Below are 72089 nucleotides of genomic sequence, written 5' to 3' on the forward strand. Positions count from 1 at the left end.
GAAACATTCACCTAGACCTGTAGGAGGGGCGGAGACAGACAGCCGGGCAGAGAGGACTCGGGGCAACGTGGCGGCTGGTGGACCCAGCGAGGTCTCAGATTGTGGAGCGGGTTGGGCAAAGCTGCAGCTGGTCGGTGAGGCAGCCGCTGGTGGACCAGGTGACAGACCCCACAACCCAGAGTTCCAGCGTGGGGAAATAAAGCCTCAAACCACTGATGGAAAACACCTGTGGGAGTTGAGGCAGCAGCAGGAGAAACTCCCAGCCTCACAGGAGAGCTCATTGGAGAGACCCACAGGGGCCTAGAATGTACACAAACCCACCCACCCAGGAATCAGCACCAGAAGGGCCCAATTTGATTGTGGGTAGCGGAGAGAGTGACTGAAAACCAGCAGAGAGTGGAGCAAGCGCCATTGCTCCCTCTCGGCCCCTCCCCCACATACAGTGTCACAGTGCAGTGACCAGCGTGACCCTGCCCCAGTGAACACCTAAGGCTCTGCCCCTTTATGTAACAGGCACACCAAGACAAAAAAAAACATGGCCCAAATGAAAGAACAGATCAAAGCTCCAGAAAAAATACAGCTAAGCAACAAAGAGATAGCCAACCTATCAGATGCACAGTTCAAAACACTGGTAATCAAGAAGCTTACAGAATTGAATTTGGTCATAAATTAGATGAAAAAATTAAGGCTATGCTAAGAGAAACAAAGGAAAATGTACAGGGAACCAATAGTGGTGGGAAGGAACTTGGAACTCAAATGAACGGTGTGGACCAGAAGGAAGAAAGAAACATCCAACCAGAAAAGAATGAAGAAATAAGAATTCAAAAAAATGAGGAGAGGCTTAGGAAACTCCAGGGTAACTTTAAACGTTCCAACATCGGAATTATAGGGGTACCAGAAGGAGAAGAGGAAGAGCAAAAAATTGAAAACTTATTTGAATAATGAAGGAGAACCCTAATCTGGCAAAGGAAATAGAATTCCAGGAAGTCCAGGAAGCTCAGAGAGTCCCAAAGAAGCTGGTCCCAAGGAGGAACACACCAAGGCACATCATAATTACATTACCCAAGATTAAACAGAAGGAGAGAATCTTAAAAGCAAGAGAAAAGAAGACATACCTACAAAGGAGATCCCATAAGACTGTCAGCTGATTTCTCAAAAGAGACCTTACAGGCAAGAAGGAGCTGGAACGAAGTATTCCAAGACATGAAAGGCAAGGACCTACATCCAAGATAACTCTATCCAGCAAAGCTATCATTTAGAATGGAAGGGCAGATAAAGTGCTTCTCAGATAAGGTCAAGTTAAAGGAGTTCATCATCACCAAGTCCTTATTATATGAAATGTTAAAGGGATCTATCTAAGAAAAAGATAAAAAATATGAACAGTAAAAATGACAGCAAACTCAAGTTATTAACAACCACACCTAAAACAAAAAAAGCAAACTAAGCAAACAACTAGAACAAGAACAGAACCACAGAAATGGAGATCACATGGAGGGTTGTCAACAGGGGAGTGGGAGGGGGAAAAGGTACAGAGAATAAGTAGCATAACTGGTAGGTAGAAAATAGACAGGGGGAGGGTAAAAATAGTATAGGAAATGTAGAAGCCAAAGAACTTATATGTATGACCCATGGACATGAACTAAAGGGGGGGAATGTGGGAGGGGGTGTCTGTAGGATGGAGTGAAGGAGGGAAATGGGACAACTGTAATAGCATAATCAATAAAATACATTTAAAAAATCCCACTTCTTTTTCTTCAAAGCATTTGTGATGAGTTTACATAGTGTTGAACATTGTTCCCCTAGCATACCATTTGTTGGTCTACATCATAAGGATATTTAGGAAATGGCAAAGAAATTATTTTACCAGTCAGTATATTACCTGTTTTATTACTGACTACAAAATCAAATTTAAATAAGCCATAAACTCCTATTATAATGCAATAATAACTTAAAAATATAAGCATGCTTAATAAAGGTTGTCTAATATAAAAACTAGTAAACCAAAAAGCATTTGAAATGTAATATATGTATAGTTTAATTCAGAATATCTAAATATTCTAGAGAAAGTTGGAATGCTAATATATGTGAAAAAGTTGTTTATTGCCATATTTTAAAAAATTTTATTGATCATACTATTACAGTTAACTTGACTTTACCCCTTGCCCCCTCCCAGCACCTCCATGCTCTCAGGCAATCCCCACTCCCTTGTTCATGCCCATGGGTCATTCATGTAAGTTCTTTGGATACTCTATTTCCTATACTGTACTTTACATCCCCATGGCTATTCCATAACTACCTATTTCTACTTTTTTAAAAAAATGTTTTATTGATTATGCTATTACAGTTGTCCCATTTTACTCCCCTTTATTACCCTGTCCTGTACCCCACCCCCCTCCATCATTCTCTCACCTTAGCTCACAGGTGGCAGACACAAGGCCTGTGGGCCGAATGCAGCCCTATACCTTGTTCCTACTAGGCAGCAGCGCTGAGCTCCTTGCCCCTAGTCAAGTTGTTACTTATACAGTCCTAAAATTACATTTGGCCCTCTGAAGGCAACCTCGAGGCTGATGTGGCTCCCAGTGAAAATGAGTTTGACACTCCTGCCTTAATTTATGTCCGTGGGTCACATATACAAGTTCTTTGGCTTCTACATTTCCTATTCTTAACCTCCCCTTGTCTATTTTTTACCTACCATTTATGCTACTTATTCTCTGTACATTCACCCCCACCCCTTCCTCCCTCTCCCCCACTGATAACCCTCCATGTGGTCTCCATTTCTGTGATTCTGTTCCTGTTCTAGTTGTTTGCTTACTTTCTGTTTTTGTTTTAGGTGTGGTTGTTAATAACTGAGTTTGTTGTCATTTTACTGTTCATATTTTTTATCTTCTTTTTCTTAGATAAGTCCCTTTAACATTTCAAATAAGAAGGGCTTGGTGATGATGAAGTCCTTTAACTTGACCTTTTCTGGGAAGCACTTTATCTGCCCTTCCATTCTAAATGATAGCTTTGCTGGATAGAGTTATCTTGGATGTAGGTCCTTGCCTTTCATGACTTGGAATACTTCTTTCCAGCCCGTTCTTGTCTGTAAGGTTTCTTTCGAGAAATCAGCTGATAGTCTTATGAGAAATCCTTTGTAGGTAACTGTGTCCTTGTCTCTGGCTGCTTGTAAGATTCTCTCCTTATCTTCAATCTTGGGCAATGTAATGATGATGTGCCTTGGTGTGTTCCTCCTTGGGTCCAACTTCTTTGGGACACTCTGAGCTTCCTGGAAGTCTATTCCCTTCCTTTTCAATTCCAAGTGGAATTGTCGTGTACTAGTCTATTGTTATAACCTTGTTTTAAAGTATATTTTGTCTGGTGTAAGTACTGCTATCCCAGCTTTTTGTTTTATTTGCATTTTCATGAAATGTCTTTTTGCATTCCTTTCAGTCTGTGGGTATCTCTCAACCTGAAGTCTCTCGTAGGCAGCGTATGTAAGGGTCTTGTTTCCTTATCCATTCAGCCAACCTATGTCTTTTGATTGGAGCATTTGGTCTATTTGCCTTTAAAGTGATTGTTGAAGAGACCAGGAGAGACTGCCTCATATGCCTTTTTCCTCCTTGCAAAAGTCCTCTTTGCCGCCATGGGGATGTACCAGGTGAGACCCAATGGGGGGAAGAGTGTTGACTGGTACACTGGTTACTAGCTGTTGCTCATTTGCTAGAAAACTAACAAAGTTGGAGGAGTATTAAACAACCTCTACACTTCTCCATGGCACCACATTCCCTGGTGGATGTGCGATGGCCAGGCCCCTTCCCACAGTGGACCGGTGTACAGAATCTACAGAAGCCTGAAATCAAGAGTCACGATGTTTAAGGGCAAGAGAAAGAATGCTCGGGGGCTGAGCAAGTTAACAATTTTCTCAACAGGGCATTTCTCAGCTCCAGGCCTTTTCACGTCTTAGTCTTTCTCCATGGACCTCTCCCCTATTTGGTTAACTCCTACCCAATCTTTTTTTTAGGACTCTTGAAATCCACCCATGATACCTACCAAATATGCTACCAAACTCTTTACAGTTTTATTTTTAGCATAGTTTTTAATGACCTATTGTATTCCTTGTTGAAAACTTTCTAGAAGCGGAGGTCTGTGTGTTTGGTCAACGGAGTGCTGCTAGAAGCAAAGACACCTCAGTAGCAATGAGTACACCTAACATCCAGATACTGGTTTTAATACCATTTTCCAATAAAAAAGACCAGAGATCCTTGGAGAAGGGGCTAACTTCAGCCTATTAAAAAACCATAAAGTAGTAAAACAGCAACACTTCCCCCCCACCAAAACCAAAAACACACCCCCCACAACAAAATGGGTATGGCAAAGGAACACAGGAACCAAATGAAAGGCCACAGTAACCAAACCAGGAACAATCTGAGACAAAATAAAGTAATACTGAATTATGACTTAAAATGTAAAATACAGTCCATGTTGATATAAATGACTAAATAAAATGGAGAGGAGAAACCTCCGAAGCACAAACATTTTATATAATGCTCACTCTCAAGAGGTGAACTGTAACTCCCCATTCTTTTTTTTTAACTCACCTGAGGTTTTTTCATTGCCTCGCCACCTTTTTTAAAGACACACACATATACAGACAGACATCAATCAGTTGCCTCTTGTATGCACCCCAACCAGGGGAATCAAACCTGCAACCTAGGCATGTGCCCTAACTGGAGATCAACCTGCAACCTTTTGGTCTGTGGGATGACATTCTAACCAACTGAGCCACACCAGCCAAGGCCCCACTCCTTTTTAGTGTGAGGTGCACATAGTGACTTCCTTCTAAAGAACGGTGGAAAGAGGGGGAAAGTAATTACAGTTACAAAACTGGGAAATACTACATTATCCAAGTAATCAAAGTAAGTTGATAGTATGTATCCTTGATACCACCGAGAGTAACACTTTAGTTTGCTTTCTTAAAACACCTAAGTTTAATCATAAGAAAACAACAGATAAATCCCATTTCAAGGGCAGTCTACAAAATACGTGATGCTCTTCAAAACTGTTGGGTTTTGAAGAAAGGCTGAGAAACTGAAAACCAAGAAGAGCTCAAGATGACTAAATGCACTGTGGTTACCCTAGAATAGAAAAAAGACATCAGGCAAAAACTAAGAAAATCTGAATGAAGTATGGGCTTCAGTTAATAGTATACCAATATTTGTTCATTAATTCTAACAAATGTACCATACTAATGTTAAGATGTTAATAATAGGGGAAATCGGGTATGAAATATATGGAAACTGCTCTATCTTTACAGTTTTTCTTAAATTCAAAAACTGTTCTAAAACAGAACGGTAAAGGAGATTAAGTTGATAAAAGTAAAAAAAAAAATGCAAGCCTAATTAGACTTCCATGCTGCTAATGTTCTTCAAACTTTATTGTATGGCACAAATAAAACACAAAATACTCTGCCCAATTTTGGCCCCTTCTCCCAGGTTCTGATTCAATAGGTCTCATATTGGGGAAAAAGAATGAGCATTTCTAACAAATTCTGAGATGCCGATACTGCTGGTCTAGAAGTGATTATTTTGATAACCACTGACCCAGCCTAGAAGATAAAAGCAAAAAATTCGTATCCTTTGCCATCTGTCCCATGTTTGCAGTCATTCATCTTTCCTATGCAAGTATCCATGTTGCAGACACTCTAAATTCATATTAATGGCAAAAACAAAGATAAGTTTAATGCTATTTCATTATACATTTTATCTAACATGTATATATGAATTCCCATCTACAAGTTACATACAAAATACACATCATTATCAAAAATGGCAGTGGGGCCTGCCAGCGTGGATCCTTTGGTTGGCGTGTTGTCCCAGAAACCGAAAGGCTGCGGGTTCGACTCCTGGCACATACCTAGGCTATGAGTTCGATCACTCTCTCTAAAAGAAAAAAAATGTCTGGATTAAAAAAATTAGCAATGGAAACTTTGATGATTCTGAAACTTAGTTGGAGGCTGTTTAATAGAGTCTCTAAGAGATATCAAATAAAAAATGGTGAGTTTTTAATCCAGCTGTTTTTTAAATATATTTTATTATGCTATTACAGTTGTCCCACTTTTCCCCCTTCACTCCCCTCTGCCCTGCACACCCCCTTCCACCCACATCCCCCCCTATAGTTCATGGGTCATACATATAAGTTCTTTGGCTTCTACATTTCCTATACTATTCCTACCCTCTCCCTGTCCATTTTCTGCCTACCATTTATGCTACTTATTCTCTGTATCTTTGCGCCCTCTCTCCCCCTCCCCCTCCCACTCCCCTGTTGACAACCCTCCATGTGATCTCCATTTCTGTGGTTCTGTTCCTGTTCTAGCTGTTTGCTTAGTTTGCTTTTTTTGTTTTAGGTGTGGTTGTTAATAACTGAGTTTGCTGTCATTTTTACTGTTCATATTTTTGCTGTTCTTTGTTTTTAGATAAGTCCCTTTAACATTTCATATAATAAGGGCTTGGTGATGATGAACTCCTTTAACTTGACCTTATCTGAGAAGCACTTTATCTGCCCTTCCATTCTAAATGATAGCTTTGCTGGATACAGTAATCTTGGATGTAGGTCCTTGCCTTTCGTGACTTTGAATACTTCTTTCCAGCTCCTTCTTGCCTGTAAGGTCTCTTTTGAGAAATCAGCTGACAGTCTTATGGGATCTCCTTTGTAGGTATGTCTTCTTTTCTCTTGCTTTTAAGATTCTCTCCTTCTGTTTAATCTTGGGTAATGTAATTATGATGTGCCTTGGTGTGTTCCTCCTTGGGACTAGCTTCTTTGGGACTCTCTGAGCTTCCTGGACTTCCTGGAATTCTATTTCCTTTGCCAGATTAGGGAAGTTCTCCTTCATTATTCAAATAAGTTTTCAATTTTTTGCTCTTTCTCTTCTCCTTCTGGTACCCCTATAATTCAGATGTTGGAACATTTAAAGTTACCCTGGAGTTTCCTAAGCCTCTCCTCATTTTTTTGAATTCGTATTTCTTCATTCTTTTCTGGTTGGATGTTTCTTTCTTCCTTCTGGTCACATCGTTGATTTGAGTTCCAGGTTCCTTCCCACCACTATTGGTTCCCTGTACATTTTCCTTTGTTTCTCTTAGCATAGCCTTAATTTTTTCATCTAATTTATGACCAAATTCAACCAATTCTGTGAGCTTCTTGATTACCAGTGTTTTGAACTGTGCATCTGATAGGTTGGCTATCTCTTTGTTGCTTAGCTGTATTTTTTCTGGAGCTTTGATCTGTTCTTTCATTTGGGCCATGTTTTTTTTGTCTTGGTGTGCCTGTTACATAAAGGGGCAGAGCCTTAGGTGTTCACCGGGGCAGGGTCACGCTGGTCACCGCACTGTGACACTGTATGTGGGGGAGGGGCCGAGAGGGAGCAATGGCGCTTGCTCCGCTCTCTGCTGGTTTTCAGTCACTCTCTCCGCTACCCACAATCACACTGGGCCCCTGTGGTGCTGATTCCCAAGTGGGTTGGTGTGCATGCTTTAGGCCCCTGTGGGTCTCTCCAATGAACTCTCCTGTGAGGTCGGGAGTTTCTCCCACTGCTACCTCAACCCCCATGGGTGTTTTCAGTCAGAGGTTTGTGTCTTTTATTTCCCTGCGCTGGAGCCCTGGGTTGCACAGTCTGCCTAGCTCCCTGCTGTTCTTCCTGGCTTATCTATACTCGAATGTGGGGCCGTGGGGTCTGCTAGCTGCAGCCGGGCCTGCCCCAATCCACAATCCGCCACCTCGCTGTGTCCGCCAGCCGCCACCTTGCCGCGAGTCCTGTCTGCTCCTCCTACCTGTCTGGATGAATATTTCTTGTTTATCTCCTTGGTTGTCGGACTTCCACACAGTTCGATTTTTCTGTTAGTGCTGGTTGTTTTTGGTTTTTAAGTTGTTGTCACCCTTCTTTTGGTTGTGCAAGGAGGCACAGCATGTCTATCGACATCTCCATCTTGGCCGGAAGTTAATCCAGCTGCTATTATAACCAAAACAAACCAGGCAAAAGGACTACCATACATATTTTATTTTATAGATTTATCTTCTAAAAAATATATGAAAATAAAAAATGTGTTCCTGGTGACCAGTGTTTTTCATGTCATGTAGCAATTTTTATGGATCTTATTAATGCAACTGATGGACATAAGCAGCACAGAACAGCAGGGCACAGAACATAAAGCCAGGATGCCCTATTCTGAATTCGCTGTTCCACAACCTATTTGTTTTGACTTAGGTCAAGTTACTTATTAACCTGTGCCATAAATCAGTTTCCTCTCCTGTTATGTAAATAATACAACCTACCTCACAGGGATGAAGTTCATATTCAATGAAGTCCTTAGAATAGTAACTGGCCCATAACAAGTCCTACATGTCTTGGTATTTACAAAAGCCAACCTACATTGCAATTACTGTATTAGAAAATGAGGATAAAATGACCAAAAACATAAAAGTTATATGCAGTCTGTAAAATACATTGACAAATCAATCATAAAGTAAATAAAATATAAAGTATGGAACTGCAAACTGAAATAGGCATTATGAAGGAATAAGTGTTTTAAAAAGCACTAATACACCTAACCTACCATCATTTTTGGAGGAGGAGTGGGAGGAGGTATGCCTATTCCAGGTTTTAACCAGTACTTTTACATAAATTAACAGTCCTTAAAAAGAGAATTTAATAATCCTATCATCTAGACAGTATCATAGTCAACAATTAAGGTCGAGTTAAATTATTTTGATAAGATCTTTAAGCAACATAAAAGTGTTTAAGGCTGTATATTTTATTTCACTTGAGTAGACATTAAAGGTGGCCTAGTAAACTGGAAAACTAAAAAGTCATTAATTAGCATTTAATAAAAAACATGCTGTTCTTGAATAAATTCTTCACAAGAACTACATAAAAAATTAACATCGAACAGTAACTACACAGAGGAAGACCTTTACAAGCCCTGTAAGTTTAGGGACTGCACCACACATATAAAGCCCCAGGTACCTACCCTTACATAACAAGGCAAGCCATGCCACAGTTCCAGAGGAGTTTAAGTTGTAAGATACTTGGCCAGTAAGAAAGCAATCAGGTCAAAAACCAACTTCCCAGCTACCCAACAAACTAATAATTAAATGAAAATAAACACTAAATAGCAAAACCTAAATACAAGATGGACTTAGCTTACATTTTAAAACTGAGGACAAGGAATTATGATATAAGCAAAAATATCAACACAAGTACCTAATACGAGTGCTAGAGCAAAATAATTTGTAATGAAGCAAAAAAAACCTCTTAATGTTCTAAGAGATAACTTGAAAATACCCAGCTGTTAAAAAAAATAAAAAAGGCGACAGAGTACAAACCCAAATGCCCTAAAACTGACACCAGACCTCATTAATGAGCTTTTAAAAATTTTATTGTGTATGCATGAAAAACATTTTCATGTGGAGAATGACTGACTGATTTTGCTTAAAAGCAGCAAGGGGTGGCAAAGCAATAATCTAAAGTCACTTAAAATATTTGCAAGAACTCTTTCATGTTCTCTTTAACCTTAGAGAGCTGAAGAATTATCTAAAGAAAACCAACCAAAAAAATATACATAATAAAAATTGAAATCTATAGCACATAATACAAATTCTAGTAAAATAGATTACTGTAGTCTTTGCTAATATATGGTCAGAACAAGTGACATTCTTTACCTATAAACATTTGTGAATGATAGACTGATTTCAATTTATATTTTTAATGGTTTATAAATTCCTGCCTTAAATTATGACCAAAACTAGGATAGCTCAAGAACTACCCTTTAATAGTATTCCTCTAAAACCAGATGGTCAAAATTAATGTCCTACTTTAGGTACTAGTATTATATCAACACTAACCTCTTAGGTTTTGTTAATGTTCTATGATTATGTAAGATTTTAACTTAAGAGGAAGATTAGGATATAAAGGAGTCTACTTTTTTTGCAACTCTTCTGTAAACTTACCTAAAAAATAAGAGGTTGAAAAGAAAAAAAGGCTCAACTTCTTAGGACCTTCCTTACTTTATACTAGCAAATGTGCTACACAAGAAAACTAATGTTTCCCATGGTTAGTTCAGCTGTCAGATTAGTTACCAAGTATATATAATAAACCTATCTTTGACTATTTTGCTATAGTAATTACTCTGAATGTTGAGAACAAGTACATTTCTAGAGAAACGACTTAATAAAGTTAACCGTTTTTAAATTTTTACAGACTGATAAAAGTAAAATATATTTTACCTAATTATAAATGTGTCTCTTTAGGTATGAGTTAAAAGAATTATTTGGATTTTTATTTGAGCAACAAATTCAGAGGTTCATGGGAATAAGAAACAGAGAAGGGTCACCAATGTAACAAAACTAAATACATCAAGCTGTGTCCAAAAATAGTGAAAAAAGTCAGAGCTTTGTAACTAACTTTTAGGTGTATAATCCACTTACTTTAAATAATAGTTCAATCGTACACAACATATTAAGGTACTGTTTTGGGGGAAAATAGCCTCAAAGAAGGAAACATTAAAAAAGGGTGTATTACTCATTACCTCAAATCAAACAAGTAACAACCTCTCCCGAAGCAATAAAGATTGCATGTGTCTTAATGAAACCAGGCTCCTAAATTACAAAAGATAAATTAAAAAATTTAAATACAATTCCCTATAAACTTACACTCTATTTGGTTCCAATTTTTACTGCAAAAAATTTCTTGCCACAGTATTTTGTGTCATGAAAGCCTGGTTGCCATTTTTTTTACATCTTTATTTGTAACAGAGCTAAGAAACCATTTAATAACTACATCTAACAGTTATTTGCTAAGGGTAGTTTAGTAAGATATACTAATTCTTTAACTAAAATTGTACTTCTGCAAATTTTCCTTTATAAAAATTCCATTAATACCAAGAAAAGAAAAACACTCAAGGGGCTTAGGAAATAATCATTTTAATCTATGTAAGCATAATTCATGCCCAAATTTATTAAATTCTGCCAGTTTTTGCCTTCATAACATTTTTCATTGTCTTTATGAGCTCTGCATTACCTCAAAAAGTGATCTATCATTTAATGGTTTCAATTAGCATAAACAATCTAATTCTGTGATAACTATTTAATACAGTACAATATATAATCAACACTGTATCACCTAGAATTGTCAAACTGTTCATGAAAGCCTAAAAAAACTATAAAACAACTAAGCTATTTAACATGTAATAGATAGTTGTCATAAAGCAAAGCTTAAATATTTAGCTTTCTGGAACTAATGTATTTCCATAAGCCTTTTAACCTATAATTTTACAGATATAGTTTACCAAGGGAAGCCAGGTATAGATTTAGTTTCTCTTTACATTTAATTATAATTTTTAAGAGGGTATAAGCTATAATTCAGATACAATTTAGCCATAACACCATACCAAGACCTTGTAAATAATTGGGGAAGAGATATTTAACATTATTGCTTAGTCTTACAAAATGGTGAATTTTAACCAAATTGATACCTTTACACTTTTATTTATAATGTTTCCTAAACTATTAAATGGTACTGCTTGGCAAGTAATACAGGTATTGACAAAATCTGTTTTCAATTAGTTGCAAATTCTGATTTGTTAATCAATACATATATTCCTGTTTAACTACTTATTACACTACTTCAGAATTAATCCTCTTCTGGAAAGTAACCGTCCCAAGTGGAAAAAACATCGCAGAGCTTTATCTTTTCCTTCAAGATTTTCAAGTATTATAGAAACAAAAATGCATGAAAAAACTAATTAAAAATTTGACATTTCATCTTGTTTTACTAATTATGAAATAATGGAAAGAGATGTGAACAAATGTTACTTTATATTTTGCTGCTTAACGTAATATTTACTAAGAACTACTCTATTTATGAGCTATTTTCTAGCTTCTTCAAGTATGGGACACAACTACAGTTCTATTAGTGAGGAGAAATGAATAATCAATCTTAGGTAACTGAAAAGAAAAATGGGAAGCACAAGATAAAGTGACTTTGGCTTTTAAGAACCTACACTGTTGACCCTGAAATGCCAGATTCAACAACAGCAAAACCAAAGATTAAACCAAAATTACAGCAGCAAGCCATCACTTCACCACATCTTAAGAATTTTGAAAGAGGCAGTAACTGGTTATTCCCTCTCGATTCATTCTGTTTTATCTTCTTTTTGCTTTTCCTGTTTTTTTGTTGCAGGCAGTTCAAGGCTTGCCCATTGCATAGGTTCAGCTTTTCTCATGGTGATCTCAATCTTTGTTGCAGTCATACTTACATAACTTCGCTTTACATCAATCACCTGCAACATCAAAGAGAATTGAAGTAAACCACAGGGGTGGTTTAATTAGTCTTAGGGGAAATTACTGGTCTTGTCTATGTTAATAATCAAAAATCTAAGACTCCACTGCTATTTTTTAAAAAGATTTTATTTACTTTTAGAAAGAGGTGGAGGGAGGGAGGAGAGAAATGTCAACGTATGGGAGATAAATCAATTGGTTGCCTCTCACATGACCCCAACTGGGCACTTGGCCTGCAACCCAGGCATGTGCCCTGACTGGGAATTGAACTGGTGACCTTTCGCTTTATAGGCTGGTGCTCAATCTACTGAACCACCCAGCCAGGGCTCTAATGTGATTTCTATACCTAGATCCCAACTTTTTGGTTAGAATAACCAGGTCATATACCTATCTTGCATCAATTATTAAAGTACTGCCTTTTATTATATGAATGGTATTTTAAATTATAAGATAAAATTCTGCAGGATCTATAATACTTACACCCCACAATTTCACATTTTGATGAAATTCTTTTTCTCCTTCAAATACAATGTGCACATTTAACTGAAAAAGATATACATAGAAAGATGAGTGATCAAATCCAAACTGAAGGTTTAGGACACAAAATAATGATTATAAAAATAAGAATATATTGACAAAAATCATTTAAGCTATTTTAACAAAGTGCTAATACTGTATTTTTTTTAAGAAAACAGTAATAGGAAAAAAAGTAACTTCAAGTTTTACACTGAGAAAACTAAGTACCATATTATTTGATAAATCTTCTAAGCTACCACAGTAACTCCAGAATGCTTCACAAATAACTCTATATGTAGAAATTTCCATTTAAGATAGTTTCTGTGTCTGTGAAAGTAATTTCAAACTATTTTTTTCAAATGGGAAAGATTGTAAGATCTTACCTTAAAATCAGCTCAAGTAAGAACAATATTACATCAACATAAAGAAGAGATTTAAAAAGACAGTTTTTACTCAGGGATACTTAGTGTACTTACCAACGTACTGTTCGCGGCTACCTGACTAAGTTCTGGACGTGAATTTTTAGCATACACTGAGATGGTGACTTCACCACCAGTTTGATGCCAGTCATGTCTACATGGAACAACTTTTTTCCCCTGTAACATAAGACAAACTTTATGAATTTACAAAGTGCCACATAACCTCTTGCAAAGGAGAATTTGACCCATCTAAAGGAGAAAAATTACCACATACAACAGAGACCTTAATTTTTGTAAGGGCAAACTTCAAAAATTTAAACAGTATGTCATGATACAACAAAAACATTTACAATTTTATGATTTGAGAACATGAGCACACACTTATTCCTTCTATTTGACTTTTTTTTTCTTTTAGGGCCACAGTATTAACATATATTTAAAAAGGTAATTTAAGAACTCCTACAAGACTTTATCCAATTTTAAAACACATTCTGAGAATGCTGAAGTGTGAAAGACAATTGCTTAGTGGTATAACCAGACAACATCTTAACCTCATGCATAGGAGTATTTGACCTACATTCTACAAACTGGAATTTGGGGAAAAAATAATTGACTGCTTACACCCATTTGTTATTGTTATTGAATATTTTCTCATAACAACATACAGAAAAAAAAAGAATTTGTGGAAGTAGTCTCTTAATTACTATTATGAAAATAATTAATGTGTACCAGTAGTATATTGCCATATGAGCAACTATTTTTTAAAAAGACAAACTGTGATTTGTTTTATATATGAAGGCAAATTAGTCATATAATGCAGGAAACTGTGAGGCACTGTTAAAGTAATATTTACGTTTTGGTACCATTATACTATCTGAATTTAAATTACTTTTATCATTTACATTTTTTTTTTGCTCTTAGGCTACTGGCTTAGACACAATACTTGACAAATGCATGCATTAAAAAAATAAAAACATTTCACTGAAGGTTATAGTCTGAAAACTTTTCCATATAATAGAAAACCTTGGAGAAAATACTGGGAGACTTCACTTTTTGCTAATCAAACATTCCTAGAAGCTTTGTGGTAGATGAATTATTTTTGAGTGATATACAGATTGGGGCAAAGGTAGGTTTACAGTTGTTAGTATGGAAAATGATACAATAATAAATAACACAAGAGTAAATCCTGTGTTTCATGTACTCACAACTGTAATCTACTTTTGCCCCACACTGTATTTATAATCTCCAACCATATGTTATTAAAAGCAGAAACTATAGAATACTCAAATGCAGAAGAAATGAATCCCTACAGCAGCTTGAAAATTTACAATTTTCTTGTAAGTTCAGACACATATACTAGAAAGGTTCACTGCCTTGGGTTTAATTTGTGTGTCAAGGGAGCACACAAATCTAATTTAATATATTATAAAATAGATTAATATTAGCTACCAAACACTTATTTATTGATAAATTGCTTGCCTTCTTACAACTTAATGGGATTTGGGGAAGTATTTGCAGAACCCCCAATCTTTTAAAAAAGCTGTCCAGGGAAGGAGGAACTGATGCTTTCTTTTTCTGTTGATAAAATTCCCTGTAGCAAACAGAGGCATTCAAAACAATTCCAACAAGTCTGCCATCTTCCTCTCTGGCCACCAAATGAAGTGTTTGTGCATCTGTAAATAGTTGAATGAACTGCTAAAAGGCCAAAGAGAGCATCAGAGATCTAAGTGATCAATAATTCAAATGAGCAGAAAAAGTGATTTCTGTTATACAAAAAGTGGGGAAAAACCATGGAATTACAGAAAAACATGCTCTAATTTTTCCAGGCCTAAGTATTCATAAAAATCCATATACTTGTATCAATATACACAATGACTATTTTGATCAAAGGGTTTGCTCTGGGTGCTTGACTGAGATTAATTTTAGTTTTTAGGCCCATCAAAACTCTACTGTGAGGGAAAGAATTTTTTTTTAAATCTAAGATAGCATAATCTTAAATTTTAAAAAACTCAGATGAAAACACCTGAAAGTATTATTTTGAAAAGGTTACTTACAGCATCCTTTGCAATCCACATGTGTTTTCCTGTTGTACAGCCCTCTTGGGCTAAGAATGTATTAAAATCAGAAGTTTTTCTTCTACAACAGCTCCAGTATTTCATCCTTTAAATTATCACAGAAAAATTTCAGAAATAAAATCTTACAACCAATCAAGTCCAGAAGTATCATACTGACAAGTATGATTTAAAAATATCAATAAATAACCACACTTTTAATATCTTACTAGTGTCTAAGTTACCTAACAGTTAAAATGATCAAGAGACTGATAATTTTAACACCAGGATGACATTTATTATATCAATTTTGGAACTCCTGAATAAAGATGCTTAAAACCACCACAAAATTCCAAATCAGCTTTTCACTGAAAGCTCACATTCTCATGTCCTCATGAAGCTACCAAAAAAAGTGGTAGGACCAAAAATTTTCTATCCTCACATTTTAATAACCCAAAATGTGAGAATATGCAAACAAACTAAAAAATAATTATCTGCACAACTGTGAAGGTCAATCCCAAAGTAGGTGAAGCCCATTATATACTTGAGAAAAATTGAACACTGGTAGACAAAAATTATAGTAGAACGTTGGGTTTGAATCCTGAAGATTACTGGAAACAGAACGGAAGGTTTTAACACAGTACTGTGTTTCTATAAACTACAGGGTAATACAGAAGAGAGGGTCTCAACTGAGGGCTATAGAAAAGTATGGGCTTTCTTGGATGCCACACAATGCTGGTGTCCTTCGTGCCACAATGTTAAAAATTGTAAATGTCCTGCAATGCAGACAGTCCTTCAAGCAAAAAAACCTATTCAGCCCAAATAGAGTATCACACTGAAATATAACAAAATAAGGAGAAACATGAGGTCTGAATCACAATGGCCCCTTAACTGTAATACTGTTTCAGTTTCTCATGTGTAAAAAGAAGGCAAAACCCACATTTCTAGGTTATTGTGAAGACTACACAACAATCTAAAAAATATCTAATTACGCTGCATGGCAAATAATATTTAAAAGCGTATTAACTTTTCTAACCTCTACCAGACAGTTTGAATTAGTCATGTATAAGTTACCCTTCATGGAAAATAGGTACTCCAGAATGATATACACAGACTTCTTCTAGGCTCTGTAGACCCTGGTATGTCTAAAAGAAAAAATAAGAAAAAACATTACCTTCCTAAGTCAATGTCACATTTCACATATATTGGTAGTACTGGTGATCTCTATGAACTATGAAAATGCTCAAGAAATAACATTACCTAGAACAGTCATAAATTCACCCCAGGCCATTCCAATAAGAAATAAAAAATGGTTCCTTTTTGAATATGCTTAAGTTTCAGTTCCCTATGAAAAAGGCAAATAGAAAAGTAGGAAATAGGATGTATTAAGATGCTTTCAGACTTTTGGGTATGAGGTCACATCTAAGCATATTCAGGTATTTAAATTTACAGAATATTAAAACCAAGAGATTAGTAATCTCAACAGATATATAGTTACAGTATGATTTATGTGCATAGTAAACTGTGTGGGAATTATGAATTAATATGGAAAATCTAATAAGCAATTCTGGAAGTTCTAGATTGATGATTTCTTATCCCTACGAAGGGTAAAATGAGCTGCCGACCTATATATATATCCAGGATTTGTCTGGAAGATCCGGGCCCCATTGCTGCTGTAGGTGAAGGCTCTACAGATGAATTCACAAAAAGTTATGTTAATAAAACATAGATGCAGCCAGTAGTATATTTTCTCTTTTTTGGTGTTTATTGCAACCACCTGCAGTACAGAAAATAAAAACTCTGTGTATTTACTTTATACAGTAAAGTACTGTGTGTGTGCATCTCCTAAAATATACCTCAAGTACATGAAACTCAGTATGTTAGATTCTGAATTTATCACTCTTGCCCCCTCAAACTTCCTACTTGTCTCCCCACCTTATTTAATGACACCACATCTACTCAATCTCCCTGTATATGCTCTTCAATTTCTCCTCTCTCTCCACCGTATCTTGTGTATCACAGAACTGTCAATTTGACTTAAAAATATCTATCAGTTTAATTTGCTAACCTTCCTCATGATCACCAGCAGACTTCAGGCAATGACACTCTACCAACAGATTCTGATTCATGACCTTGAAGTAAGCCAATTTCTTAAATAGTACTCAGAAAACAATGGAAAAGATGGACAAAGTGGATATTACTAAAGAGCCTGTTTATCAAAAGCCATTATTAAAATAGTGAAAATGTATAGTGTCTCTAACAAAGAACTTCAGCCCCCAAAATAAACATACACACACACACATATATATATATATATATATAAAGAATTCCAAAACTCAGGAAGAAAAAACAAACTTAATAAATGAGTAGGTAAAAGATTTTGGACATTTTACAAAAGACGATACCCAAATGGCCAATAAAAATACAGAAAAGTACTCGATTTCATCATCTGGAAAGTTAAATTAAAATCACAGTGGGAACACTACACACCCACCAGAATGACTAAAATATAAAAGACTGATACACCAAATGTTACCCAGGTATAGAACAAATGAAACCAGCAATAAACTCCTGGCAGGAGTGTAAATATAGCCACTTTGGAAAACTATGTGGAAGTATCCGTTAAAACTAAACACATATGCACTCTATAATCCAGCAATTCCATTTCTAGTCATATCTCTAATAGAAATGTATTCATCTGTCATGCCCAAAAGTTATGCCCAAAAATGTTCTGGCAGCATTAATCCAAAAAATTTAAAGTGCAGTAGAAAGGGGAAGTTGATTGTACATTCAAACAATGGCATATTTTAAAGCAATGAAAATGGACAAGCTACAGCTACATGTAACTCTAACAAACTCTAACAAACATTTTCTTCAGCAAGGGTAACTGTCCTATAAATCTATTTACGTTAAGCTCAAAAATAGGCAAAACTAATCTATGCTGATAGAAAAAATGTGGTTACCTTTGGGAGAGGGAATAAAGAGAGGAGGCATAAGGAGGGCACTGCTTTGTGAAAATCCCTTTAGCTGTAACTTATATTTGTATGTTTTTAAATGTTATAGTTCAGTGAAAAAGATCAAAAGTTGTCTTTAATGGCCTCCATAAGCTAAAGTCTAATTTTTTTAAAAAAGATTTTACTTATTTTTAGAGAGAGGGAAAGAAACATCAATCTGTTGGATTGGTTGGTTGCTTCTTGTATGCAGACCAAACCCACACCCTAGGTATGTGCCCTGCTGGGTACTGAACCAGCGACCGAACTGGTGACCTTTCACTTTCCGGGAAGATGCCCAACCAATTGAGCCACACTGGTCATGACAGGCTAAAGGTTAACTTCTGAGCGTTGTAACAGCCTTTCAGGATCTGGCCCCTATTCACCTCTTTTAATCTCAACTTCACACTAGCAAATTCTGTACATTAACAATTTATTGTTTTCTATATGCTATTTGTATCACCTACCTCTGCTTGGAATATCATTTCCCTTTTTGTCCATTTACAGAATTGTCATATGTGTTTCAAAATTCATCTGAGATACCTTCTCTCTGTGGATCTTCCTCCACTAACTTATCACTTGCACTGTCTCCCCTACCCCAAGAATTAATCATTCTCTTTTGTCTACTTCTACCTTTGTGAATACATTGATATTTCCACCCCTAAGTGAGTATGGTGATCTTAAACTTAACATGAAGGTAAACTACAAACCTATCCTCCCCAACCCTGTCTTCTTTCTTGGTTACTATGTCACCAGTCATCTAGATGCTGGAGTCACAACCCCCTTCCTTCACTTCTGGTTCTTCAGCAAGTCCTGCTAATACTTCAAAATATCATTCATTCTACACATACATACCCTGTGCCAGGTAATGTTCTAAGCATTCAAAATACAGCAAAGAACAAAACAAGTAAAATCATTTCCTTATAAACCTTATATGAGGGAAGGAAGGGAAGAGAAAGTTAGATGGGATGGATAATTAGCGAAGTAAATATGCAAAATTAGTAATGTGTTATAAGATGCTAAGTGCCATGGAGAAAAAAGGAGCGAGTGAGTATTTTGGAGGATATGCAATTTTACATGAGTAGGTAGGAAAAAGCCTCACTGAGATATTTGATTACATTCCACATTTAACCACTTCTCAAAAACCTACCCTCCAATCTCACTGCCTGGTCTTCCACAAAAGCATCCTAACTGGTTTTCCTTTTTCAAATTCTACTCCTGCCCCATTATATTTGCCACTTAGTAGCCAAAGACAAATTTTAAAACCCTCCCTTAAAACAGATAGTAGTTTCTCATTATACTGAGAATAAAGCCCAAACACCTCATTGTTGCCCATAAGGACCTTCATAATCTTGCCTATCTCTCTTTTTGTACTACTTACACACTTTTGACCAAGTCCCACTGACCTTTTGCATAATTCTTCGAAGAGACAAGCTCTAAAGCCTCTATACATACTTCTCCCAAGTCTACTCCAAGGGCTTTGTAACTCATCCACTACATTATTCAGATTTTTGATTAAGTGTCACCACGAAAGATTTCTCTGACATTCTGATTTAAAGCTTCACTCTATTTCCTTGGCTTCATAACTACCCAAATTCATTTTAACTACCTATTTGTTCTTTTTCTCCTCCAATTGTATCAGCTTCACAAGAATAGAGATTTCTGCTTTATTTAATACTATGTCCCTAGCCCCTAAAACAATGTCTCACACATAGTTGAGTTCTCAATGAATAATGACTTCATTAGAATTATATTAGCCCAGGATTCTATGACATATGTTGCTCCTCAGAGATAAGTCTCTTATCCATGTTCATAAGCCCTAGCTCATAGCATAGTGCCCAGTGTGTAACAGGCACACAAATGTTTGTTGAATTGATTCACTAAATTGCATTCATATTTTTCAGAATTAAAATTTTACTTCTATGACTCAACACAGATTTTACAACATATACCTTTGAACACCCTCCATTTTTACACGAAGTCCCAATTTTAATTTCATCACTGTCTTCATCTGAAACAAAAAATCAAATGAGAAACATTAAAATACAACACTTTATTGTAGTGCTACTCTTAAAAACTAAGCTTTCCCATAAGACAAGCATTTACAAAGTAACCTAATATAAAAAGCACTAACATTTTAAAATTAAATAATTTAAAATTACAATCATTTTAAGTTTTCTTTGTGACCTTTCAGATAATGTATTTAAAAAGCTAATAAGCCAACTATTGTGATTAGATTTTGCCAATATCCCTAAAATGACATGACACATTTCTATTCTACAATACAACTGTATATCCAATATGTTAATCTTGTGAAAGAGAAACCAAGGAAGGGTAGTTTTTTCATATGGTATCAGGAATGGGTCAGAGAATACTGAATATATTTTATCTCATGTACTATGAAACATTTATAATTATCAAAGAAATTTAACTCACTGTTAAACCACATATCCATTCTGGTATTACTGGCATTTAAAGAACAGAAATAAGTTCTTTCCTACAATGTGCTACTTTTTCATTATTATATTTGGTCACATATACAGCTCTTATCTCTGTTAGATAAATGGTTAACTGTACAGAAAAAAATTACAACATAAAAAACAAAAATCTTACCTTTATTTTTTTCATTCCCCGATGATAGTTTAAGTTTATCAAGCGCTTGTTTAAGGGAAGCAGATACTTTTAATTCCAAATTTGTCATTGGTTCATCTGGGCTGGAGAATTTTGAAACTTTATTACCATCATTGATGTACCAAAATATTTATTTGTACTAAAAATAAATATACTTAAGAGTCTATTTATAGAAAGAAACCAAATGGTTTTGAATCAAGTTTTTCTTATTAAAAATATTAACATCTCTAAAGTTTTAACAGAAAAGGTTCTGATATTAAAATATTAAGTCTCAAATAATCATGCTATCACCAACATATTAATCAATAAGGCTAATGGGAAGGAAATAAAGACTAGCAATCCAAGTTTGTCAAGAAGAGTTATCTCCAACAAAGGGACCATGATGTACTCTTACAATCCATGCCTAAACAAAATGCTGAGCGTATAATGAACAAGCAATATACATCTACTAAGTGAATCCACATTCCTGGTGGAGATAATTCACTTTGTGTGGACAGTGGTATATGCACCTATAATAACTTCAGATACAACTGCATCACAAGGTAATTTCAGTAGAGTTAAGAAAAACAGTAACAGCATCCCCTAACATTTCATAATGGTACCAGAATGTATTGTATGATCTGTTTAAGGCCATTCAATAAATAAGAAGAATACTAATACAATAAAAGTAGAAATCCTAGGTTATTCATTCAACATCATTAAGGAAATAAAATATCTGATACAGGATGCAATTAACAAAGGACATAAAAAACCTGTATCTTCATAATGTCTACAATAGCACCAAATGAATTCAGGATAAAATATTTAATTTCTCTCACTTGCTCTTAAGTAAAATTAGTAGCAGTCCATTGTTTAAAGAAAACAGTACCTCATATCACCGATTATAGTATTACAATTACACTGTAATACTCAGGAAGGAGTCATGCCAGAATTCCTGTCTTTTTCTGATAATTATTTTTTGACTGGCAAATCAACCAGCAAGGCATTCGATAAAGTCTCTCATGATCATGAATTAATTTGAACATGGAATAAAATCATTCTAAGTAGTTTGTTTAAATAAACATCAAAAAATCTCTTAGGATTCTTATCTTGGTCTGGAATTATTCAATATGCTGTAAATTAAGTAAGATCAATAAAGAAAAAAGTTTGGAAAACCCTAAGTCCACGGTATGAATAAAATATCAATAGGAGCCATATCTGAGGCCAAAACACTGTTTTCTGGTTCCTGTATTTTGGTTCTAAAACAACTCCATACTCACATGCAACATGAAGACCTGATACAACAGTGGTACCCAATATGCACGTGTGGGAATGTCAAAAGAGTCTAGATGATGAAAATGTGAGTGTGAAGAATCTGTAATTCTATTGCAAATTGAACAAAAGGTATTTTAACAGATACGCTATCTAAATTAAATACATTAAAAACTTGTCAGTAACAGAGACTAATAACCTTCAGCTTCAGAAAGTAAAAGATGAATCACTAGGCTTGTTCTAAGTGGCAAATTATGGACACCTAAAAAAGAGAATTTAGCTCAATACAAGGGAAAATTATATACTGATTTAATAACAATATAATGGACCATTTTGAAATAGGAAATTCTTTTTCTACTAGATTTGAAAGGAAACTAAATATTCTTCCATCAAGAATGTCCTAGAAAATATTCAAGAAACAGTAGAAGAACAGAAAGAAAGACCTCTAACCCAAACTGATTCCCTGACAAGGACAATTCCATTACAGAATTCCACTGTGCCACAGTGAAAGACAAAAGCCAAGGCACAGGACTGATGTGTGGTTCCCCAACTCTTTGACAATTATGATGGCACGGTGAGCAAGTCTGCAAGAAGTTTACTGTGTACATGGCCTCAAGTTGAGGGGGAATAAAAATAAAAGATATATTTAAAGGAAAACCAAATGGTAAAAAGTTGGTGACCTGAAATATTGTTACAAACAGAATTATGCAACATCATAAAATACCAGGAACAAATGCCATTATTCAAAAGTGCCAAAAATATGCCAACTGTAAAAAGTGTACCTTGGCCTCTTTATTGCTTCTACTGGTTTAGGGGCTTGAATGATGTGCTCTTGAAATTTGGGTTTCAATTCAGATAGTTCTTTCTTCTCAGTAGTCTTGACTTCAGGTTTGACTGGCTCAGGTGGCTTTTCACTATTATGTCTTCCTTTTGTACAGCCCTGTTAGTGAAAGGTATTAAGAGTTATCCTCTCATCTACTTCACATGCCATGATAGAAATACTATTTTTAATTCTTTATTAATAAATCCTATTTTGTTTTCTTCACTTTCATCTCACGGACTTATTTTAAAAACTAGTAAGACGACTCCAAACTTGCTGTATATTTAAAGACTTTATTTATTTTTAGAGAAGGGAGGGAGAAAGAGGGGAAAAAACCATCAATATGTGATAGATACACTGATACGTTGCCTCTTGCACATTCCCACCTGGGGACCTGGCCTGCAACCCAGGCATGTGCCCTCACTCGGGATCAAACTGGTAACCTTTTGGTTCACAGGCTGGCACTCAATCCACTGAGCCACACCAGTCAGAGCATATTTGTTATATTTTTAAGTGAGGTATTATATCTGAATAATGCATTTAAAAAAAAAAAAGCCTCTGAATGGAACTTCATAAATATCTACTTAACTCTCCATTAAACGTACAGCACAAACTTCTTGTTTATAGGAGACAAATTCTAGAAAACGCACAAAGAGAATTCTACAAATTATTTACAAAATAGGGCCTCAATCTGATCCCCAGTTCTGCTACTAACTACTTATATGACCTTAAGCCAAGTTAATTAATCTTTTTAAACCTCAGTTTTCAGTAAATGGAGATAATGGCACTTAAGATATTAAGAAGGTTAAATAAGATAGACTACTTGGCACATCTGGCAGGTGGCAAACATTCAGTATCTTTTCCATATTCTACTGAGTCGTTCTACATTTTAACATACATTTTCTACATACATTTTAACATCTCTGAAATCGTAAGATCAATGAAACATCACTCAATTAGCAGTTTAATTTTCTTTCTTAAAAGTATACAAAATAATTGTACATTTCAATGGTATCTTAGATTTGGTAAAAATGTATTGTTTCTAACTGAAAATGCATTAACTTTTTGCCTACCACTTTCCATCTTCTAGATGTTCTTTTAGAACTGCTAACATCAAAACAAAGCAACTTGAAATTTTAATCTCTAAAATAGATAAATTCCTATTTTAAAGACTGTAGGAGGGAGGTGAGCTCCATTTTAAAAGAAAAGTATTATCTGCAAGTTAAGAGGGACTAGTCTAAAACCAGACTCCTCAAATTGGGAGCTTCCCAGAATATGTACTTTTAGGAGATAATCTAGAAAAAAAAATTAATACTTACCACAATGCTTAAAAAATCAGAAAAATCAGTTGTTCTTCTCTTACAGCAAGACCAACCCTATGAAACATAAGAGGAAAAATATTGAAAATTGTATTTGCATGGAAACCACAAGCCAGTGAAACACTCTACTTGCACTTATCTTCTTGAATCTGGAAGTGACTTGCAAATATATGTATTCCAGTTTTGAAATGGTGTAAAATGATTCATCTAACCAAATGAAATGTTTTTAGTCCTTGGTTTAAAAAAAACCAACGTTAGAAGCGATGTGTGTTGTGATCTATTACGAAAAGAAACACCTTTTAAAAAAGGGAAACAAAAACCCCATCTGTTTTTAAAAGTAGTACTTGATTGCCCTGGCCAGTTGGCTCAGTTGGTTAGAGCACCATCCCTGTGAACCAAAAGGTCATGGGTTCAATTCTAGTTAGGACACACACGGAGTGTAAGTTCAATCCCCAGTCAGGGCACACATGGTGGGGGGGGGGCGGGCCCCCCGCAACCGATCTGTGTCTCTGTCTCTCTCTCTCAAATCAGTTAGACATATCTAAGGTGAGTATTTTTTTAAAAAGCACTTAAGTTTTAAGTCAGAGATAATAATTATAATAATTTGATTTCTAAATATTGTAACTGTTCCTCAAAAAAAGTTCTATTTTTAGAACATAGATTAATTAATGTAGCAGCCTTAGCATTGCTAGATCTTTGAAGGTTAAATAGTCTATTCAGCCAGAAGCATAAAAAAAAATTGTCATGCACTGTGTAATTTCTGAACAAAACATCAACCGGGTTATCAAAAAATGCCTTTTAAGTTTAATTCCACTGAAGTACAGAAAACAAGGAAATAAAAAGGCAGCACTCTCAAGACTTCGGAATTCTGAAATACAGAGTAAGGGCCAGCTTTGCACACAACCATCTACATCTCACTGTTTTTCCCAATATACTGTTTGAAGAATTTGGTAGTGAGTTATTTTCACAATATACACTTAAAGGTTTTTCTTAGAAAATTTAAAATATGCTATAATTCAAAATTCCCTTTATTTTGAAATTTAATTCTCTCTTTGACTCTAAATTGAGACACAGATTGGCATTTGGGATGGATAAATTTAAATATGTGTGTATAAGGTTACTATTATTTCTTAAGAAGGATTTTCCTTTTCTCTAAATATGCCTTTTCTAACTTGAATATTAAAATATTCTTTATTTTGTTAATGCAATGTTTAACTTATCTGGTCAAACAGAAAACTGACAGTAAACACTACATTGATTTACATATTGTTCAAATTCCAGTGAGCTGTGAAATCCAATAGTCTTGGAAAGTCTAGGTCTTCAAGAAATGTTTATAGAGACAATAATAAACAGTAGGATTGGAGAAGAGAGAAATAGATACTTTCAAGTAAAATCATTAATATTAATTAATCAGAATAATTAACAGTTATGTAGTTAAAAAAAAAAGTGATGGACTGAATGACTGGAAAGTTAAGTGATATAATTACTAGCAGCAGCAAAGATGAGAGGCAGGCTATTTCTGGAATAAGAATCCACTTCAGAAACTGGTTTGTGGTTGCCAATGGCACAAATAAATGGAATTATGCAGTAGAAGCCATAGAGGTAACATTTAAGGATAGGGATGAATTAACAAAGAGAGAAAATAGGAAGTCAAAGACTGAGAAGCAAAGTATGACTATGGTTAAGAGATAGGAAAAAACATCAAAGGAAAAGAAAGAAAAACATAAAATAGGAAAAATAAACAGAATAAATGAAAGTCCGGGAAAGATAAAAATTGCCCCATCTCTGGAAAAAAAAATATATCCCCACAGAATCACAGTTTCTACCCACATAAGTTTTCAAAAAGGCTAAAAAGATATGAGAAGAAGTCAAGTCCCAACTTGCCCTATAGAATGTTTGGTCCATTTTCCTCACTTAGAACTAACCAGAACAGCATTAACTTGATGTTTGCTTACACACCTTTGTTTATGGTTGGCTACCTAACAGCTAAATGCCAGAAAATACCCAACTACTTTCTGAAAGGTATAGTTAGAAATTCAAAGGGTACTGACAGTGTATTTAAACATTTAATAAGACTGCTAATGTTCCTAAGTACAAGTAGCAATAGCTAAAACCACGGCAGCCATGCTGCAACATTTTAAGATCTACAATGGAAAATGTACCGTATTACCATAAACTGTAAAAGGTCAATAACCCTACCATGAAAAACCCAGTCAAACAACATTGTATTATTTCACTACCTCTCCAGAATATCAAAGTACAAATGGGAAACAGGTGGCATCTCTTTCCTGCTTACTTTCACTCTAAACTTACATGTAGGGGGACTTCTGGCCAAGATGGAGGCATAGGTAGATGCACAACCAAAAGGAGGACAACAAATTTAAAAATAAAGAATAACCAGAACTGCCAGAAAACCGAACTATATGGAAGTCTGACAACCAAGGAATTAAAGAAGAAACATTCATTAAGACTGGCAGGAGGGGCAGAGACAGGTAACCATGGCGGAGAGGACAGGCAAGGAGGTGGCTGGAGAACCCCGTGGGGGAGTGTCTGGTGGTCCCACATTTGAGTGCAGATAAACCAGGAGGAACAACTGAGGAGCAAGACGGACCACACAACCCAAGGCTCCAGCATGGGGAAATAAAGCCTCAAAACCCCTGGCTGTAAAAACCTGTGGGGGTGGCAGCAGCAGGAGAAACTCCCAGCCTCACAGGAGAATTTGTTGGAGAAACACCCAGGGTCCTAGAACGTACACAAACCCTTCTACCCAGGAATCAGCACCAGAAGGGCCCCATTTGCTGTGGGAAGCAGGGGAAGTGACTGAAAGCTGGAGGAGGGACAAGCAAGTGGCACTGTTCCCTCTCTGACCCCTGTCCCACATACAGCACCACAACGCTGCCATGAGGGTTGCCCACCCTCCTGAGTAACTACTGCTCCACCCCTTACAAAGTAACAGGTGCACCAACACAAAGAAATATGGCACAAATGAAAGACCAAAGCTCCAAAAATAGAACTAAGTGATGAAGAGATAGACAACCTATCAGATGCAGAGTTCAAAACAATGTTAATCAGGATGCTCACAGAAATGATAGAATACGGACATAAAATAGAGGAAAAAGTAAAGGCATGCAAAGTGAAATAAAGAGAAATATACAGGGAACCAACAGTAAGGGGAAGGAAACTGGAACCCAAATCAACAATCTGGAGCAGAAGGAAGAAATAAACATTCAACCAGAACAGAACGAAGAAACAAGAATTCAAAAAAATCAGGAGAAGCTTAGGAACTTCTGGGACAACTTTAATCATAGGAGTGCCAGAAGGAGAAGAAGAAGAGCAAGAAATTGAAAACTTATTTGAACAAATAATGAAGGAGAACTTCCCCAATCTGGCGACAGAAATAGACTTCCAGGAAATCCAGGCAGCTCAGAGTCCAGAAGAAGTTGGACTCAAGGAAGCACACACCAAAGCACATCATAATTACATTACCCAAAATTAAGGATAAGGAGAGAATCTTAAAAGCAGCAAGAGGAAAGGAGACAGTTACCTACAGAGGAGTTCCCGTAAGACTGTCAGCTGATTTCTCAAAAGAAACCTTACAGGCAAGAAAGGGCTGGAAAGAAGTATTTAAAGTCATAAAAGGCAAGGACCTACATCCAAGATTACTCTATCCAGCAAAGCTATCATTCAGAATGGGAGGGCAGATAAAGTGCTTCTCAGATAAGGACAAGTTAAAGGAGTTCATCATCACCAAGCCCTTATTATATGAAATGTTAAAGGGATTTATCTAAGAAAAAGAAGATGACCAAAACCTATGAACAGTAAAATGACAACATATTCATAACTATCAACAACTGAACTTAAAAAGAAAAACAAAAATGAACTGAACAAACAACTAGAACAGGAACAGAACCAGAGAAATGGAGATCACATGGAGGGTTGTCAGTGGGGAGGGGGAGAACTGGGGAAAATGTGCGGGGAATAAGAAGCATAGGATAGGCACAAAATAGACGGGGAGGTTTACGAATAGTATGGGAAATGGAGAAGCCAAAGAAACTTGTATGTGTGATACAAGGACATGAACTAACAGGAGGAGGGGGGAAGGATGTTGGGGGGGTGGTTTGGTGGGCGGAGGGGGATAAAAGAGAGAAAAAAATGGGACAACTGTAATAGCAATCAAAATATACTTAGAAAAATAAAATAAACATACAGGTACATCCTGAGATTGGCACCATTTACTGTTTGTATCAATTTTCCCTAAAATTCAAAGCTGCTCTTATTAGACAGCAGCTGCCTGACAGACTGAGACTAGGATTCAGAACAACTGCTTTCATTTCTCCTCAAAATCAGTAAAGAGAAGAAATGAGAGGTACAGAAAATGAACAGTTGGGATAGAAATAATACAATTTTATAACTGGAAAAGAGCTATAACTGCATTTAGTAGAGTACTTGCTCAAATCACCTGAAAATGGTCATTAAAAAAGCAGAGAGTCACAAAAGATGAGAAAATAAAGATTTAGTATTACACCTCTGAATTTACATTACAAATATAAAGAAGCTGAAATATATCAAGTTCCTACCTTTAATGCATCATGAAAGACTGGAACACCTGGGTGGTAGGTGCAAGCATCTGGTCAAAAACAAGAAGAAAAAATACCAGTTTATAATAAAAAACAACATTATTTCCTTCAGGTAATAATATTTAACCTTCGTTCCAAATTCAGGTAATACTTTTCCTTAAAAATTCTTTAATGCTCAAGTATGATGCATGGTACATAGTGCTTAATATAACATTGTATTGAAATAAAGTTCTGTTCAAGAGTATCATAGCTATAGATAAACACAGAATAGTTTAAGTGTAACAAGTTATATTCTGCATTCCTGTTATTTGTAGTAAAATGTATTTAGTACCAAAACTTTATTCTCCAAAATTTTGGCTGTCATCTTTCAATTCTGTTTTTACAAAAATACTATCAAATTTAAAGTGTCCTTACGTGTATGGGTCCATAAGATTAAAGAGATTCCCTAAAAAGATATTTTATGAGAAAAGGTTCAAAATTTTAAAAGCTGATATAATATCTAACTGCCAGTTTAACTTTTGTGTTAATTCCTAGATACAAACCTTATTAAAAAGAAGTTGTTCTACAGTCTATTTTCACTGATTGTTACTGTATATTTCCTTGTACCCTCACTCATTACACCACTAATTTTTACCTTACTTTTTCAGGAAAATGGGCTCATTACACTTTGCAACATGGAGTATTAAATTTTAAAAAATTAGATTAATAGACACACTTATTCCCTGGCCGAGGGAACCATAAGCTTAGAAAAAACAGGTCAGCTCCACACCTGTGTAATTTTCTTAGTTAGTCTCCTTTGCTCAACCTTCACGTCTGCTTAGATTTCAATTGTTACAATCTCAAATTCCTGGTGTTGCCGTAAAATGATTAATTACTAGTACTTAAGGAAATCTCCTATCCCCACATTAGCAGCCGTTATGGTTTCCTAACTTAGTAACCAGGTGTTACCCAGACACTGTGCTAGCAAATCAAGTAAGAAAGCTTCAGGTATTTTCATGGCACAGTCTTAAGTAAACCCATGAATTAGAAAGAAGCTATTAAGGGTAGTAATGAAATTAAGGGTTAACAAAGGAGGTTCAAAATAGAAGTGAATATGTAAAGGGATATGAAATTGAGAGGGGAATCAAAGTAGAGAACAGAGAGAGTATTTTTAAATACCAAACTTGCAAAGAGGGGAATAAAATGCAGAATGTAAAGCACAGTAAGAGGCATTATTATATTAACGGTCAGTTTTGGCAGAATGGCAGTAACAGTGAGTCAGGTTTTAGCCATACAACTAGTATGAACAAAATCTTAAAATCACTGCTTTCAAAAGTAAATTACAGACAGATGGACTATGTCCTGTCTAGCCTTTCTGCATCAGGTTTATCAGTTTTTCTCAAAAAAATATTTGATGCAGAAGAAGCTGTAACATGGTAGTGGTTAAGAGACAAGTTTTAACATCAAATCTGACCCTTGCTCAAATCTGGTTCTGCCTCTTGGTAGCTGTTTCACAAACCGCTATGTGGATTAAATAAAATACTCTTTGTGAAGTGATGCAATTTGCAGAATATTGCTTAATATAAACAAGCTACCGATCAAGTTTTCTTTAAACACTCATTTAGCTGGGTTTCAAACTAAAACGTCCCATCCGCTTAGAAGGGAGTCTTGTTATTTAGTCAATACATGTAAAACTTCTCCCATTACAGGGAACTTTCACCTAACCAAGTCCAGTTTGCCCTTGGCTCTTGTCTTCTCCCTATCTTCATTTTCTTAACTTTCCATTCTACCAACCAGCTTGCTGGAGTTTTCATTCTTAGTCCCTAAAACAAGCCCCATCTTTCTAAAGCAAACGTACTTGGGGCAGCCTTACTGGCACTCCCAGGTGAATTTGGTTCTGTCCATCACACAGTCCTCGAGACTGTCTACTCCCGGGGCTTTCCTGCGACCGCCCCCCCACCTCTTTCCTAGTGCTGTGCCAGTGACACACACAGGGCTGACTTCCAAAACATGGCTGTATCTCCTCTTAATTTAGGCTGATGTGTAACACCCTATAAGCATACTGTCTGCTACAACAAGGCATCAGCCTTTCCCCGCTAATTGATACTAAGGTAGAACACGTGCAGACACTAGCCAGTTTATTTTTTTGCAGAGGCAGTGGTTTTATTTTAGTACAGTGCACTAATTCACCTGGGCACCAAGGTAAGTATCCAGACATCTCAGAGGTCAGAAAGATTCTGAAAGGCAAAGAGTTTAATCTTCTCAATGTGTAACCATGTTGCTAGCATGTTGAACTCAGCTTCTCTGAATACTACATACTTCGCAGGGTTGCTGTGAATGAGATAATGTAATAATGTCTAACACCTGACACACAGAAAATACACACTAAATAATAACTGAATTTGAGAAAAGTGGTGTCACGTGCAATATTCAAAGAATCAACTTACTTTTTTGTCCGAGTCACCAATAAAAACCCACGTTCACTGGTCATTTCCTATTTTTCATCTGGCCCAGTCACTAACGTTCACTTTACATCTGTAACTCTACACTTGGGTGTGGTGGAGATAATTCAATCCCTTTATGCACGCGATGGCACGTAATGAAAACAGGAAGGCCATCCGCCCTGGCCGGTGGGGCTCAGCCGGTTGGAGCATCACAAGGAAAGGCTGCGGGTCTGAGGGAGGCAACCAATCAATGCTGACATCTCTCTCTCTCAGCAATGAGAACCTGTCCTCAGGTGAGTATAAAATAGTAAGAAGAAATGGGAGGGCCACAGCAAAAATACCCACCGCAGATGCGGCTGCTACCACCACTCCCCCTCTCCGGGGCCGGGTCTCTTAAAACTTAACAGCGTAAAGATACGGAATAATTTTCCTAACCAACTACACTGCTTAAAAAAGGAACTTTGTAACGGTGGGTCTACCAAACACTCCCACAGCAGGCTATCAGACAAACAGATTCCGATACCTGTACAACATACACATACAACGAGGCTGCCCGCACATGTTAGAATAACCTGCCTACTGCCCAACCCTGCGGTCTCTGCACGTCGGTCCGCGTCAGTCTCTCTTACACACACACACGCGGCAAATCAACCGCCCAGCGAGACCACTAGCACCTGGTTGACTTTTTAAACAGACCGGGTTGGGGAGAAAGACGTTCTAAATTCCAGGCGAAGGAGAGCGACCGGACGCTGGAGGAACACGTGGGGGCACCGGGAAGCCGGCAGTGGGTTCGGCCGGCGGCAGAGACAGGCGGCTGCCGGGGCGCCCGGCCACAGGCCCGGCGCACACGCGAGACAGCTGCCGGGGTGGCCGGCATGGCCCTGACGGGGACGGCGCAGGGGCGGCTCGCGGGAGGACCCCGGCCCGCGGGCGTCCCCGGGACGCGGTGGAGAGGAGGGCAGGCTGGCAGCGCGTTTCTCTTACCATCGGAGTTGGTCTCGGGATCGAAGCGCTGCCCGCAGCCCCGGTTGTAGCACAGTAGGGCCATTCTTCCCGCCACCAATACCGGACAGGCCCGAACACCGGGGCCGCCAGGCAGCGCGGTTACGATTCTGCCCCGTAACCACTACTCGGCTGGCTGGGCGGCAGCCGGCTTCCGGAAACGGCCGCTTTTGCTTCAGGAACGTTCGCGAATTTTCCGGTCGCGCAGGCGCAGAAAAGATGGGAAGAGGCGGGGAAGAGGCAGGAGGCGGGGCCACCAGCGGGGCCCCCAAGGGTCAGACGCCCCCAGCTGGCGTCGGGGGTCGGAGGTGGAGGTCAGGGGTTACGAGGAAAACCGTGAAGGCGGAAAGGAGGTATCCGAGGGGGAGTCATCTTCTCTCTCCGGGTATTCGTCCCTCCTTATCGGCTGTGAGTGTCTTGCGCAGATACTGCCTGCTTAGTTTTGAGACTATTTTTACACTACTTTGTTGTTTATTCCCTAGATGCTTGAGAGTACCTGCAGATTGCCGCAGCTTTCTGGAATCTGCTGGCTGCAACGTGGTTGCTTAGTAAGTGAAGAGAGCAATAGTGGATGACTCTGTGTGAGTCTCCATTGTCATGATTCTGAAACACTGAAGAAACGTCGGCATTTGGAGCGGTGTTAATAACAAAGGATCTGGGGTCAAATCACTGTGAAGATGCAAAGCACTTAGCGATCAGAATATCAGAGAAAACCATGGATCAAATACAGTGCACGAAATGGTCGCTATTGCTCTAAGACCCTAGAGTGATTGTTGCTATTATTTCACGTCAGTCTCCATTTAATTAGTTTGTCAATATTAGTTTTTCAACTCTGGAACCTGTAGTGAGATTTCATCAAGTATATTGTAAAAAGCACAGTAATATACTAACAGGCACACGCAAACGACACTAACTCCGACTCATAGATTTCCCAAACTTGGTGTATTTGAAAATAAAAGCAAACGCTTTTAGATAACATGTATACTGAACAATCTTAGGATAGTAGTAGTAGTTTTTCAGTAGAAGTAGAAAGCTATACCATGTTCTAGTGATCGCAAGTGTGTTAATGACAGCTTGGCTTACAAACCACCCACCCCAATAAAAAGACTGCATTTTTCCATGTTCCCCTCCTCTCTTTATATTTAGATTAAATTTTATGTAGTCTTTCCAACATAGACATAAACAATGTTGTATTTTTCTTCATTTAACCTGAGTATTTTTCTATTTTGTTTCATAATCATTATGATGAAGTAGCATTCTGTTGACTAACTGAAATATAACCATTCTTCCTTTAAGCTCACCAACTTTATTGGTGATTGTTGAGAGCTAGGAAAGAGGGCTAAACAATTATAAGCATTGCTAAGCAGAAAACCTCTTGAAGGTCACTAGAATGGATAAGGAAGAGAAACAAATCGTCATCTGAAATAAGCTTATCAACAGGAGACGGACAGATAGTTCCTCCTGAACCCAGAGCAAAACTCCTCCAGAGCTCAGAGCTATGCAGAGATAACAGCAACTCCCGCTTTTGTAACTTGCTTGCTTGCTTCTCACTGTATAAAAAAAGAGCTAGCCTGTGAGCGTTCGGCGCGGCTCTCATCTGCAGCTCTTCAGAGCACCGTGTCTCCGGGACACATCGAGAGTCTGCCCCTGCGCAGGTTAAAAGAGTTGGCCATTAAAGTAACATCTCTGTAAACGTCCTGAAAGTCTCCGAACATCTGTTTCTTGAGTCAGTGGGTGCAACAGTGATAAGCTTCAATAATCAACTTGTATTTATTTTTTAATTTTTAGATTACCCCTCAGGATAATTATTGAGAAGTACAGTGCTGGAATAAAGAGCATAAGCCTTTGAAATTAATGTAAAGGTTTTAAAGATACATATTGCCATTTATTTTTAAAAGATATACCAATTTTCACTTTCACTAGCCATGGATGTGAGGAATAAACCACTGGAGTTGGTTTTACACAATTAGAAATGGAGAGATGTAGAAGCTTAGAAAGTTTTGACTGTGACCAAATCCATTGTCTGAGTATCCTAATATCACTGTAACATTACAAGGATTATTATCAAATAATTTTAATATTTGTCATTTTTGTCAACTTAGCTTTTTAAAATCAGAAAATTATGCTTATAGTAGATAACTTGAAAATGCAGAAATATATTAAGGACAAAACCCATAATGATTCTTCCACCCAGCAATAATGACTAAATCACCAAAGTAACTGTAATCCTCATTTCCAGTGGGTTTTGTTTTTCTGTTTTGTTTCTTTTTTTCCCTTAGGCATTTATTGGATTACCAGGTACTAGGAATACTGGGACTGTGGTGGTAATGTACTTAGTTTATATAAACTTAAATTTAGTTCTTGATCCCTCCACCCACCCAACACACACATAGTGTATGTACTGTTACATATTATCTTTTTTAAATTATATTTTATTGATTATGTTCTTACAGTTGTCACAATTTTCCCCCTTTGCCCCGCTCTAAGAACCCCCACTCCCTCAGGCAATAACCACCCCATTACTCATGTCCATAGGTCATGAGTATAAGTTCTTAGGCTAGTCCATTTCCTGTACAGCACTTTATATCCCTGTGGCTAACTGTGACTACCAATTTGTACATCTTAATACCCTTACCTCTTCACCCATTCCCCAAAACCACCCTCCCATCTGGCTACTACTAAAAGCTGTGCTTATCCATGCTCCCATTTTTTTCCTTGTTTGCTCAGTTTGTTTTTTAGATTCAATTGTTGATACATATGTGTTTATTGCCATTTTATTGTTCATAGTTTTGCTCTTCTTTTTCTTCTAAATAAGACCCTTTAACATTTCATAAAATAATGGTTTGGTGATGATAAAACTCCTTTAGCTTTTTCTTTCTGGGGAGTTCTTTATCTGCCCTTTGATTCTAAATGCTGGCTTCTCTGGGTGGAGTACTCTTGGTTGCAGCTCCTTGTTCTTCATAACTTTGAATAGTTCTTGGCAATCGCTTCTAGACTGCAAAGTTTCTTTTGAGAAATCAGCTGATAATCTTATGGGAACTTCCTCGTAGGAAACTAACTGCTTTTCTCTTGCTGCTTTTAAGAGTCTCTCTTTGTCTTTAACCTTTGCCATTTTAATTATGATGTGTCTTGGAGTGGGCCTCTTTGGTTCATCTTGTCTGGGACTCTCTGTGCTTCCTGGATTGTATGTCTATTTCCTGCACCAGGTTAGGAGCTTTTCTGTCATTATTTTTTTCAAATTTGTTTTCAAATTCTTCTCTCTCTTCTCCTTCTGGCACCCCCATGATACATATGTTGGTATGCTTGAAATTTTTCCAGAGGCTCCTTACACTATTTTCTTTTTGGATTCTGTTTTCTTCTGTTGTTCTGGTTGGGTGTTTTTTTCCTCCTTATATTCCAAATCACTGATTTGATTCTTGGCTTCATCCACTCTACTGTTGATTCCTTGTAAATTGTTCTTCCTTTCAGTTAGTGTATTTTTCATCTTGGACTGTTTTTTTCTTTTTCATGGTTTCCATGTCCTTTTTTATGTGTTGAAGTTCTCTCTGAGTTTATCTGCTCTTCCCCTAAGCTCATTGAGCATCCTTATAACCATTGTTTTGAACTCTGCATCTAGTAGCTTGCTTGTCTCCAATTTGTTTATTTCTTTTTCTTTTTGTTCTGTTCTTTCACTTGGGCCATGATTTTTTGTCTCCTCATTTTGACAGCCTCCCTGTGTTTGTTTTTATGTATTACATAGACCTGCTATGTCTCCCAGGATTGGTTGAGTGCTGTAATTGTAGTAAATATACTTTAGAGCCCAGTGGCACAGCCTCCCCTATCAGCCAAGGTGGGTGCTGGAGGTGTGCCCACAATGTGTACTGTGTACACCTTCCTATTGTACTTGAGCTTTGATTGCTTTTGGTAGGGCAGTGGGAGGTATTTACCCAGTCTGATCAGCTGCAAGAACTGGCTGTGACCACTGGCCACCAACCACCGACCACTATGGAGGATCAACTGTGCGGGGACCCACTGTACAGAACAGGGCTCACTTTAGCATGACTCCGGTGCCCACTGAGTCCACCCTCATGTGTGTTGCTTATGGAGGTGGTTGGGTGATGGTGCTATCATGTGGTCTGTAGCTGTCCACTGGATGTGTTGGCTCTAGGGTGTCCTAGGGGGTGCAGTCCAAGGTCAGCCACTGCCTATGTTCTGTCTAAAGCTACCTAGCATAAGCTACAATGCAGCCTGCACACGGATGCTACATATGCTATGCTTGGAGGTGCCTAGGATAGGCCAAGCTGTGAGCTAAGCCTACTACTGGCTGCCACCAGTAGTAGGTCTGGGACCACCTATCAAAGGTACAGGGTATGCACAGGTCAAATGCTGGTTATTGGAGAGACTTTAGGAAAATCTGAAGATGAGCCAAGACAAGTCATTTGTATGGAAAGCCCCTGGAAACAGCTTGGGTGATCTTAAAGATGGGGGAGGTGGAGCCTCAGGAAATCACCAGGGTGTGGCAAACAGCATGAGCCATGTTGATGGAGTCTCATATATGGCACCGGAGGGCTCAGAAAAGAAACAATGGCCTCTGCCAGCACTTGTCTAGGAGAAAGCTGTCCCCTCAGCTCTCACCCTGATGCCATACAATTCAGCTCCTCCCCATTTGCCTCTCGTGATTTCAAGCTGCTGCCCCTGTGCTGGAGCTCAGAGGGAGTGAACTGAGCAAGACCATGTGTGGGCCCTTTAAGAGGAACTGTCTGGGAATTCAGTCTTCCACAGCCTCATTCTCCACTGGTTTTTTACAGCCAGAAGTTATGAGGACTTGACTTTGGCACTGGAACCCTGGATTGGGGGGCCTGTTGTGGGGCTGGGACCCCTCACTTCTGAGATATCCCTCCTGATTTTTATCCACCACATGTGGGTGTGGGAACACCTTGTTCAGTGTCTCCACCCCTCTTACCAGTCTGGATGTAGTTTCTTCTTTAATTTCATAGTTGTAGGACTTCCATTCAGCTCATTTTCTAGTGGTTCTGAGTAATGGTTTTTCTCAATTTCCAATATTTTCTTTTACAAATAATATCACAAAGACATCAAGAACTATGTACAAGAGTGTTCACAGAGTAGCGTTATTTAATAAAAGACAAAAACTGGATATAAACCAAATATTAATGAATGATGAAAAGCTATGCACAAATGGTGGTATATCTATTCAATGTAGTACTATACAAAAATGGGAATAAATGAACTACAAATACAACAAAATGGATGAATCTCACAAACATAATGTTGAGTGGAAAAAGCCAAAGGAAAAAAATACAGGCAGTATAATTCATTTACATAAATTTCAGAAGCAGGCATAAATAAGCTATTAGGTTTAAGAATGCATACTCATATGATAAAGCCATAAAGAAAAATTAAGAAGTTATTGTCATAAATGACAGGATAATGGTTACTTTTCAGAAGGTTGGAGGAAAGGCAAATATTTCTGAGGTATAGACGTATTTCATTTCTTTAGTGGTCAATGTTCACTTTATAATGTTTCATAAAGCAATGCATATATTTTATGCACTTTCCTGTCTTATTTTTCCCATATCACAGGAATCTGAGGTCTACTTAAGTATTTAAAATTTTCAGTGGTAACACAGCTTTTAAATATAGCATAATTTTTTCATATAAAAATTAGCTTTGAATAATCAAATTAGATGAAGATTCGTTGACTACAAAAATAACTTTGGAAGCTGGGCGGAAGTAGGTAAATGACCAGTAAATGTATCATCATCACCAGAGGCATGGCACAGCCAAGTCATGAGCAGTCAACTTTTACCCTTCTTCCTGATCACTTGTGATGGGTGTTGAGTTCCATGTAGGATTAGTTATATACCTGACTAATTAGTTATTAGTTATATATCTAGCTATCTATAGCTAGAAGTCCAATCTCAGGGCTTAAAAAGTAGTATTATTTATTAAAATTAGTCATGCCACGTGGAATATATATATTTACCTCCATTTCCCCCTCAGATCCCATTAAAATTGTGGTGAAGGAAATATATACCGTATTTTCGGACTATAAGACGCACCAGACCATTAGATACACCTAGGTTTTAGAGGAGGAAAATAGGGGAAAAAATTTTGAAGCAAAAAATGTGTTAAATTTTTAATAACATAAATAACAATATTTCACCAATGCAAATGTAAACAGAACTCAACAGCAGCATTAACAACCATCTTTACTGATTAACTTTTAAGTACGGAAACTCCTCTAATCATCAGGGAACCCCAAATTGGAACTCCTCGTCACTACTGTCCTCAGAAGCTCAGTTCCTCAGAATCACTAGTATCACTGTCTTCACTCTGTTCACAGAGGATGTCATCTTCAGAGCCGTCTAAGGCATTGCTGTCACTGTTGTGGGGGGATCTGCTGCTGGAGGGCCACAGGTTGTGCAGCACTCTTGTATGGGGACAGCAGTTTTGCACAACCTGTGTGGCTCTGCAGCTGTTGCCAAATTACAGCTCCCATCATCCCAACCTGTCCAAGCATGATGGGAGTTGTAGTTTTGCAACAGCTGCAGGGCCACATTGACAGGTGACCCTGAAGCAGAATTTGCCTACGTTAATGTTAATGGGAGACACACCAGTCACGTGATGAAGGCCTGTAGGGGTGCCACAGGCTTTCTTCTAACGTGTCTGCACCGTCTGTACCCTCCTCCCTAGCGCTGTGGTATGTATGCCTCAGCGGGGACTCCACTCCTGCCTCCCCTGCTTTGCACCCCCTCCTCCCAGCCTAGGGCCCGCAGCATCGCCCCACTCCTGCTGCTGCCAGTTTCCTGCAGTGTCGACTCTGCCTTCTGTGACCCAGCCTTCTGTGACCCAACTCCACCATTGCCCCTCCCCCACCCAGCGAGCCAGGCAAGCTACATTCAGACTATAAGACGCACCCCCATTTTCCTTCCAAATTTGGGGGGGATGGGCCTTATAGTCTGAAAAATATGGTATATATTCTCCACAAGGACAAATTAATTTGAATCGGGTACTGCAATAGACAAATTATATCAGCAAGTTTTGTTTTGTTTAATTTTGTCTTCCTTTTGGCATTTAGGAATGTTTGTATTTTTGTTCAGGTGGTTCCCCATATAGTAATACCTTTAAATAATAGACTCTTTCTTTTTCTTACTTAAAATTTTCTACTCAGTTTATCATATTTAATTGACTTTGACTTTTAGTTTTCTATAAACCAGTGTTTTTCAACATTTTTCATCTCATGGCACACATAAACTAATTACTAAAATTCTGTGGCATACCAATAAATATATTTTTGCCAATCTGACAAAAATAAGTATAATATTTATTCATTCTCATTGGACAACTATTTTTGTGTTGGCTGTTGTCATTGTTTTTATTTGACAATCTAAGGGAAAATGTCAGTGCCCTTGACTAAATGGTCAGGTATGGCATGTTTTAAAAATTTTTGCAGCAGACCAGTGTGCCTTTTGTAGTATACTGGTTGAAAATCACTGCTATAATACCCTGGCTGGTGTGGCTCAGTGGGTTGAATGCTGGCCTACAAACCAAAGGGTCACTGGTTCAAATCCCAATCAGGGCACATGCCTGGGTTGTGGACCAGGTCCCCAGTTGGGGATATTCGAGAGGCAACCACATATTGGTGTTTCTCTCCCTCCCTACCCCTCTTTCTAGAAACAAATACATAATTTTAAAAAAAGAAGAAAATCACTGCTATAAGCAATTCATGAAATTACTCTTTTCTCCCTTTTCTCACTTTATTTTTCTTTGTTAGAGAATGTAGCACTTACTAGTCTTATACCTTGATGACTAACTTTATTATTTATTAAATATATTTATTATATACATTAAATGTTGGTATATAAATGAATATTCATCAAATAGATATATTTATTTACTTACTAGAAATATAGTAAAAATATATCCATTGCTTACCACTAGTCTTGTGGCTGAAATTTCCTCATTCTTACAGTCTTACAGCTGAAGTTTGTTTTCTAGTAGAATTGTCAGGAATAGCTTATGAAAACAATATTCTCTGAGTTCTTACATGTTTAAAAATAGCTTTTTATATTAACCTGAAACTTGAAGGAGGACTTGAGTGGATATAAAATTCTTGTTCATACTTGCTTTCTAAACATTTTTAAAAATACTACTTCATTATTCCTATTTCTGTGTTGTTTTTATAAAGATTGGACATCTGATATTATATTAAATGCTATTGTAAATTCAATTAAAAAGCTCTACATTAAAATTAAAATTATTTGTTTCTATTGTAACAATATGAATACCAGTTTTTTTGGAGCACAATATCATCATATGATCTTCTTATGAAGTTAAGCAACTTAGGAAGCAAAAATGTACTTGGGATTAGTGGTGGTACATGTATAATTGTATTTACTTAAGCTGTGATGGTGTACTAATAATTAAAATAGAACTCTGTGGGAATTTGAAAACATTTTTTATAACAATAAACCATCTTGGCTGGTGTGGCTCAGTGGACTGAGTGCCAGCCTGCAAACTGAAAGGTTGTGGGTTCAATTCCCAGTCAGGGTGCATGCGTGGGTTGCAGGCCAGGTCTCTGGTTGGAGGCATGAGAGAGGTAACCAATAGATGTATCTCTTGCACATTGATGTTTCTCTCCCTTTCTTTCTCCTTCCTTTCCCCTCTCTATAAAAATATACAAGTAAAAAAAAAATTTTAAGTAACTAAAATGAATTTGGTGGAGGAGAGCCTATGTTGAACGAAAACCAAAATTATAAAAAAGAAAGTAAAACCTTATTGTGGCAGTACATGTTTTCTTTTAGGTTTCCTGCATTAATCAAGCTTTTAGAAATGTCCTGAACTTATTTCATTACTCTGTAAATCAATATAAATGCCCTACAAATAGTACTGCATATATTGTGATAGATTCTCTCAAAATTTGGTTACTTTTTTTCAAAATAAGCTGAACATCTTTAACCAAAATAGTTCATAAATTTAGATTGCTTAAAACTCTTCAGCTTTTGAAGTCCTCAGTGAACTGGAATTTTAAAAGACAGATTATAAACAAGAATACATTAGAACTTATCCCTACAAAGCCAAGCTGAAAATAAATTATAAATAGAGGACTAGTGATGATCATTTTGTATATTAAAAAACATACTTTATGTTTACACGCTTTAGCGCACACACGCTGCTCTTTGAAGAGTTCAGCTTTAGTAATGTTACTCATTTTTGAATTTCCAGTATAGGCAGCAGTCTTAATGCAAGTAATTTATTAAATCCTCACATCAAAATTGTAAAGTACATTTTCTTACAATAAATTCGTATTTATTTTTACTCTAAAAATTTTTCATTCTAACATGGTGTCCTTATTAGTTTTAACAGCATCACAACATAGCGTCACTAAAATCACAAAACAGGAGGTAAGAATCAAACACATTGTGTTCCCCGCCTCACATTCTCTGGGGCCACCATTTTATTCCAGTCATTGCGGATGAACCAAAAACATCTCATTTCATCTGCCTCACGTACCTTCCGCTCTCTAGTCCCAGGCTTCCCTGGTGCTATTGTGTAAAATGACTGATAGAGTCCAGTCAGCCATTCAGATGCTTACCAAACCTGAAAGGGGGAGGAGTAAAGAGCTTAGTTAGGCTCTTTATATTGTACATGTGAGGGGTAAATGAAATGTTTTATAGATTTGAATAAATTAACCAAAACTTTAAAATATGTTGCTGACTCATTTATTTGTAGCCCACTTTAAAAGTCTTATAAATACAGAAACAATCACTAAGAGGTCCAGTTTCTCTAAAATTTCATATGCATGTTCCTAATTTTGGATTATTCTAGACTACATTTTTCTCTTTTTTTCTTTTTTTAATCCTAACCTGAAGACATGCTTATTGATTTTAGAAGGAGGGGAAAGGAAGGAGGGTGAGAGAGAGGGAGAAAAACATCAATGAGAAAGAGAAAGATCTATTGGGTGTCTCATACGTGCCCCAACTGGAACTGAACCTGCAACCCAGGGATGTGCCCTGACCAGGAATCAAACCCGTGACTCTTCGGTTTACAGGATGACACTCCAGCCAACTTGAGCCACACCAGCCAGGACTCTAGACTACATTTTTTCTAAAAAGAAATCCCATTTATATTGTCCTTCCTTCCAAACAAGAAACTTTCACAGTTTTTAAATTGTGGATAACAAAGAATGTTTTTAAAGACTATCAAGACAGAGAAATTTACTTTATATGTCTAACTAAAATGTGAGATCCTTGAAAGCAGGTAGTTTGTTTCTTTATTCACTATTATATCCTGAAGTTTTAGAACAATGACTGACATTGGATAGACATTCAGTAAATATTTGTTGAATACAATAAATGAATGAGTTTATATGTACTCAGTAGGAAAATAGCTAAAAGATGGAAAATTCACAATTAAATTATCACTGAAGTTTTTCTTTGCTCTGCATAATTTGGAGTAAAATCAAACCAAAAAATTAAGTATAGAAATTAATTTAGAGATATTTATATTACAACAAACAAAACAATATTAAACTCCAGAAAGAGTAGTCCATGTAAATTGAAAAGGAAGTTTGCATGAAAGCAGCAGAATAATACTTTTAAATGTTGAAGGGTTAAGTTGAAATGTATTTCTTTTTAGAAAACAAAGAATTTAATTATGGATAATTATATACTCAGTCTTGAAAAGCTTAAACATTGTTATACAATGTAAATGATTTTTAGCCACAAGGTGGTAGCAAAGATTTATTTTAGAATCACTGGACACCCTCAGTCAGTTATACCAAACGATGTAGTACATCTTTGAAAGCCATAGTGTACAAGGAATGTAGGGAATATATATATTATTCCCTGGAGGTACCATTTCATCAGAAAGATTCTGTCATTGGTGCCTAGAGTTTCTATGACTGTTTGTACTTGCCTTCTCTCTTTCAACTCTCCATTTCCATTGCATTTTGTACATTTCAGATCAATTATACATTACAAATCTGCTTAAAAACTTCAATAATTCCCTAAACCATATAGAATTTAAAAATTATTATATTCACTCAACCAATTCAGTAACTATATTCTATTTACAAGACACTCTGATAGGCACTAGGAATGAAAACATAAATACATGAAACTTTGCATTTGGGAAATTACAAACATAAAGATAAAGCTGCAACAAATAAGTAGAAAAAGTCTGATTTGAGGACTGTTGAGCAAAAGAAGACTGGGGATGAGAAGGGAGTTCAACTACAGGCTTCTGGGCCTGGGATTGAGGAAAAATATCTGGGCTTGAGGGAGAAGTTTGAGAATTATCAACATGAAAGTATAATGGAAGAGCACATAGATATAATTTGTAAATTTGTTATTGACTTCAGTTTTTACACATAATTGCAAAAATATTGAAAGTCTATAGAAATGATTCATGCAAAATTCACTCAGTATACCTTCATTGCCTGCTAACATTGTGGTATATATATTTTCAGACTTATCTCACACATAAGCACAGCTTACATGTTCATACTCTATGTGTCTATCTGTATACACACAATAGAGCGTAAATGGGGTCCTCATCCACATCCTGTTTTTGTAAATGCAGTGCAGTTCGTAAGACCAGGGAGGTGGAGAGGTCAGTGAATGAGACTGGAAAAGAAAAGGCAGGAAGCTGTATAAAAATCAGGAGAATAGCCACATATGGCAAGAATTGAATGATTTTTAGGAATGAAACAATAATTTGGCGTCAAATTCTGCAGAGTGATTAAATGAGAAGAGAAGAACAATCAACTGGATTTGGCAATTAGTATCCTGGATGGTGACATCTGCTCAAGCAGCTTTAGCCGGAGTGCTAGGGGACAAAGAGGGATAAGAAGTAGAGGTGCAGTGGCAGCAACTTTTCCTGTGAGAAGATTTTTTTGAAAAGACACTATTGGCTGCTCCTGCCAACTCCCGCTGGCCTGACCCTAACGACCTCTCCTGCCCCCCTCGTGCCCCACTGGAGCGGCCTGGATGCCGGATGTTCCCCAATGACCCCACCCCTGGCACATGACCTGGGTGCCTGACTCATCTTGGGACGCCGGGTAGGCTGCAGGCAGGGGTTTAGGGCAGGTGCCCCTGGGATACTCCCAGGCTGCCCCCAGACACGATGTTTGACCATCTAGACAGAGGCTGCTGTAGTGGCATTGCTGGCTTCTGATCAATCAGCTTCCTCCAGGAAGTCCGTTTGTGTTGAAGGAGACCACAAACAGTGTGGAGGGCATGCAACATGGCAGAAAACCGAGAGCACTGTGGGGCCATCGAGGCTGAGCTGGATCTGGTGGAGTACACCCTTCAGAAGTGTTTGCCCCACTGCCTGCCCCAGAGGCCCAATGACATTTATGTTAACATGAAGACTGACTTTAAGGGCCAACTGGCTAGAAGCTGCTAGACCAGGGGTCGCAGGATCAGAATGCGTGCATTGAGATCTACATTAATGGCTTCGGCCTGGCTATGAACCGTGCAATCTACATTGCCTTACAGCTTCAGGTGGGCAGCTTCGGGTCCTTGCAGGTGGCTGCCAGTACCTCCACTGTGAAGGTTGTTGATGAGCTGGAACCAGAGACTGGTACACAAGAGCCACTGACCCGCATCAGAAACAACTCGGCCAATCACATCCAAGTCTTCAGGGTCACACTCAAGTAAAAAAATGAGTCTGGCTCACCTCATCCACCCACCCTCAGCAAGGCTCAGGTGTGACTCTCCTTGTACTGAGTAGGTCATGGACCTCCTACTAGAGCTATATAAGGAAAAACTTGCCGATTCATAGCCTAAAGGACTCTGAACTGAGAGGGGGAGAGTGTCTCTCATTGGGCCCAAGCTACAGGCCTTCCTGAATCTTTGTGGTCTGTAACCAGCCATTGTCCTAGGCAATAAAAAGTATCGAATTGTGTTAATGCCTACCCACCCCACTGTCATGGCCTCTCTCTGTGAAGTCTGTGTGTATCAGAAAAAGAGGGGAGGAAACTTGGGGAGTGTTTAGGTGCAGGAGGGGAACCTGAGTGCCTTCACAGAGAGTGTAGATTGTAAAATGGACCTTGTATCATAAACTTTAGTACAGTGCAGAAGCCTGACAACCCAATAGCTATTAACTTAGCTATTCAAAGAAACGGACAGAATCCTAAGCATATATTACTCAGAAACACAAAAAATTGACCAAATATGTGTTCAAATGTCTACTTAAATATCTACTAAGCTCATTCCTTTTGCAGACTTAAGGAAAGAAAGGTACATTATAAATATACTAAAAAATGAAGTAGAAATAGTTCTAAGATACAGATTGATTGACAAAATAAGGAAAAAATGGCTTATCCATACAAGATATCAGCCCTGGACATTAGCTTAATCTTAAACTATCTGAAGACAATCACTCTATATATAGCTTTTTAGAATAGTCAACAAATAATTATAAACTTCCAGTCTTTAAAACTTTAATGAGCATGACTGGTTGAAATACTACCAGACAAATAAATCTGCAAGTAGATAAAATTCCTAGGATAACACTGACATATAAAACTTGATGCAAGCACATTGGATCTGATAGAAATAATGGTTACCAAAGAAAATTCCAATATCTTGTTAAAATGATAACACTTTATTTAGGCAAGAAAACAATGGATCAAATCTTGTTTAAACCTTTATAATAAAAAAAATTATATTAATGAAATAATTTCAGTAAGTTTAACATTAAAATGGCAAAATTATGAATGGTTAGTGTAGAGAAAATTGATCAACAGATTAAACTCATATAATCGCAGCTATTCCTCCAAACATATTCATACAAAAATGATCAATTTTATAATAGTTCTGATGAAAATATTTTATATGCATGAGCAAAAGGCAAAATGATCTTAGAATCAAAATCTAAAGTTAAATACCTATTAGCTAAAATCTGAACAAAATATTCTATATGTATATTTTTAAAGTGTAATAAAGACCTCTGATGCTTAAAAGCAAAATTAATTATTTTGATAGGATTCAGGATACAGCCAGTTATTCACTATTAATTTAACAAACATTTGCTAGGGGACTTCTAATTGTCAAACTTGTGCTTAGTAGTAAGAACCAAATTGCTGTCAATATGAATTTCTGTAAAATTTATAACTCTCAATCTGTGAAACTTGTGATTGTGTAACATAATTATAATACAGTTTTTCAAATAAAAACCGTGACATACTTTTACACGAATGCTCCTAAAACAGCTTTACTAATACTTTTGCAAGTCTTTGGTTCACAGCACATTTTTATAGAAACTTTCTCAACTGATGCTCCCAACAACCTACTTCAAGGCTAGAAAGCATGTGACACGCCCAAGGTTGTACCTTTGGACGCAATGTCAGTCTACTTAATCCAAATTCTGGTTTTTCTCATTACTTGTTTATGATTTTTATGTTAATATACAACTGCTCTTATTCTTCTTATTTTTATTCTTTTATATATTGATAAAAATTCACATGCTATATAAATAATTTAATAATTTTAGAATTACCTTTGGGAAACTTAGAAACAAAAAGATTAAATAAAGATTTCTTACTGACAAATCAAATCTAATACACATTTTACATTTAATATAAGATTAAAATGTGTGCTTTCAAAAGCAGTGCAATGAATTAAATTTTAGAGTAACTTAATATATTTTCTAAAACTACTGAGACAGGTTAAACCAAAGAAAACCCGCCACTATCCCTAAGATTCTTTGATGTTGTCAGACCATGAAAGGACTGGAAGGTTCTCCTCTAAACCTTCCACCGTCGCACTTAAAACTCATGCTGTTTCCCTCCAGGGTTCTAACTTGTTCTATTCTGGAGATAAACTAGGTAACCTGTAAATTTTAGGTAATGAAAAGCGCACTTGAACTAGATTGTGGGGTGAGAAGGGCTCCAGGTAGGAGGTGTAATTTGTTCTGGACCTTGAAGAATGTGTAAGCTTTAAACAAGAAGAGATTGGAGAAAAGAGAATGCAGTGAACAAAGCATAATGGAATCATGGCACGTACTGGGGCAAGAAGAAGTAGTTCAATCTGTACAATATAAGCCACATGAAGTGAATTAACAAAGGGCTGCCACCATCTTGTGAAGATCCTTGAATCTGAACTCTCTGGCTATACCTGAACACTTACCGGGACTTACACCCATTTTCACTGGATTTCCTCCAAACTGAGGAGAAGGAAAAGCAAAAAACAAAAACCAACATCCTCTCCACGCATAAACAAATGCTTCACTTAGTTTTTGACCACGTCTGACCATTTCTAAGATCTTGTTCTATTATTTATTCTTTTCTAACATTTTAGATCTCTTTGTCTACCAGGCTTTTTTCCCACCACAAATTATATTCATGCTGTAATCTTCTCTACTGTAAATCAATCAATCAATAAAAACTGTTCCTCTATTCAGACTTCCTATGGAGCAGATTAACAGATTAAACAGATTCTGTCCTGTATTTTTCTTTTTTTTACCTAATACACGTGTGTATATATAAACACAAGATAACTGAAAGAGTGGCATCAAAACTGTGCCTTAAGTTTTACATTTTTACTTGCTTTTTAAGTCTATGATCCAGTAAAATGATTTTAAGACCCACAAATGGATCACCACTTACTTTGGTAAACATTGCTTTAGATGACTCTTGTTTGAGAAACATAAGATCAGATCTTTCTAAAAATACCCAAACAAAAAATATGTATCATCTGTGTGCCCAGTAATTCAGGAGGGAGGCTTTCGTTTCCCACTAGAGCAGCCCAGCCAGAAGGGTTTCAAGGGCTCTGGACCCTGGCTGCTTGGCGTAATTTGGGCCCACAGGACCAGGAAGCAAATGAAGCTGTATGTCAGTTCCTACCACAGAGCCTGGTACATTATTAAACCCTCACCTGTTCTGTGCCTGAGAACCTCTACCAGAGCCCGATGCTCCTGAGTGTAAAACTATCCCAGCTGCATTCAGCAGGCGAGAATGTACACCTTACCCATTTGTCCTGCTTCTGAGAGAAAGACATTTTAAAGCAGACAAATTATTGAACACAAAATTATTTTATGGGAAATATTATAATAAAATACAAGGTCTGGCAGAAGTAACGCCTGCTTGACTGTGGTTTGTAGGGTAATAAGATGGGTGTAATCATTTATATTTTTAATTTGAACATTTCATCTAAAACATCATATGGTGTGCTTGAATGTGATACTGTTGTGTTACAGAATTACATGCTTATGATTTTGTAACAAAAGATATTGTAATAAAAAAGTGGTGTCATTTGTGCCAGATCCTGTACTTATTAGTTGGTCATGAGATAATTTAATGAGGACTCTATAATAATCAAAGCAGAATGTGTTAAGAGGACTAATGAGAAATAAGATAATATTGTAATATAATAACAGAAATGTTAAAGAAATACAGTTTGGGGGAAAATGTTTTCATACTAAAATAACGCTGTGAAATATCCTCCCATGGGAAGTGTGAGCACTTCAGTTATTCAAAACCAGCCTGGAAACAGCATTAAAAAAAATACCCCCGGGAGTAATTTTATACAGTGGTTGAGTCGATTAAGAGCCTAATAGGCCTTTACCATATCTACTTGTGATGACAAGTAAAATAGCAACTTTCACATAGTACTTGCCGTTGGAAAATACAAATTAAAAAATAACGTGACCAGTGCAGGTAACATGATTCTTTTCATAAAATATAGTCACATTTTACTCACCTATCAAATAATAGGAGCAATGATTTCCAAAGAGTTTGAAAATAAAGAAGGTTATGAAGTGTTCTCAGGATCCATTGCATATTTTTATTCACACATATTACTTCTCTGGACAAATAATTCTATAAGCGGAAAAGAGGAAAAGAAAGGGGGCTAACGTAATAAAAAGGAAAAAATAAATTGGAGGGAAAACAGAAAACATATGCTAAGCACTGAAGGGGCATCGGGCTTTAATGGGACCAATTCAAGGAGTATTCATTCATACTAAAATAAAAAAGAAATCTACATGTTTCTGTTTTGAATGTGTAAAGACGTACATAATTGCTCGCTCGCTCTCTATCTCTTTTATGAATACACATCTTTTACTGGTAGCAATATCATTTTTAAGATCTCATGTAAACAATATTTCACTGGTTAAGCTTTTGAATATCTTTTTCATGATATTTCTGTTCATTATTCATCATTGAAATTAAGTAAATATGTTGAAAGATAATAATGTGACCTACAACTCCAGATACATAATATTTATAGTATTGTATACTTATTTTTAAAAAATGGAAGCCTAAGAATCTTTGAAAACAGCAAAAACCAACTAAATAATGTCTAAATATGTGCATGGTTATGCTTATAGATATGATTTCTTAATTTTTAATATTTTTAATAATAGCTGAGAACATGGGATCATTCTGTTCTTTTACAATCATTACTACATATGACAACAAAACAATTCAGTGCTTACTCAGTTCCAGGCTGTTTACATTAAATAATCCTCACAGACCCCTGGCTCATATGGTTCAGGGGATTGACTGCTGGTCTGCGAATCAAAGGGTCACTGGTTCGATTCCCAGTCTGGGTACAAGCCTGGGTTGCAGGCCAGGTCTCCAGTTGGGGGCATGCAAGAGGCAACCACACATTTATGCTTCTCTTTCTCTCTTTCTCCTTCCCTTCCCCTCATCTAAAAATAAGTTAATAAAATCTTTTTTAAAATAAATAAATAATCCTCACAGGAACTGAGATGGGTGCTTTACTATCCCATTTTTTCAGATTAGGAAAACAAGGCATAGAGGAGTTTATTAACTTGCCTAAATTATCACAGCTGGTAGGTTAAAAAGATATAATTCAAAGCCAGGCATTCTGAATCCAGAGCTCATGTCTGGAGCTCTGTCCAAAGCATTTTAAAATAAGCTATTCTATAGTATTTGTGAGTTATAGAATTTATACAACAGAGCTGTAATATATTTTGCGGTACTTGTATAGTTAACTTGAAGACACTTTCAGGTAGAAATTGACCATTAGTATCTTCTCAGTAAGTGTTCTATTGTAGCCAAAGTCAAGTCTTACTTTAGTTCCAAAGTGCCTAGTACAAAGTTAGTATATACTTCTGTGGTTACTTAATGTGTATTTGTTGAATAAATTATACATTAAAATATCACAGAGAAAGTTGCTCAATAAAAGGGGGTGGGAACAATATTTGAAAGCTACTTTTAATGTATGGAGAAGATTTTAAAAGTGTAATTAAATTTTTATTTGGAAATTATTAAAGATTCGTATAACACTGAGAGATCCCATGTAGCCTTTACCTGGTTTCTCCCCATGGTGATACCTTGTAAAGCTATCACACAAATACTGTGATGAGAAAATTGACATTGCTACAATCTATGTATCTTACTCAGATTTCCCTAGTTTACATGCACGCATTTGTGTATATGTGCATTTAATTGCATGCAATTTTGTCGCATGTCTCACTGCTATATGTAACTACCATCACAGGCAAGATACAAAACAGTTTCACCACTATAAAGTTACCTATTGTACCCTTTAAAACCAAGCCCTCTAGGTTCCCCCCACCCTTCCTTAGTCCCTAATGACCACTAATTTGGTCTCCATCTCCATTCTTTTGTCATTTCTAGAATGTTATATAAGTGGAATTTTATAGTATAAAGCCTTTTGGAATTGTCTTTTCACTCAGCGTAATTCCCTGGAGACTTATCCAAGTTATTTCATGTATCATCACTTCATTCTTTTTTATTGCAGAGTTGTATTCCATGGTGCATGGGACCCAGTTTGTTTACCCTTTCACCACTGAAGGACCTCTGGGTTGTTTCCAGTGTTTAGCCAGTACAAACAAAGCTGTGATGAACGTTTGTTATGTGTTTTTGCATGAATGTAAGCATTCATTTCTGTGGGATAAATGTTCAAGTGTGTAACTGCTGAGTCATATAATAGTTGCATGTTTAGTTTTATGAAAAACTTCCAAAATGTTCCATAGTGGCTGTACTATTTTATATTTCCACCAGCAATGTATGATCGATTCAGTTTCTCTGCATACTTGCCAGCATTTGGTATTGTAATCATTTAATTAATTTATTTATTTAAAAATATTTTATTGATTATGCTATTACAGGTATTGCAATTATTTTTAATTTCAGCCCTTTGGATATGTGTATAGTAATATTTCATTGTGATTCTGATTTTCATTTCTCTAATAGCAAATCATGTTGAACATCTTTTCATGTGCTATCAGTTACCCTCTTTGGTGGTATGTAGGTGGCAAAATTCATTTTTCATTTATACATCCCCTTCCGTAAAATATCTATTCCTCTTTTGCCTATTTTCTAATTGTATTATTCTTTACTGTTGAATTTTAAGTGTTTTTAAATATAATCCAGTTACTTATTTTGGTTCTTTATGTATTCTAGATACTAGTCTTTTGTGTGGCTTGCATATGTTTTCTCCAAATTTCTCTTAAATTCCTTTAAAAAGTCTTCAGTGGAAAAGTTTTTAATTTGATGAGGTTTAATTTATCAGTTTTTCTTTTATGGATTGTGCTTTGGCTTCAACTATAAGAATTCATCCTCTAGCTTTAGATTCTGAAGATTTTTTTCCTAAAATTTTTACAGTTTTATAATTTACATTTAAGTTTAGGATTCATTTTGAATTAATTTTTAAATTTTATGTAACATATGAGGTCTAGTTTAAGGTTTTTTTTATGGAAGGCTATCTTTCTTCCACTGAATCATTTTTTCACTTTTATATTTATAAGAATCTGTTGGACTAACTCATATAGGTGTATTTATTCTTCATTTTGTTCCACTGATCTATATAAAGATATTTTAAGATATATTTAATACCAAGAAAAATAAAGAGAAATCCTTCAGCAGAGGTCAGCAAATATTTTATTTAAAGGTTCAAATAGTAAATGTTTTTGGCTTTGTAGTTTCTGTTGCAACTATTCAGCTCTGTTGTCAGGAAAAAGCAGCCATAAACAATACATTCACTAAATAAGTGTGTGTGACTGTATTCTAATGAAACTTTATTTATAAAAATACACAGTAGATTGGATTTGGCCTATAGGCTATGGTTTGCCAATTCCTCTTCTGCAGAAGAGAATAATGATTGAGGTAAAAATCTAATTGTCCAGAAAGTATTGGATATTTGTAAAATACTGCTAAATTCTCCCCTATACTACAGTGATTAACATGCTAATGTCCTCATTTTCATCTTAATTAATATTTCTCACTTGAGTAATGTATAAAAGCACTTTAAAAGGAAAGCACTCTTGTAAATTACTTTTTACTATGTTATAACAATATGTAAAAACATAAAAATAAGTATAATTCTATTTTGTTTATAGCTCTTATGTGTTTATGTAAGCAAAACTATGAAACAAAGAAAATAGCATTCACAAAATTAATTTGATGTAATAAATGAATTGCTTATTCAATATAAATAACTTCCCTGAGTTGAAAATGGTAGTAACTCTTCAAAAGCAGAGACTACTTAGTTTGAAATGACTAAGTAATGACTCAATTCTGCATAACTTTTTCCTATTAAAGTAGTCTTAATGCCTTGTTAATTCAATATACTGTTATGATATTTGGCTATCATTTGGCAAAACTCATCAGTTATAGATAAGTGGCTATTTTCTTAAACTCTGACAATTAAAAGCTCTTTGTTGTTATACTCTTATCATAAACCCAAACTGTGTACTGAATTTGTGAAGCAGTTCTTAGGTTTAAGATGATCTTCGATGACCCAGAATATACTTATATTAAATATTATGTATATTAAATCATAAAGTTTAAAAACTCTTGTAGACAATAACCCCTGTTCATATGTACACAAAACATCATTTAGGAAATGTTGAGCTTGCATCTTTCTATTTAAAAGCTGGGAGCAGTCTTTTGGGAAAATAATATTTGCCTAAACATATCTATAGACTTCTGAAAAAATGAGTATATGTAATTTACAGGTATTTGCTTTGGTACAATTCATTTATTCTGAAGGATTCATATGGAATCATTGTCACTGGACCTGAATTCTAGTTAGTATTATAGTGTTCTTCTAAGATGTAGCATAAGGCATTTTTGTATTGTTATTAACAGGTATTCCTTGAATACCTACTGAATGCTAGTATTGGAAGTGAAAATAAAATTAATGGTTAGCCCCTGCCTTTGAGCAGTTTTGAACCAGTTTAAGAAACAAGGAATTAACATTAGATTATAGTATCTGTAGCTAACATTTATCAAAAGCTTACTGTTGCCCTGACCAGTGTGGCTCAGTAGGTTGGGTGTCATCCCACAAAGCAAAAAGTTGCTGGTTCAGTTCCTGGTCTGTGAGTTTGGTCCCTGGTGGGGGTTTTTAGGAGAAGCATCCGATGGATGTTTCTCTCTCAGACAGATGTTTTCCTCTCTCTCCCTCCCTTCCCCTCTAAGTTTCTATTGAAAAAAAAAAAAAGATTATTTTTCAGGTCCTATACTGGTAGGATCTTTACATGTATTAAATCGTTTCTTCATACAAATAACCTTATAAGGTAGTTACTATTTTTTTCACTTTTACAGAAGTAACTAAATGACAGAGAATTTAAGTAACCCACCGAGATACCACAGCTAAAAGTGGCAAAGTTGCCGTTCAAACCAGGCACTCTGACTCAATAGCCAGTGCCTCTGATCCTTGCTCAATATTGTTTTCTCCAGAAGGGAAGTAATACCCTTCGGGTCATTTGATCATGAACAAGCTTTGAGTCAACGGACTCTCCAGGTTGTATATGACCATCTTGTACCGCATACCAATCCAATCAATAGATTAACATAATCATTTAAAAAATTGTATAATGGGGGAAATTATTTGGTCATTTATAATGGTCATATTTAAAAAAATTAGGAAAAGTCTCTACCACCTAAACACCTTCAACTTTATTTTGGGGGGCTCCTTCAGAATGACTGCCCCTGTTTTTGACTTCCTTCCAGTTGGAATGGTAAAGACATTGCATTTATTTATTTATTATTTATAATTATCTTTTATAGGTTATGGTATTACAGTTGTCTTGATTTTTCCCCCTTTGCCCCCCTCCACCCAGCGCCCCCCACTCCTTCAGGCCATCCCCACACCATTGTTAATGTCTATAGGTCATTCGTATAAGTTCTTTGGCTACTCCATTTCCTATACTGTACTTTACATCCCCATGGCTATTCTGTAACTTCCTATTTGTACTTTTTAATCCCCTCACCTCTTTACCCATTCTCCCCTTCCCCAGTCCTATCTGGCAACCTTTTGGTAATTAACTTATTTTCTCTTGCTTTTAAGAGTCTCTCTTTCTCTTTAACCTTCGGCCTTTTAATAATGGTATATCGTGGAGTGGGCCTCTTTGCATCCATTATAACTGGGACTCTCTGAGCTTCCTGGACTTGCATGTCTATTTCCTTCACCAAATTAGAGAAGCTTTCTTTCACTGTTCAGGTAGATTTCCAATTTCTTGCTGTTTCTCTTCTCCTTCTGGAACCCCATGAGGTGAATGTTAGACCTCTTAAAGTTGTCCCAGAGGTTATTTATACTATCCTCATTTTTCTGGATTCTTTTTCTTCTTGCTTTGATTGGTTGTTTTTTGCTTCTTTATGTTCCAAGTCATTGATTTGATTCTCAACTTCATGCATTCTACTGTTGTTTCTCTGTAAATTGTTCTTTATTTCATTTAGTGTATCCTTCATTTCGGATTGGGTTTATTTTATATTGCTGAGGTCCTCACTAAGTTCCTCATAACCTCCTATAAGCATCCTTATAACCAGTGATTTGAACTCTGCATCCGTTTGCTTATCTTCATTTCGTTTAGCTCTTTTTCTGGAGTTTTGATCTGTTCTTTCATTTGGCCCATGTTTCTTTGTCCTTCTTTTGGCAGACTCCCTGTGTTAGTTTCTGTGCATTAGGTAGAGCTTTTTGACTCTGTGTCTTGGTAGTGTGGACTAATGTAGTAGGTGTCCTGTAGGGTCCCCTGGCACAGCCTCCCCATCACCCAAGCTGGGTCCTCAAGGTGTGCCCTTTGTATGGGCTGAGTACACCCTCTTTTTGTAGTTGAGCCTTGGTTGCTGTTGGTAGATCAATGGGAGGGATTTACCCAGACCAGTCAGCTGCAAAGACTGGCTGTGGCCACTGACCACCAATCTTTGCCCTTTGTGGAGGATCAGCTGTGCAGAAGCAGGATAGTGGTGCTCCAGTGTGGTCTGTAGCTGTCCACTGGGTACACTGGCCCTGAGGTTTCTCAGGTGGTACAGGCCAAGATCAGCCCCCACCTGTGTTTTGCCTGGGGTGGTCTGCCTGGGCTGAAAGCAATCAGAGATGGCTGCTACTTGTGCTGGGCTTGGAGATTCTCAGGTGAAGCCAAGTTGTTGACTATAATCTGGCTGCTGCTAAGGCTCCCTGAGGCCAGCTATTACTTATTTGATAGAAGTTAGGAGCCAAGACCAGCCATTCTTATGTTAAAGCAGCTTGGGTGGGCCCATAAGTAGGGTGAGGTAGAACCTCTGTGGATCTCCAAGGTGGGTCACACAGTGTTAGCCAGGTTGATGGAGTCTCAGATATGGCACCAGCCTGGCTCTGTGGGGGGAGGCTCAGCAAATGGACAATGGCTTCTGCTTGCCCTGATGCCAGACAGTTCAGTCTTTCTTTGCACATTACTGGTGCCCTTCAAGCTGCCACCCTGGTCCGCAGCTCAGAGGGTAGGTGAGTCCATGTGTGGGTTCCCCAAGAGGAACTGCTTCGGGCTCTAGTAGCCTCCTCCACTGACTCAATACCTGCTGGTTTTCGCAGCCAGAAGTTGTGGGGCTTTATCTTTCTCCCACTGGAACCCTGAGCCGGGGGCCTGGTGTGAGTCTGGGACTCCTCTCTCCTGAGATATCCCTCCCAAATTTTTATCTATGTGTGTGTGTGGCCAACTCATTCCATGAGCTTGCCCCTCCTCCCAGTTTGGATGGATGTGGGTTAATTCCATAGTTGTCAGACTTACATTCAACTGAATTTCTGACTTTCCTGAATGATAGTTGTTCTGTATTTTAGTTGTCATTTTGATGTGGCTGTGTGAAGAGGCAAGCCATGTCTGCCTATGTTGCTATCTTGACCAGAAGCCTAATTTCCATTCTCAATGACAATGCATTTAATATGGAGATTTTATATCCCGAATCTGGCCATGTTAAAATATAAAAAGGCTCAGGAGTACAATGCATTGTGGTCAAATGAGCTTACTATAGTTGGAAATCATTTGGTTTATATTGATATATTTTAAAGGGTGTTTCTGTGCTCAAGATAATTTTGATCATTGACACTTTTAACATTCATGAGTTCGTCCAATCAGGGATTAGAGTATTATTTTTAAAAAATAACTTCAATAACAATATTAAAAGGACTTAAATTTGATATAAACATTTTTCAATAAATGCATTATTACTATTGAGTAAAAATCCAAATACAAAATTTAGCTAACCCCTTTTCAGTGCTGGTTTGATAATTTGGACTTTTTCTTCTAAGTCTTAGCCATTTAATGGACAACAGCACATCACTATAATTTTATAATTGCTTGTCCATATTTAACTAAGCCATAGAAACCAAATGTTAATACAGTAGTATCTCAATTGCTCTAGTAAAAGTTTTATAGTCTTATTGTTTTTTTGTATCTTTTTAATAGTTAATGTAACAATGAAAGTATTATACAAGTGTGATTTGCTTGGTTGTGATTCTCAGGAAAGAAATAGCATAGATTTTATTGCTTAAAAACATGCTTTATTGTAGTCATTTTTAAACCAAAAATATATCTCGACAACGCGCACACATAGTGGTGTATACCAGAATTCATCATGAAGAAGATTACTGGTTCTTGGAGATATTGCAGATTTGGTTTCAGACCACCGCAATAAAGTGAGTATCGCAATGAAAAAAATAATAAAATCCAAAATAAAGGCATCCTGGGGTCAGTAGGAATAATGAGAGTAATGAAATTAGAGGAGAAATAGAATGAGTTTCAGTAAAACATGAACATTTATTAACTGATTTATATACATAATATATATCACATTTGTTATATATGTATGTATAAATACTTGCCACCTTAAGCTATGTATCACAATGTTAATTACACATATAGATAATAAGTAGATTTATGAAATAAAATTATTTCCACTTACATAGTTAAGCAAGCAATTGTTCAAATGTTTACTGATTCTCCGCAATTTTATTGATCAATTTAATCAATTTAGGAAATTTTAGTGACACCATTTTTATTTGATTCAGAGATGCATCAGCTCCACATTGTGACATTTTAAAATTGAGGTAAATGGTATTAATCCATGTTAAATTTGCAGCCTCGGTGTCAAAACTTTGGTACCATGTGATACATATTTATCTAATTGTCAACTCAGCTAGCTTATTTGTAAATTGGTAACCAAACAGAAGCTTAAATTTTAATTTAATTTCCAACCATAATTGCAGCCCAAAATTTATAAAATTATTACATTGGGAAGCAACATTGAAATGATAAGTATTGGGTGCAGAAGAGCTTCCCATAGGTCTGAAAGATGAGAATTTATTATAATTTGAGCATATCTTTGTTGCTGGAGCATTATCTGCACATTTTAAAGCATCAACTAAGTGATTTACCTAAGTAGAGGAAAAAAGACACAAGAAGATAAAGGTCAGTTTCATTTTGTCATTGAGACATTTGAAAAGGATTTCTCGTCTCACTCCAGGCAAAGGAATTAAAGACAGGAGAAATTTTCAAACCTCCTGGAACAGATCACAGAATTTTTAAAGCTAGGTAAGGTTGGTGTGATGATTCATACATCATGAAAATCTATATCTCAGAAACTGAGCATATGAACTTCAAATGCTTGCAGCTAAATTCCAAAAGAAACTGTTAACTTCCAGGGATACATAAATCCCACAGGGAAAAAAGGAAACCTGGAATTTAACTTGATATTTTTTGATATGGCAGAAATTATACAGTCAAGACTAAATGTGCTAAAGTATAGGATGTAAAAAGCAGTATTTGTCTGTTATGTAACTGCATATGCCTGGCAGTGATTCAGGAGAAGCTCTAGATTCTAGATTTTTAAGGACATTCCTATTTTCTCCAGGGGAAGGAAGTCTTATTACACAGCTAACATGCAAAGGCCTCTAGCCTATAAATAGGGTGTCTAACTTGTCTCCTAAATCCGGATGGTAATTCCAACAGTGGTGGTAAGAATGAGAACAAGAGCTAAACAGTGAGAAGGAGATAATGAAAGTGAAGGTGAAATGAATAGATGGCCTCCAATAATACTTGAGAGCCTAACAGAGGAGCCAGTAAAAAGAGGCTGAGAGAAGGTAGAAGAGAGGAGAGGAAATTGATGAAACATTGGGTCATGGAAGCAAAGCAAAAGTAGTGTCTCAAGGAGGGGAAATCAACTGTTAAGTGCTGCTGAGATATTGAGAAGGATGTAAGCTGAAACATGTTCATTGAATAACTGAAACGTAAGGAAAGTGGTTTTCCTGGGTAGTGAGGCAGAAGACAGTTCTATTGCTCTGAGAAGTTAATGGGACAAAAACGTGGAGACTGAAATAACTTTTCTGATAAGTCTAAATGTGTGGAAGATATGAAATGAAGGAGCACTTGGGGCTGAAAGATTTTTTAAAAAATTAAATGAAAGAACTTAAAGTTATAGAGGAGTAGAGTAATTCACTGTGGTTCAAACTACAGGTTATGACTTTTTTGTATGCAGTAACATTAATTTAGTGAGTAGTGACCAGCATTTAAAAAAAGATAAAAAAATAGCATATCATGCATGATACAGTAATATCTTATGAAATTTTGTTTAGGTATGTATAAATTGTCTACTGCTATTCATAGTAACATATATTTTGGAAGGCAGCTATGTTAACCACTATACCACCAATGCTGTGATATATTTTGTATAATTATACATTTTACTTATATATGTTACAGTATGTTATATATGATGTTTACATTTAGTACATATGTATAATATGTATATATCAGGTTGCAATGTAATATATATTTCTTGTTGTGGGACATAGTGATAAGAGAAAGATTACTCTGAAAACTAGAGGATTACATATTAGCATAAATTCTGGAGCATGTGGAAGGGAAAGGGACTCAGATGTACAGGAACTGGCCCTCCAGAGGTTGGAGAGCACTAACTAGTATGGCTCAATGGGTTGGACATCATCCCACAAACTGGAAGGTCACTAGTTTGATTCCCAGTCAGGGCCCTAGTGTGGGTTGCCCACCAAGTCCCCTGTTGGGGGCGTGCCAGAGGCAACTGATTGGTTTCTCTTGCACATCGATGTGTCTGTTCCTCTCCCTCCCTTTCTTTCTTTCTTTCTAAAGATAAATAAATGAAATCTTATAAAAAGAGGTTGGAGAAACATATACTTTTTAGAAATCAGTAATGCAGAAGGATAAGATGGGTACAGATGCATACTACTGACTGCTTTGGTAGCAGAGAGTTGCAAAAAGTCCTGTCTGATGGCTGTAATGACTCTAATTAAGAACAATGCAATTACCAGCTGAGGGTAGAGAGTAGAGAGAGGATATTGTGGTCTGTAAAGAAGAGGGGAAATCTGAAATATTTGTTACGGAAATTAGATCAAGATGACTTGAGAAGTATATGTGTTAAGATTGTGGGTTGTCAACGTGGTTTATAGGAATGCCAATTCATTTACGAATGTTCTGCTGTGCCAGTGTAGACACAGACACAGACGCAGGTGATGAGGATTGTCGGATTCAGGAGTTTTTTTAAGTTGGATGCTTTGAAAGAACAAATGGACAAGAAGGTTAGTGTATTGGTATCAAAATAACTGAAATAAAAGATTTTAGAATCCATCAAAAGTATAGGAAATTTAATATTTTGGAAGAGAGTGGAGAGGCTCAAAGAGATTGAAGACCAGTGAAAGTTGGGTTTCCTGAGCAGGAAAATGGAAAGTTTCATGAGTGGAATGTAGTGATTTGAAAGTTGAAATTTTTTTAGTGATAAATTCTAAGGAATTGGCAGAGATAAGATATATCATTGGTGATAAGAAGGTCAGGAAGCCATAAGTATGATATTGAATAGATTGTCCATATGGACATTGAGTTTTCTGAGATGATGGCAGGAATCCAGGAGAAAATGATACTTTGATATAGGTATCAAAGTCTTTAGTAAAAGCAATGAATTAGCCAGGACATTGGTAGATGACAACAAGGAACAGGAGTTTTTCAAAGTGCCTGGTAAAGCTTTTGTGGAACAAGGGAACAATGAGAACTGAAGCCCTACTTCTAACCCACGAGCTACCAAAGAAGAAGATACTGCCTAAGAGCACCAGCTGGGTTCAGACTGCCTGGATTCCATTGCTGGCTTCACCCCCTGTGTCTCTGTGACCTTGAGAAAGGTACTTAATCTCTCCATGCCTCAGATGCACATCTGTAAAATATGGATAAAAGGATCAACCTTGTAGGATTGCTATAATTAAATGAGATAAATTCCTGTATAGTATAGGTATGGTGCTTGTATATAGGAAATGCATGATAAATGTTTGCTATTATGATTGGCTATTATTCCTACAGTGTTAAATAAACAATTTCTCCTTGAGAGAGTTATAGAATGTTCCTTAGTAATCATTCATTGTTAAGTTAAAGAAATGTTTGAATAAGCTGATAGGATTGTAGGGATTTGCTGGTTTTGTAGGGAGAGTTCCAGATTTGTTTTTGGAGGGAAAGGAAGTGTGAGTAGGAGGACAGGTCAGGGGACAGACACACTAAGATTGGCAGAGATGAGAACAGAGCTAGGGGTAGTTAAAGAGCTTGTTTATCCCCAGTGCCACTGCCACATGGCACACTGATCACAAACACTACACAGAAGCTGGGGCAGAAAGAAAGGATATGAGGCATACAGTGAACTTAGTTCCAATAGTTTTTTTGAGGGAGGAAGTCTATTTTGGACTTACAGAATTCAGGCATAGTGCTCTGGAAGGGAGGTTCTGCAGGTGTGGGCGGGGTAAGATATTTCCTTTCCTGCTGGTGTCCACAGCTACAGTGAGAACAACTGTAACTGGCAACCGAGTGGATACACACAAGCACACTGTCTCACACAGAAGTCAGAGAGCATGCACATTGGACCTAGTTCCCGTGCACCCAGCTGCTGTAGTTACCCCTCACCATCGGTATTGTTTCTCTGTTCCCATCAAGGTCATTATCATGATCTTAAACAACTACATACTTGTTTAATTAACTTTTGTTTACTTGAATTTGAGGTTAATAAGAGCAGTGACTCTATCTCTTTTGTTTGCTGTAGCAACTCCAGAGTCTAGACACTCACCATTATTTGTTAAACGGAGAATATCCTTCATTACTTTCAATCCAGGGGACTCATACAGCTTTTAGCATGAAAAACCCCAGTCTAATGTGTGGAGTTACTTTGTCTTACAAAAATATCATATTGCTGTAAAGTGCCTTGATTTAATTTACCATTTTGAATTTGTTGTGATACAAGAAATGGAGTCATGATGAGTCACTAAGCACCAACTAATGGCTTTGTTATGTAATAGTAAAAATAATTATGTTCTGTTTAAACTTAGAACTATTTCTGTGAAACTTCACAGTGTTTTTTTTTATTAAGTCTTCAGTGAAACAGAACATTTGGTTCATCCAAAATGCTGCACTTGAAAAGAGGCAGAGGAAGCATAACAACTTACTGATGCTCACCTCGCTATATCGGCCTCTGCTCTGTAGCAGCCCGCTGGACTTTCTCTCATAACCTTCTCAATGAAGTAGAATTAGTTTCAGAACTGGAAAGATCCAGTAGCTTCGTGAACAATTCAGAATCTATAGCATTTATTTTTTCTGGGAGCAAATTGTCAAGGGAATCCTTTCCTCTATGCAACTGAACAGACATTGCAGAAAGCACAATTTTCTGAAAATAATAAAGTTGCACTTTCATCTAACATTTGCTTTGATAGTCCTAAGGATTGCTGCTGCTTTTTGACAGGAAAAGGTTCATATTTAGCATTTTTAAATTTAACATCTGATGAAATTCTTTTTTGTGATCCACAGTTTGTGAAAGGACTATAATGAATATTGATAGTTCCTATCTTTTGTTTTATACTCTGCTCATTTTTGTTATGTTGGAGTTCCTTAAGACTTGATCTGGGCCCTGTTAAGTTCTCTGTCTGCACTCACTCCGTGCCTGTTTGTATGAACAAAACACACACACACATATACATGTATGCATTGTTTCATACCTCTCTCCTAAGATTCAGGTTCATATACACAAAAGGGCCAAAGTCGTCTGAAATCTAACAAGTTTCTTTGTCTTTTCCTCACACTATTTGGCACCACCATCCATTCATTATGTCTTATAAAGCAGACATTGAGCCCTGGCTGGTATGGCTCAGTGGATTGAGTGCTGGCCTGTGAACAAAAGAGTTGCCAGTTCGATTCCCTGCACATGCATGGGTTGCAGGATGGGTCCCCAGTTGGGGGCGTGCAAGAGACAACTGATCAAGTATCTCTCACACCTCAGTATTTCTATCCCTCTCTTTCTCCCTCCCTTCTCCTCTGTCTAAAATAAATAAATAAAACCTTTAAAAATATTTTTTAAAAAGAAGTTGAAATTTTTTTCTTCATTATTTCTATCTATTCCATTAGGAAGTCCAGTCAAATCTATTTTAAAGATATGTTTGCAACATACCCACTGCTCTCTATCACCTTTCACCTATCAAAATCAAGTCACTATCATCCCTTTATAGATTATTTTAACTGTCTCCTAATTGCATAGATTTTAGTTTTAGTCAAGCTCATCTTCCCAGAGAAAGAGCATTTCTCTTTCCCAATTATTTGCTCTAGTAAAAGTCTAAGGTAGGGCTCATGAGCCTGGCCCAAGTCATATGAGCATCCTGGAACCAAGTACTGGACCAGATGGAAACATTACTCTTATTTGTGAAGAGTAGTTATTTGGAATTCTGGAGTCACCCCCACCCAAAGTACAGGGACAGAAAAAAGGAAAGGGTCATTCCCTATAGCAACATCAAGGCACTGTTTCCAAGAGATGGGGAAATGGATGCTGAGGGTGCCGATACAATGGGTGCTGCCACTTCCACTGTTCCCCTACAATGCATTCTCCACACGTCAGAGAGTATGCTTATTTAAAAAAACTCAAATTATATCACTTAAAACTCTGTTCATTGCTATTATTGCAATTAGAATACATTTCCAACACCTTTTAATGGCTGCGAGGCCGTTCAATACCTGGAACCAGCTCACTATTCAGTTTTATTTCATGCCACTTGCTCCCTTACACTCTATATGCTTAGACTGAAGTTCTTTTCATAGGAAAATTCTGTTCCCACGTTAGGGCATTTACACTCACTGCACTCTCTGCCTGGAGATATTTTTGGCCTATTCTTGCTAACCTATTACTTCCTATCCTTTATGTCTCAGTTGAAATGCCACTTCCTCAGAGAGACTTCCTCTGCCTACTCACACCTACATTCTTAATTTTCTGATGTAGAGTCTATTTCATTCTTGCTTATTCTTCTCACAAGCTATCTTCCCCAATAAGCTCTATGAGGAGAGGGGCTATATTACTTTTTTTCATCACAAACCCAGAATTTACTGCAATTTTTTTGATCAGTATAATCTGAGTCACTGATTCCTTATAAGCTATTTCTGTCATTGTTCATTTTTGGTATTTTCTTTCTTAAAATTATATTTTATTGATTATGCTATTAGAGTTGTCCCAATTTTTTCCCCTTGGACCCCTCCACTCAGCACACCCCACTCCCTCAGGCAATCCCCCCACCATTGTTCATGTCCATGGGTCATGCATATAAGTTCTTTGGCTACTCCATTTCCTATACTGTACTTGAAATCCCCATGTATATTCTGTAACTACCAGTTTGTACTTCTTTATTTCCTTACCTGTTCTCCCATTCCCCCATACCACCCTCCTGTCTGGCAATCATCAAAACACTCTCTGTATACATGATTCTGTCTCTGTTCTTGTTTGCTTGGTTCATTTTTTAGATTCAATTTTGATACATTTGTATTTTTGCCATTTTATTGTTCATAGTTTTGATCTTAAAAAAAATAAGTCCCTTTAACATTTTATATAATAATTGTTTGGTGAAGATGAACTCCTTAGTTTATTCTTGTCTGGAAAGCTCTTTATCTGTACTTCACTTCTAAATGATAGTTTGCTGGGTAGAGTAATCTTGGCTGTAGGTTCCCACTTTTCATGACTTTGAGTATTTCTTGCCAATCCCCTCTAGCCTGCAAAGTTTCTTTTGAGAAATCAGAGATTTCCAGACAAGATGGAGGCATAGGTAGACACACTTTGCATCCTCACACAACCAAAAGAGGAACAACAACAAATTTAAAAACAAAAAACAACCAGAACTGCCAGAAAATCAAACTGTATGGAAGTCTGACAACCAAGGAGTTAAAGAAGAATCATTCATCCAGACTGGTAGGAGGGGTGGAGATGGACAGCTGTAGTGGAGAGGACACAAGGCAAGGTGGCACCTGAAGGACTGGGCAGGTGAGGCAGCTGGCTATCCCACACTTGCATGTGGATAAACCAGGAGGGAAAACTGGGGAGCAAGACAGACTGTGCAACCTGGGGTTCCAGCACAGGAATAGAAAGCCACAAAACATCTGGCTGTAAAAATCTGTGGGGGTGGTGGGGGTGGTAGAGGTGGGGGAAACTCCCAGCCTCACAGGAGAGTTTGTTGGACAGACCCACAGGGTTCTAGAATGTACACAAATCCACCCACCCAAGAATCAACACCAGAAGGACCCAATTTGCTTGTGGGCAGCAGGGGAAGTGACTGAAAGCCGGCAGAGAGCCAAGCAAGTGGCATTGCTCCCTCTGGAACCCCTCCCCCACATACAGCAGCACAATGCAGTGATGTGGATTGCCCTGCCATGGGGCATATCTTAAGGCTCCACCGCTTACTATGTAACAGATGCACCAAGAAAAAGAAACAATGAAACAACAGATCAAAACTCCAGAAATAGTACTGTGACCAGGACATAGCCAACCTATCCGAGGCAGAGTTCAAAACACTGGTAATCAGGATGCTCACACAAATGATTGAGTTTCGTCGCAAAACAGAGGAAAAAGTGAAGGCTATGCAAAGTAAAATAAAGGGAACCAACAGTGAAGGGAAGGAAACAAGGATGGACTTAAATCAACAATTTGGAGCAGAAAGAAGAAATAAATATTCAACCAGAACAGAATGAAGAAAAAAGAATTCAAAAAAAATTGGAGTCGTAGGAACCTCCAGGACAACTTTAAATGTTCCAACATCCAAATCATAGGGGTGCCAGAAAGAGAACAGAGAGAGCAAGAAATTGAAAACTTATTTGAAAACATAATGAAGGAGAACTTCCCCAATCTGGCAAAGGAAATAGACTTCCAGGAAGTCCAGGAAGCTCAGAGAGTACCAAAGAAGTTGGATCAAGGAAGCACACACCAAGGCACATCATAATTATATTATATTTAAGATTATATAAGATTAAAGATAAGGAGAGAATCTTAAAAGCAGCAAGAGGAAAGGAGACAGTTACCTACAAAGGAGTTCCCATTAGACTGTCAGTTTATTTCTCAAAAGAAACCTTGCAGGCAAGAAGGGGCTGGAAAGAAGTATTCAAAGTCATGAAAGACAAGGACCTACATCCAAGAGTACTGTATCCTGCAAAGCAGTCATGTGGAATGGAAGGATGGAAGGGCAGATAGAGTGCTTCCCAGATTAAGATAAATTTAAAGGAGTTCATCATCACTACACCCTTATTATATGAAAGTGTTAAAGGGACTTATGTAAGAAAAAGAAGTTAAAAAATATGAGCAGTAAAATGACAACAAACTCACAATTGTCAACAACTGAACTCCCAAAAAGACAAAACAAAAACAACCAGGTAAACAACTAGAACAGGAACAGAATCTCAGCCAGAAGTTGTGAGGATTTATCTTCCCAGCACTGGAACCCTGGGCTAGGGGGCCTGGTGTGGGGCTGGGACTTCTCTCTCTCGAGCTATCCTTCCCAAATTTGTATCCACCACATGTGCATGTGGGACCAGCCTGGCCTGCGCCTGCACCCCTGCTACAGTGTAGATGGATGATGAATGTGGTTTCTTTTTTTTCCTTAAAGATTTTATTTATTTATTTTTAGAGAGAGGAGAAGGGAGGGAAAAAGAGAGGGAGAGAAACATCAATTTGGGGGGGGCCTCTTATGCGCTCCCGGCTGGGGACCTGGGCCACAACCCAGGCATTTTCCCTGACTGGGCATTGATTCATCTACACTTTGGTTCACAGGCCGGTGCTCAATCCAGTGAGGCACACCTACTAGGGCTGGGTGTGGTTTCTTAATGGATAGTTTTCAGACTTCCATTCAATTCCATTTATGATGGTTCTGAGTAATGGTTGTTCTATCTACTGGTTGTAATTTTGTTGTGGTTGTGCAAAGAAGCAAGCCATGTCTCCACCTTGACTGAATGCTCAGTATTTTCTTACATATCACCACTGGGTACCTACAGTACTGCATCAGCTGCTGTAACAGCTAATTGCTTTTACAGTCAATGCCTTATAATGCTTATTCTATGTGAGCATTAACAAAGTTCTCTAGTCTGTTTCTTAAATAAAATCATTTTTCCTGCCTTTAAAATATATGTCTTTTTTGCATTATTATACATTTTTAATAAATTACAGAATTATACAATAGCACAAAAATATGGAAGGGTACAGGCTCCTCTACAGAAACAGATAACCGGAGAAGGATCTGTTAGAGAGTACCCAGCATTCCATTAAAAACACACTTCAGTAATCCCTTTTGTCCATTTCAAAGTCTTTTACAAAATCTCCTGATATACAGTATTTATTTCTGCAGAAAAAATATACTATCTTCTTCAAGAATGGAACTCTGAAGCTTGGAGGGGAAAGAGAACCTGTTTTCTGGCCCCAGAGAATAGCCTGTTGCCATCATTCTGGCTCCAGCAGCTAATAACATTCCTGATATGTTCATTATAAAAAATACATGTCTTGAAAATTTTTATTACTCTTATCTCTCCCTCCCTGCAATATTACATTACAATCTCTCTGTGCAATGACATAGATACATTTTTATCTGTTTTTAAATCAATATATCCTCCAGTTATGTGTCATGTAAGCTTTATTTTTCTGGTTTTCTTTTCTTTTTGTACAAAATTTATTTTTTACCATTACTGTGTTGAGTTGTGGTAACACAATAGGCAAATACAAAAAGATACTGATATTGAACTTAGTTAAAGAAAATGCCTCTGGTGAAGTGATGGGAAGATGAAAGGAACAAAGACAAACACAGATTCAGGGTTTTTCAAAAGTAAGTTCAAATGTTAGTTCTGCTGTAATCCGTGACTGGAGTTGACTTGCCCTATCTAAGCCTGTTTTCTCATCTGTCATTGGATTTGAGATCACTCATGTTACCATTGCAACATTCTAAGCCTTTTCAAACTGATGTGTCCCTTTTCGGCCATGTGGGACCACACCTGTCTAGGCTAAGGAGAGAAGGCCACATGTTTGAGATACTTTGAGGATCTGGACTTGGTTCAGTAAGCTTCACTGGGCTGCTCAGCCTGGGCCCAAAGCCAGATAGCTTGACAGGCTGGTGACACCACACCTAAACCTTAGGTAGCAGGGAACAGAATGATGGAGAAGGATCAGCACATATTCTGGAGTGAGGAAGCCAATGGAAATAGAACTCTTCAATTCTGCTTCTAATTTAAACTAGGTCTGCCCAAATGAAAAAGATCTGAACCCTTCTGCAACCTCTCCTCTCCCCATCTATCTGTTTTTTTAAAATTTCTTTTTCTTTTTCTTTTTTGACAAACCTCTAAGTAATCATGACACCCTTTCCACAGGTGGTGCCTCTAGTCCCATCCCAACATGCATGAGGACCTTCATCTCCCTGGTCGCCTTTCTCTCCCAAAACTAAATGCAAACTCTCCCAGGGCTCTGCTTTGTCCTTCTGGTCTGAGGTTCCCTCTCCCTGTCCCCAGTGCCCCGAATGCTCGATATGCTTATGGTAGATGCTGATAAACAGGTGAATAATCCTCCCAGCTGGACAGAATGGCCGTGGGCGTGGGGAGGGGAGAGGGTGTGAGTACTGATGGCAAACCCTGCAGTCAAGGTGAGACTCTTGGGCACGTTCCTGTTTGCTCTGTAGAGATGGGTTAAGCTGGGTTTTGTTTGTTTTTTTTCTTTTCTTTTAAAAGCCAGGAGATAAAAAATTCTATTGCAGTATTAGAGTGATAAGAGATTATCCTAAATTCCCACCTGGTCCCCAGTAGAGTAGATATTTGAACAGAGCTGACACCTAACAACAGCAATGGGTGGTCACAGACTTCTATGGTTTTATGTTCCTATTTCTGGTTTAGAACTATGAAGGGACTAACTCCACTGCTCCTGCTCATAAGTAATGCTGTAAATAGTTCATGTTCAGAAAATTTCTTACAGCCCTTACATTCTCTGTGATCAGACTTGTGTTTTCCTCATGACTGGTGGTTGAGCATCTCCCAGCTGGGTCACTTGAGCGCTCTCACTGCTATTGCATTAATCTTGGAATTACAGGGAAGCAAGGAGAAACCATTAGGAGCCCCCATTTGTTTCTGAGGAGAAAATTAAGTTGTCCCATCTGCTCACTTATTTCTGGAGAAAGAAGTGGGCTCCTTGTCATAGGAGTGTTTTGACCCTTGAGTGCTGGTCAGAAGAGGTGAATCAAAAGCTGAAAGGAGTTTTAATGGCCAGCAACTCTCTATTAGCCATTTTGGCAAGACCTAGGACCTAATGTTCTCTTGGTACTCTGGATGAAACATGGGGCAAAAATCCGTAGTCTAGGATTCTTCAGGGCCAGAAGTCTTCAATACCACAGTGATGGACTTCACCCTGTCTGCTTTTACAAGTGAAGAAGTTGCTTCCCCAGGAACCTGAGGCAAACAGAAGTCACAGCCCTGAAGTGAGCTGAGCTTCCAGGCACTGCATTATGCTCGGCCTCAGAATTCTCAGCACTAGTACTTCCGCTCTAAACCTTGCTCAAAGGGTTCAGCTGCTCTATCTCCCTCCAGCCTGCAAACCTCCAATATTTGCAAGTGAGGGTGGAGAAGGCACTGAGAAATGGGCAAGATGAGCTTCAGCTTTCCTGGGTGGAATTTTACTGCTAATTCTTCTCCTGATTTCTGGGTGTGTTTGGTCCTCCATATTCTTCTAACACCTCCCTGACTCCCTCTTTGCTCACCAACCATCTGCATCTGACACAACAAACAAACAAACAAACAAACAAACAAAACCCTCACATCCCTGCCTCAAAAGCTCTATCCCTTCTTCCAGTGACCTTGCATGCTCCCCCTCCCTCTTTGTGTTGAGAGTGTATAGGGTTTGTGAACAGAAGACTTACCTAGGAATTAAGAATGTGCATAAGAGTGGCATGTTTGACATTCAATTTCTTGGGGTCTTTTAGCATAATCTTAGGAGAATAGGAGACATATATCTCAGAGGTTGATATTTGAGAGAAATAAATTTTTGGCTAATGATCACCAAAGCAGTTGTTTGTTTTTTCCCCTAAAAGATCCCAAGTAATTTTACATTTTTAATGCCAATATTTGATAATATATGTTGTTTTTGGTTTTGTTTGCTTTGTTTTGTTTTACAAATAGCACTGAGTTATGAAGGAGTATAAGGTCTAAGTCTGAGAGACTTTGAGGCAAATAAAGACATGGACTTTCAGGTAAGTTAAGATCCTGCCCCAAATGTTACAACCCTTACTGTTGGAGCTTGGACTGGAATTCAGGTTTCCCAGATGATTGCTCTTCTCAGGATACCATGTTGAAAAATAGTAGGCGGGAATCTGTGTTATGAAGTGCAGAAATACAGGTAGAGAAAAGTGATCCGACATAACAATAAACATTAAAATTTAAATGAACGTTAAATTTTCAAAAGAAACATTTTATAAATTTTGGTGACATTTGAAGAGTGGTCATTTATTATTTGCCTTCTGATGAATTTGCCTTTGCAGGACTGGAAGAAGGTGATAGGAACATTTCTGCATGAACAAGTTTCGTGGATAAAGCCGTCTGCTGGTCTTTCCATCATGCTAAAGCTTTCCTCCTTTTCTGCCTGGAAATCATACATCAAAAGACATAGCTCTGAATAATTCAAATATGATAATGTTTTTCCATTTGCCAATCAGTTGAATTGTTTAATAGTATTTTAAAAAATACACCTATTTAGTGAGCTGCACAATTTTTTTCAATATTGAACATTTTTGCAGTATCTGACAAAAATGTAAAATTAAAGGCATTTACACTTTTAAAATATGGGCAGCAAATTTTTATAAAAATCTAACATTTGTTTAGATAGATAGAAATAGATAAATGCATGAGAAAATGATGTAAACCATAAACTCATTGACAAATCATGAAAAATGATTGTTTCACTTCAGTGCACATTACCCAGAATATGATTTTTTATTTCTGAAAGCATAATATCATCTATAACTATAAAAGGAAACAGTGTATAAAAGCAAAGTATTGGATGCTCTGTAAATAAAATTTTCATAATCTATAATGACGAGTACAAGGATATTTGCTGAGACTAGAGCACTGGTATTTTTTTAAGTGGTTAAGAGAGTATCTTTTAGAGGGAAATAAGTGCTTTACAGTATGTCACTGGGCTTATTATTATGCTGGTTTATTCTCCCTCTAGTACTTTACATGGTGTTTGAATTCCACTTTATACTTAGTAATGTATTCAAAACATACTTTTAGGCTGTTTTCAGTTTTGTACTTAATCTGATTTTTCTGGATGCAGCATTTGTTGACAAAGGCAGGGAAACACTGCATATCAACAAACTGTCACTTTGTCAGTGTCAGGTGGAATTACTCCTCTAATGCTCCTGCTCACACTGCCAAGAATGGCATTTTTTAGGAGGCCCAGCTAACTGAAGTCTCTAATCAGGGACAGCATCTTTTATTCACAAAAGATCACATCCTCCAAAATCTTTCTACTCAGTCTTGACTACATGGTCAACTTTCAATTAAGTTCTTTCAAGGATTCTTTCAAGAATCCTTGGTTTTCCAATTTTTAAAAACATTTTCCCGTGTCCAATGTTATGAAATTGACCTGAGTCCAGTTCTATTTTATTTTGGCCTACATGAGTCTAGCTTTATTTCCCTTACTAAGTATGGTGAATTCTAAAGAAATCAAAGGAAAACTATAATGTATTGAATTCCTATCATTTGACTAGCCTTGGGTAGATATTTAACATATATTTTCAACCAATTCTACCTGCATGATAGCTATGATATTCACCTCTTTCTCTTCTTTTCTATTGCCTCTAGTAAAATGAAAAATCCCAGTTAGACTTCCAGTCAAGATGGCAGAGAAGATAAATGCTGTGCTCACCTGCTTCCATAACCATATCAAAGTTATAACTAAATTATCAAACAAATTGAGATCCGTGTGAAGACTAGCTGAATTGAAGTATTTTCACTAATGATACAAAGAAGCTACAAAAAGACCAGTAAGAGGGATTGGAACTGGGAAGGGGCAGGACCCACACTCATGGTATGGTAGTTAAGCATTGGGAGAAATATGTTGCCTGTGGTGTTCCATGCTGAAGACTGAGGGGTTCCAGCCCCATGCCGAACTTCCCAGTCTGGGGCACCTGTGCCGGGAAGAGACATCCCCATAACATCTGGCTGTGAAAACCAGCAGTGAGATGGAGTGCTTCTGGAGCCCCAGGCATTCCTCTTA

The 72089-nt window shown here is 37.2% G+C and overlaps 1 protein-coding gene and 1 pseudogene across 1 annotated transcript; one reads left to right on the top strand and one right to left on the bottom strand.

The window, feature by feature from the left end:
- Positions 1-8763: 8763 nt before the first annotated feature.
- CHORDC1 (cysteine and histidine rich domain containing 1) lies at positions 8764-32492 on the bottom strand. The gene is made up of 11 exons (XM_024555835.3): positions 32288-32492; positions 28881-28930; positions 24304-24360; positions 22947-23104; positions 20896-20996; positions 20235-20293; positions 16367-16437; positions 15296-15401; positions 13299-13418; positions 12787-12849; positions 8764-12308 (listed from the first exon to the last, which is right to left on the bottom strand). The coding sequence occupies exons 1-11, from the start codon at positions 32349-32351 to the stop codon at positions 12162-12164; spliced, it is 996 nt and encodes a 331-aa protein (XP_024411603.1). The 5' UTR covers positions 32352-32492; the 3' UTR covers positions 8764-12161.
- Positions 32493-44545: 12053 nt separating this feature from the next.
- LOC112300546 (ribonuclease P protein subunit p20-like) lies at positions 44546-44967 on the top strand (annotated as a pseudogene).
- The last annotated feature ends 27122 nt before the right edge of the window (positions 44968-72089 follow it).

Source organism: Desmodus rotundus, chromosome 5, assembly GCF_022682495.2.
Source record: "Desmodus rotundus isolate HL8 chromosome 5, HLdesRot8A.1, whole genome shotgun sequence".
Taxonomy (NCBI): domain Eukaryota; kingdom Metazoa; phylum Chordata; class Mammalia; order Chiroptera; family Phyllostomidae; genus Desmodus; species Desmodus rotundus.

Bases quoted from the DNA above. Each gene is read 5' to 3' on its own strand.
- CHORDC1 (XM_024555835.3), bottom strand. From the start codon at position 32,351: ATGGCCCTACTGTGCTACAACCGGGGCTGCGGGCAGCGCTTCGATCCC. The intron at 23,105-24,303 runs GTAAGTATTAAT...TTTCACTAACAG, and splicing joins CTGATTTTTTAAGCATTGTG to GGCTGTACAAAAGGAAGACA. The intron at 12,850-13,298 runs GTAAGTACACTA...TATCTTTTTCAG, and splicing joins TAGCCGCGAACAGTACGTTG to TTAAATGTGCACATTGTATT.